Below are 51,455 nucleotides of genomic sequence, written 5' to 3' on the forward strand. Positions count from 1 at the left end.
AAAAAAAAAAACTGAGAAAATTGTGGAAAACATGTTAACAGAAAATTTCCCCCATATCATGAAGGAAGAAAAGATATCTATCCAAGAAACTCAACAAACCTGATACAGGATAGATCCCAAGAGACATATCAAAATCAAACTTTCCAATACCAAGAAAAAGAATCTTGGGAGAAGCTCAGGAAAAAACAAAATGTCACCTACAATGGGCAACCAATCAAGACTAAGTTCTGATTACTCAGCAGAAACCGTGCAGGCAAGAAGGCAATGGGAAGGCATTGAAGTAAAAGAACTTCCAACCAAGAATTACATATCCAGCCAAATTGTCCCTTGCATATGAGGTTGAAATCAAGACATTCTCAGAAAAAAATAGAAGTTAAAGGAATCTGTGACAACCAGACCATCCCTACAAGAAATGCTAAAGGGAGCCCTTCCAATAGAGAACCCAAAACAGAGAAAAACAAAATAAAATCAGGACACTTGACATCACCTGAGAAATCAAACCAGAAATAAATGCTCAAATTAAGCTCATAAAACAATATACACCATGAAAAAAGGGAGTCAATCTCGAAATAACAATAGCAACAAAGCAAACAGAGGGAATAAAAGTTTTAATTGTAAAACTTCCACATGCAGAGGAAGACAGGACAGTGTCTCTATAAACTTGACTGTTCCAAACTTGAGGAGATAAGAATTTACTTCAGGGTAACCACAAAGAAAAGTAACAATCCTCCTAAGCAGACTCAGAAAGAAGAAAAACAATGGGCACAGAATCAACAATAATGAAGAAAAGAGAAGAGACATCTAATAACAAAATGAGCTCACCACAGAAAAAATATTTGGATCAAGGAAATCAGCAACAACACAACAAAATACAATGGAATGACAGCAATAAATACATACCTATCACTAATTACACTCAATGTGAATGGACTAAATGCACCAGTCAAGAGAAAGAGAGTGGCAGACTAGATAAGAAAAGAAGACTCACGGATATGCTGCTTACAAGAGACCCACCTTAGACACAAAGATGAAAAGCAAATTTAAAATTAAAGGTGGAAAAATATATACCAAGCTAATGGCAACCAAAAAAAGCAGGAGTGGCAATATTAATTTCTGATAAAATAGACTTCAAGGTGAAAAACAGCATAAGCGTTGTTATGTGCCGTCGAGTTGGACCTGACTCATGGCGACCCTCCTTGGGTTTCCGAGGCAGTATCACTACGAAAGTAGATTGCCCCATCTTCCTCCAAGAAGGACATTATATGATGCTAAAATTATCAATTGACCAAGAGACATCACCATAATTAATATCTATGCACCCAATGAAAGTGCTCCAAAATATGTAAAGCAAATATTAACTGAACTGAAAGGAAAAATAGACAAGTCTATAATAGTAGTAGGAGGCATTAACACACTAATTTCAAAGAGGGACTGAACAACTAGAAAAAAAATCAACAAAGATACAGAAGAACTCAACAACACAATCAAGCAACTTGACCTCATAGACATATACAGAGCACTCCACCCAACAAAAGCACAATTCACATTCTTCTCCGGTGCACATGGATCATTCTTCAGAATAGACCATAAGTTGGGACACAAAATAAGCCTCAATAAATTAAAAAACACTGAAATACTACAAAGCATCTTCTCTGACCACAATGCTATAAAATTAGAAAGCCATAATAAGAAGATCAAGGAAACAATATCAAATATATGGAAACTGAATAACACACTGCTTTAAGACTACTGGATAGCAGAAGAAATAAAGTGTGAAATTAAAAAAATTCCTAGAAACAAATGAGTATGAAGATACAACTTACCAAAACAAATGGGACACAGCAAAAGCAGTACTCAGGATTTAATTTATAGCAATAAATGCACACATCAAAAAAGAAGAAAGAAACAAAATCAACACTGTAACTCAACAACTCCAACAATTAGAAAAAGAGCAACAAAAGAAACCTAAGTATCCAGAAGTAAGGAAATAATAAAGATCAGAGCAGAAATAAATGAAACAGAAAATAAAAAATAAATGAAATAATAGAGAAAATCAACAAAACAAGAAACCAATTTTTCAAAAAGATTAACAAAATTGACAAACCACTGGCAACTTCAACAAAGGAAAAGAAAGAGAAGATGCACATAACATGAATAATAAACAAAAGAGGGTGACATCACAACAGAACCAACTGAAATAAAATGATACTGACAGAATATTATGAACTGTACTTCAACAGATTTGAGAACCTAGAAGAGATAGACAAGTTTCTAGAAACACAAAACCTATCTAAACTATCCCAGTCAGAGATAGAATACTTGAATAGACCCAAAACAAAAGAAGAAATTTAGCAGATCATAAAAAAAAATTTCCCACAAAAAAAAATAAATTTAAAAAAAATGTCCTGGTCGAGAGGGCATCACTGGAGAATTTTACCAAATATCCAGGGAAAAGTTGTCACCTATACTACTCAACCTATTCCAGAGCAGAGAAAAAGAAGGAATACTCCCAAATTCATTTTATTAAACAAGCATAACACTGATACCACAACCAGGGGAAGGCACCTCTAAAAAGAAAAACTATAGACCAATATCCCTCATGAATATAGACACAAATATCTTCAACAAAATCTTAGTCAACAGAATCCAGCAACATATCAAACAAATAATACCTCATGACCAAGTGGGATTCATACCAGGTATGCAGGGGTGCTTCAACATCAGAAAAACAATCAATGCAATCCACTATATAAACAAAACAAAACAAAAGAACTATATGATCATATGACGCAGAAAAGGTATTCAATAAAATCCAACACCTATTCCTGTTCAGAACTTTCAGCAAATAGGTATAGAAGAGAAGACCCTCACATAATAAAGGGCATCTAGACAAAACCAACAGCCAACATTATTGTTAACAGAGAAAAACTCAAAGCATTCCCTTTGCAAACAGGAACCAGACAGGGATGCCCTCTATCAGCAGTTCTATTTACCATTTTATTGGAAGCCCTAGCCAGGGCAATAAGACAAGAAAGAGAAATACACAACAAACACAATGCACTGCCATCAAATCAGATCCGACTCATAGTGACCCCTCCTTGGGTTTCTGAGGCAGTATCACTACAGAAGTAGATTGCCCAACCTTCCTTCTAAGGAGTGGCTGGTGGATTTGAACTGCCAACCTTCTGGTTAGCAGTCAAATGCCTTAGGCACTATGCCATCAGAGCTTCTAGAAAGAGAAATAAAAGGCATCAAAATTGGCAAAGAGGAAGTACACTATCTCTATTTGCAGATGACATAATCTTATACATAGAAAACCCAAGAGAAGTAGCAAAAATAATAGAAAGGTTCATCAAAGTGGCAGGATACAAGGTCAACATACAAAAATCAGTTGGATTCCTCCACGTCAACAAAGAGGCCTCTGAAAAGGAAAACACCATTTACAATAGCTACCAAAAAGATAAAAATATTTAGAAATAAATCTTACCAGAGACACAAAATATCTACACAAAACACACACACACACACACACACACACAAATAAATAAATAAATAAAATACTACTACAAGAAACTACAAGGGATCTACATAAATGAAAGAACTTGCCTTGTTCATGGATAGGTAGACTGAACACTATGGAAATGTCAATATTACCCAAAGCAATCTACACACTCAATGCAATCCCAATCCAGATACCATCAACGTTTTTAAGATACGGAAAAACCTATGAATAATTTCATATGGAAAGGAAAGAGACCTCAGATAAGCAAAACACTGCTGAAGAAAAACACAGTAGAAGGTCTCACATTCTCAGACCTCAAAACCTACTATACAGCCACAGTAGCGAAAACAATGTGGTGTTGGTACAATGATAAACAGATAGACCAATGGAACAAAATCAAAAACCCAGAAATAGACCCATCCACCTATGGACAGCTCATCTTTGATAAAGGACCAAAACCCACTAAATTGGGGAGAGATAGCCTCTTTAACAAATGGGGCTGGCAAAATTGGATATTCACTTTCAGAAAAATGAAACAAGACCCATACCTCACCCCATACACAAAACAAACTCAAGTTGGATCAAAGACTTAAATGTAAAACCCAAAAGTATAATGCTCATGAAATATAAAATAGGGGAGAAACTAGAGGCCCTAATGTATGGCATAAATAGACTACCAAGTATAACCCAAAATGCATAGGCAGTGGAGTAGAAGCTAGATGACTGGACCTTTTAAAATTTAATGCTTATGCACATCAAAAGACTTCTCCAAAAGGGTAGAAAGAGAACTTACAGATTGGGAAAAAATATTTGGCTACAACATATCTGACAAAGGACTTATCTCCAAAATTTATAGAAAACTTCAACACCTCAATACCAAAAGACAAACAATCCAATTCAAAAATGGGCAAGGGACATGAACAGACACTTCACAAATGATATACTGGCAGCCAACAAACACATGAGGGAATGTTCACTATCATTAGCCATTTGAGAGATACAAATCAAAACAACAATGAGATACCATCTCACCCCAGCAAGAATAGCAAAGTTCAACAAGATAGAAAATAACAAATGCTGGCAAAGTTGCAGAGAGATTGGAACTTTCATACACTGCTGGTGGAACTGAAAAATGGTACAACCATTGTGGAAAATGGTACGGCATTTCCTTAAAAAAACTGAAAATAGAAATACTATTTGATCCAGCAATTCCATTACTAGGAATATATCCTAAAGAGGTGAGAGACAGGACACAAACAGACATATGCACACTCATGTTCATCGCAGCTCAATTCACTGTAGCAAAGAGATGGAAACAATCTAAATGCCCATCAACAGAAGACTGGATAACCACACTATGGTACATTCACACAATGGAACACTATGCTACATTAAAGAATAATGAAGAATACACAAATCATCTTACAACATGGATGAATTTAGAGGACATTATGCTGTGATTGACTTGGGTTTCCAAGGCAGTATCACTACAGTAGATTGCCCCATCTTCCTTCCAAAGAGTAGCTGGTGGGTTTGAACTGTCAGCCTTCTGGCTAACAGTCCAGTGCCTTAGGCACTACACTACCAGAGCTTCCTAAGTATAGTGAAGAAAATTGAAGCCATCTGGAAACAATTAGTTCAAGGATATGATGGATCCCAAGACCAGAAGAACTAGATGGTGCCCGGCTACCAACTGCTCAGAAAGGTATCAAACCTGGAGATTCTGGATAGAGTGGGAGGAAAAATGTGGAACAAAATCCAAAAACAAAACTGATCAGAATTACTGGTCAGGTAGAGTCTTGTGAAACCCCCAAGACTATGGCCCCAGGTTATTCTTTGGGCCTAGAACTGGACTCACTCCCATGGATTGGCTCTCAGTCCAACAGTAGAAAGACCTACATGCAGAACATTTACTCAAGGCAATGCACCCACCTACTCTAGGGAAATACATCCCTTAGAGCAGTCAGCCATGGGGCACCAGAGGGACAGAATTCACATAGAGGAAAAGCTGGACAGACAGAAGTGCATAGTTAAGAACGGCACAGGGAGGGGGTAGTCACAAGGATGGGAGGCAAAGAGAGTTTGTTATGGTTAGGGATGGTACTCAGGGTGTGAAATCAAATGTACATGAACCGTTGAATGGAAAATAAATATTGCTCTGTAAATTTGTACCCAACGCACAATACAATGTTAAAAATAATAATAAAAAGATTTCACCAAAAGAGTAAAAAGAGAACCTACAGATTGGAAAAAAAACATATTCAGCAACAACATACCTGAATTGGGACTTATCTCTAACATTTCTAGAAAACCCCAACACCTTAACAATAAAAAGAGAAACAATCCAATTAAAAAATGGGCAGAAAACATGAATAGACACTTCACCAAAGAAGATATTCAGGTGGTCAACAAACACATGAAGAAATGTTCATGATCATTACCCATTAGAGAGACACAAGTCAAAACAAGGAGATACTATCTTACCCCAGCACTAATAGAAAAATTCAACAACACAGAAAATAAGAAATGCTGGCAAAGATGTGGAGAGATTGGGACTCATACTCTGCAGCTGGACTGTAAAATGATACAATAATTGTGGAAATTAGTATAGCAATCCCTTAAAAAGTTGGAATTAGAAATATCATTTGATCCAGCAATCTCATTACTAGGTATATAACCTAAAGAAATGAGAGCCAGGCAAAGCAGATATATGTACACCCATGTGTACATATTTACAATAGCAAAGAGATGGACACAACCTAAGTGTGCATCAACAGGAATATGGATAACCAAACTATGGTACATACACACAATGGAATACTGTTGTTGTTGTTATGTGCCGTCAAGTCAGACCCGACTCATAGCGACCCCTCCTTGGGTTTCTGAGGCAGTATCACTACAGAAGTAGATTGCCCAACCTTTCTGAGGAGTGGTTGGTGGGTTTGAACCGCCAGCCTTCTGGTTAGCAGTCAAGTGCCTTAGGCACTATGCTACCAGAGCTCCTCAATGGAATACTATGCAACACTAAAGAATACTGTAGAATCTGTGAAACACCACATAATTTGGATGAACTTGGAGGACATTATGCTGAATGAAATAAGTCAATCACAGAAGGACAAATATTGTATTGGTTTGCTATTTAGAAAGTCAAGGAAAGGTTTATATATGGAAGGAAACTTTCTTTGTTGGCTACCACGGAAGGGAGGGGAGGGGAGGGAACACTGCTAGATAGGTAGAGACAAGTATTGATTTGGGTGAAGGGAAACGCAATGAGTGATCAATATGGTTGCACTGAGGAAGAGGAAGACATAGAGAGGTATACAAGAAGTACAGACAACAAAGGCTAACCCTTTTGCATGTATAGGACTGTGTTGTCAGTGATGGCAAGCATTGATATATGGGTGGATAAATAAGTGGACAGGCTGAATGATCAGGTATGTCTAGGCAAGGAGTAATGTGCCCATGACCATGTATAGGGTTGGGAGGTGATGTTTCTACCTGCGTATACGTATGTGCTGTAAGAATGTCAGGGTGTAAGAAGAGCTGACAAGGGGCAAGGTTGTGGTGGCTTCTTGGCCACAGCCAGCTACCCTGAGAGAGTGAGTAGTTGTACCTGTGGGTTCACGACCATGGTTGCAGGACCATGGTTATGCCACCTCAACTGGCATAATATACTACACAAAAACATTGTTCTATATCCTACTTTGGTGAGTAGTGACTGGGGTCTTGAAAGCTTGCAAGTAGCCATCTAGATGCATCAATGGGTTTTTCCTTGTCCAGAGCAAAGAAGAATGAAGAAAACCAAGACCACGAAAACATTTAGTCCAAGGGACTATTAGACCATGTGATCCTCAGCCTATATAACCATAAGAACCATAGAAGAACTTTATGGTGCCCAGCTACCACTGTCAACCACGCAGAGGCAATCAGTGCAGGAGGTCTTGGATAGAGTAGGAGAACAACATACAATAAAACTCAAAAAAAATAGGGGAAAAAAAGACCAGGTTTGTTTGTCTGATAGAGCCTGGTGAGACCACTGAGACTATGGCCCCTAATTACCCTTCATGGCTGGAATTGAACTCAGTCTTGTGACTTCCTGCCAAACAATAGATAGACATATGGGGTGAACATTTACATCAAGTAAATACACTCCTTGGAGGGATCGATCGTGGGAGAACAAAAGGGCAGTACTTGCACAGGGTGATAGCTCACAGGGCAGGAGTGCATAGGAGGGTAGGACACAGGGAAGAGGTAACTATGGGGGAGGAAGTGGGAAGAGAGCTATTATATTGTGGGGAATTGAGGTCAATGTCATGAAACAAAGTGTGTATGAAGTGCTGTATGGAAAATGAGTTTGCTCTGTAAACTTTTACTCAAATCACAATAAAAACTTAAAAAAAAAAAATGACTTGGGAAACCAGTTCCTTCAAGGCTCAAAGTTCAAAAGGACATCTATGGGCAAATGGCCTGGGTGGGTCACCGAATTCCATGGACTCCAGAAATCTGAATTCCAGAGGAATTAAAAACATTATAGGTATTGTATAAATAAATAATATATACATAAATTACATGTATATTATAAACTGCATGTGCATAAATTATATACATATTACATATATATATATATATATATATATATATATATATATAAAATTTATAAATAAAGTGGTATACTTAATCAAGGTCCATGGGTAACAAACAGCTTGCACTAGAATACTAACCTAAAGGTTGGTGGTTCAAATCTCCCAGCAGCGCTATGGAAGAAAGGCCTGACAATCTGCTTCTATAAAGATTACAGCCAAAAAAAACCCGTGCGGAGCCATTCTTATCTGTTACACATGGGGTTCCATGAGTCAGAATCAACTCAATAGCAATGGGCTTGATTTTTTACTATACTTATTTAGGGTTGTGAACTAAACTTAATTTAACCAATAGGAACAGATAATCAAAAAAACATTGGAGACACCAGCCCACAAGAGAAAGACTAAGTTACTTAACAACTCCCTCAAGTTTTTTCAGGATATGGCCCAACTAATGTCTTCCATGTAATTTCTACCCACTCTCCCAGCATACTCCAATCATTCTCACAATTACTATGGACACTTCATATACCTGTACAAGTTATTCTCCTCTTGTGGAAATGGCTTTTTCCTTTTTTCCATATGACAAAGTCATCTTTCAAGAACCAGCTCAGCTCACATCTTCCAAGAAACATTTTATAATTATCCCTTTTCCATGTTTCCATAGCATTCTGTATGAACTTCTATGAAAACACTTATCATAATGCATTGAAATTATATGTCTTCGTGTCTATGGTAGCAGAAAAATAGCCCCCAAAAGTGTCCATCTCCTAATCCTTGAAATCTGTGAATATGTTACTTGATATGGCTAAAGGAACTTTACAAGTGTGATTGAATTAAGGATATTAAAAAGAGGAGATTATCCTGGATCATTTCAGTAGGCTCAATGTAACCACAAAGGTCCTTAGAAGTGAAAGAGGCAGGAGAATCAGGTCAGAGGAGCTATGACAATGGAAGCAGAGGTCAAAGTAACAGTAGTGTTGGTTTGGAGATTGGAATCTAAGTCCAGGAGTGTGGGCAGTCTCTAGAAACTGGAAAAACTGAGGGAATGGATTCTCCCCTAGAGCCTCCAGAAGGAACACGGTCCTACCAATACCTCTATTTTAACCCAATGAAATGCATTTCAGACTTCTGACCTGCAGAACTCTAAGATAATAAATGTGTGTTGTTTTAAGCCACTTGTGATAATTTGTTCCAGCAGCCACAGGAAACTAACACAATGCCCTTCTCTCCTTTTAGTTTGTGAGCTCATTGATGACATAGAGCAGCTCCTGTCCTCTCTGTTGAAAGCAGTGGAGAGAAGGACAGGGAGGGTAGCATCATACCTGTTCATCCAGACAGCTCTGGATTCAAATCCCTGATCTGCCACTCATTATGGGTAACAGCTTTGAAAAAATGACTTAATTTGGACCTCAACGTCTTCATTTACTATATACATAGATGACACCTATCTTTCAAGTTTTTGTGTTAATAAGATAAATGCTATTGGGAGTTGGGCAATAAACAAAGAAACAGACTGTGCTCCCACACTTCCTCTCCCATAACCCTTTATTTCTCTTCCCTTCTACTTGACCCTCTAGACATTCAATCTTATAATTAATACACCTACAGCCTCACCCCCTCCCATATACTTCCCTACACCTCCTGGCCTTGTTGAAGCCTAGTTTCCCATGGACACCTGCACCTATTACCCTCTCCAATGGGAGCTACCCAGTGTCCCACATACCTCAGTGTCTATTCCTCTTTGCCACTGCCATCTACCAACCTCTGAGTCACCTTCTCTTTCCCTGAGGGCTTGGGAATCAGGCACACAGCCTATCTCCACATCCTAAAATCTGCTACTGGTCTGACCAACTTCATCATACTTGAGTATGACTCATCAAAAACATCAGCCTCTCAGTTCCCTGACCTCTTTGGCTCAGGTGACTCACTCCACACCACTTCAGCCACCCAATCCTATTTTTCCACCATCTGCAGCAGCTGTGCCTCTGAAACCATGCATTTACATAACTTCCTAACTGACTGGAGCCTCTTCTCTTCAAGATTGACTCATTCAATAAAAAAGTTGTAGATGTTTGAGTTATATAGGTTGACAAAACAAAGATCCTTGCCCTCACAGAGCAAACATCTAGTGTTCACACAAGTACTCTCCCCAGAGACTTCCAGGAGAAGTCAGTTGTCTCTCTATTGGAATCCTGCTTCTACTTCCTTCTTTCCTTTCTCAGATTCCATAACCTCCCAACTGCTCTCTTGTCAATATCTTAAATTCCCTTGCTCTATTGTCCTTCCTTTGTAACATCTGGAATAAACCAGTTCTGCATGCACTCACCTGTCTTCTCTACCCCTGCACCTAGCCTGGAGAATAATACAAAAGAATATTCACACCACCAATCAGAGCAGGGGCCCCTATGAAATCATGGTCATGAACCTCAACTAGCCCCTCGACACTGCTAGAAATCTTACTGTAATTTTGTAGTCCTCTCTCCCATTCTCCACACTCTTTAAATCTTCTAAAACTCCCACCTTCCTCCCTCACCCTTAATGGATGATCTTACCTCCTTCTTCAAAAAAAAAACCAGAAACCACAAGAAAGGAATGCCCTCAAGTCCACACCAAACCCACCAATCTATCTGTATTTACATCCTTTCCTCAATAAAGGAGATACGCTCCTAGTAATTACAGGCAGTCCCCAGGTTGCGAACAAGATCCATTCCTAAAGTGTGTGTTTATTTTTAATTTGTAAGTGAGTTGAAACAGGTGTATAAAGTTCTTATTTAGCCTTACTTTAGTGCAAGAAATATGAGCCCTAGTGGCACAGTGGTTAACATGCTTGACCACTAACTGAAAGGTCAGTGGTTCAAACCCACTAGGTGCTCCATTGGAGAAAGATGTGGTAGTCTGCTCCCACAAAGATTACAGCCTCGGAAACCCCATGGGAAAGTTCCACTGTCCCACAGGGGCACTACACATCAGTATCGACTCAATGGCTTGGTTTGGTTTGGTTTGCTTTTAGTGCAAGAAAAGACTTGAAGCTTCTTCCAATCCTTTAAAAGCTGCACATGCAACAAGAGAAGGTGATTATGATAAAGAATTTATTACAAGTAGGGGCTGGGTCAATCATTTCAAAGTGAATGGAAATTTCCATAACATTTAAGGGCAAGTACAAGTTGTTCTTAAGTCAGACATTCATAACCCAGGGATATCCTATACAGGAAATATGTATATTGAGGCTCTGATCCAAGACACCTTCTCAACTTAACCACTCTTTCTCCCTCATCTTCAATTTCTCTCTTTCTGCTGGAATCTCCTCACCAGCATTTACATTTGTCTAAACCTCTTCTATGTTTAAAAAAAAATAAAACCTTCTCCATATTCCACTGTCCCCCAGCTTCCATTATCTTTTACTTCCCTTTCACAGCCAACCCTCCAAAGAGTTGTTGACACTTGCTGAATCAGTATCTCTCTCTCCAACTACTCATCTCACAGCAGCCTGAGTTTTGCCACGTCTCTCAAAAACAATTCTCACCAAGGTTACCAATGACCCCACATCACTGGACATGATTCATTCTTTGTTCTGCTTCACACTGCTGATTCTTTTTCCTGGAACTCATCTTATCTGCATGCCTTCTTCCTATCTCTTTGGACCTTCCATCTTGGTACACTTTAGAGACTGTTTTTCTCATTTCAACCTTCAGGCTATCCTCTTTGATTTCTCATCCAACCTTCTTCCTTGGCACATCCTCTACTCCAATGGCTTCAGTCACCATTTGCAGTGGTTTCTCTCCTTGGTTCACCAGCAAGTTTCCACATCAAGAAGTTAGTCTTACCTAATCAGAACAATTCTATTCCCCTTGCCAGTGATTGATATAGGAATGGACAATCTGACCCAACTGGACCTACAGAAGCAGCTCTGGGCTTTTCCTACTAACTCAGATTCTGATGGTGTTGATTATGGAAACTGGATGCCCCTACAGATGCTGTGAGAGGTTGGATACCAGAACAAGGAAGAGCAGAGGAGTTAGAAACCATGGAGTGAACTTTGGCCTAATTAAAGATAGGAGGCAAAGAGCTGGCACATACATTGTTTTCCTGCTTTCCTACAAAGGGTTGTTCTTGCAAACACAGTGCATCTGCACAGCCTATTGGGCAGACATCCTGTGTGACTAAGCAACTGGATGGGTTTTCTGGTACAGCTGTGGTGAGCTTGACAGTGCATCATCTTAAATTTGCTTCTCCTTCTTTTCTGGGTCATTTTCCTTTTTCCTTCTTCACTCTTGTTACATTTACCGATAAAGTCTTAGCAAGTAAGCCATGACACTCCCGAATATACAGAAATACTATTCTGCTATTCAAAAAATGATGATGTAGTCTATATTTATTGACTTTGAAAGATGTTCACCGTCTCTTACGTGAGAAGAATTGATTTTTACAGTATGTGAATTATAATCTTACTTGTGGTTTTTAATAAACACACACATTTATGCATAGAAAAACTGTGTGGAAATATATACCTTAAAATATTTACTGTGATTATCTCTAGATCATGGGATATGAATGATTTTTTAAAATATAGTTTTCCATATTTCCTAGATGTTTTACAGTGGTGCTTTGATATTAATAAATAATTTAGTCATCCTTTCTATTTTAAAAAATATTTATTATGAATGGTTATTGCTGTTATAAGAGACCCTGGATGGATGAGGAGGGAAGAGGAGGGATTAATTTGGGGCTAGTTGGGGCCCACATGCTGACGTGGGTAAGGGGAGGGATATACGGAAAGGATCTGTGACCACCATGATAACATTAGGAAATGGGAGGACACTGAATTGTGCACATAGGAGATAGACGACAGATGCTAATATCAACCAATGTGTCCACAATACTGCATTACATTAACACCAAACACCAAGCTACAGATAAACACATAAACACCTGAGAGGATCAGATGGGGGTCAGTGAACAGGATTATACTCTAGACCAAGGATAGATTCAGATGAGGCTAATCTTGCACAGACACCAGTGATGCAAAATACCTGCAACTTTTACAGAAACAATAGAAGACAGACACAGAGTAATCCCTCACAGTCACCCAGATACTAAATAGATCTACCATCTCAGGACCATAGTACTGGGGGACACCAGACTCAATTGGCACAGCAAAATACATAAAAGTCTGGTTCTGCATCCTACATTGGTGAGTAGTAACTGGAGTCTTAGAAGCTTTCAAGTGGCCATCTAAGATGTGGCTAACAGTCTCCTAGCATTGGAAGCAAAGAAGAACGCAAAAAAAAAAGGGGGGGGCAGCATTTGGAAGAAATCCAAAGGACATGATGGCCCTTGAGACCAGAAGAACTAGATGGTGCCTGGCTACCAATGCCAACCACTCGAGAAAAGACCAAATCTGGAGATCCTGGATAGAGTGGTAGGAAAAACGTGAAACAAAATCCAAAAACTCAATAATGACCAGAATTACTGGTCAGATGAAATCTGATGAGATGCCCAATACAGAATACATTCTGTTCCTGGAATAAAACGCACACCCAGGGGAGGGCTCTCAGCCCAATAGTTAACAAGATTTACATGTAGACCACTCAACTCAGGATGACGTACCCACATACACTATGGTAATACATCCCTTAGAGGAAGCAATAGACCACGGGGCACCAGAGGACCAACATTCAAACTGAGGAAATGCAGGACCAACAGGAGTGCATAAATATGAGGGGCACAGGGGAGGGTTACTGGTTAGGGAGGGGAGGAGACTGGATTAGGGTTGGACACAGTAAATGGGCGTGAAACTAAATGTATATGTAACGTTGAATGTAAAACAAGCTCTTAAAATATATATATATATATATATATATATATATATAAATAAGAGACCCTGGATGGTGCAAATGATTAAGCGCTGGTCTACTAACCTAAAGGTTGGTGGTTCAAACTCACCCAAAGGCTACTTGGAAGTAAGGCTTGGCAATCTGCTTCCAAAAGATCATAGCCTTGAATACCCTATGGAGCAGTTCCACTCTGTATATGGGATCACCATGAGTTGGAATCAACCACATGGCAACTAACCACAACAACATTATAATGATAAGAATAGCAGCTATACATGCTAAGGGCAAGCTCACTAGATGATGTCTCAAAGTCCTTAGACCTTCCAGGATTCTCCTGTGTTCAGAAGAGCTGAGGTGTTATATCCTGATTCATCATCATGTTTAGCATAGAAGCAACCACTCCAAGTGTCACTTAGTGATTTGAGGAGAGAGTATAGCACTGTGTTTAGTTCACAGGACAGCTAGTCTTCCGTGAGTAACAATATAGCAATAACTGTTAATGTAAAGTGGTAAAATTAACAACTAAATGGTAGCTTCAGTAACACATTTCCTTAATTACTTAACTCAGAGTAACTGACTGGTGCTGAGATTGGCCCCATCACATTCATACCATCCATATTTAGAACAGAAACTACACTAATAAAGGCTTCACTTGAGGATAGCTGAGTTTCAAACCACCAAAATATTTGAATATAATTTCTGATATTGAAGCTGTAATAAACCCAAACCATTCAATTCTCACTATTTTCAACTGACTTCATTCATGGGACCAGACAACATAGGCATTCAGGCAAACCACATACATCAGCACATAAAATGACTAACGCTATATAAGATTAAGGGAGCTCTGGTGGCGTAGTGCCTAAGGCATTTGATTGCTAACCAGAAGGCTAGTTAAACCCACCAGCCACTCCTCGGAAGGAAGGTTGGGCAATATATTTCCGTAGTGATACTGCTTCAGAAATCCAAGGAGGGATCGATCGCTGAGTCCGATCCAACTTGACAGCAGTAAGATATATGATTAAAGATTAAAATAGGCCAACCTGACAGTACTCACAAGTACCCAGTAGAAGGAAGCTCACTGATGTCCCTCCCTTGCTCCCCAGTATACCTTGCTCTTTGCATGCAGAGCAGCCACAGCTCCACAGGATTTCTTTATAGCTCTCAGAGACCCCATGGTTCATAACATCCCAGGACAGATGAAATGAAGGGACAGAGAGTAAGAGAGGCTGAATTTATTAATATTAGCTTTGGTAGATAAAAAAAAGGTAACAAAGTGAAAGGACCTTAACAGACCAATTAGCTAAAGGAATTGATGGCCCTTTTCCCTGGGTGGCACATACATTTAAGCACTTGGCTACTAACTGAAATATTGGAGGCGTGAATCCACCCAGAGGCAGCTTTAAAGAAAGTCCCAGAGATCTACTTTTAAAAGGTCATAGCCATTGAAACCCCACGGAGTGCAGTTCTCTGACATGGTGAGATGGGGTCACCAAGAGTCAGAATTGATTTGATTTTCTCAATGGTTTTTGTTTCGTTTGTTTGTTTTACATAAGAAATAAGCAACTCAGGAATTCATAAAATATTTTGATAAGGTATGTACTTCTACATAAAACAAAACCAAACTCACTGCCATTGAGTTGGATTCAACTCATAGTGACCTCTCCTTGGGTTTCTGAGACAGTATCACTAAGGAAGTAGATTGCCCAACCTTCCTTCCAAGGAGTGGCAGGTGAGTTTGAACCACCAGCCTTCTGGTTAGCAGTCAAACGCCTTAGGCACTACACCACCAGAGCTCCCTACTTGAACATAAGGAGCATCATAAATTGAAGAGATGTTGAGAAAGTCTGTATGACCAAGTCCAGAATGCAGGAGAAAAAAAATAAATACATCTTAGACCTCAGAAGACAAACTGATTTCATTGATATGGAATCCATGGATACAGCAGCTTAGTAGGTATGCAAAGAGCTTTTATGTCTGTTTATTGGGTCTCATATACCTGAATAAACCAGTTATTGAAAGCTGATATACTAAAGAGAAGATTTCTGCATTTGCTGGTGTTTCATAATTGAATCCATTACACACCTGCATCTCAAGGTCAAGGTTGTAATGTGGATGCATCTCCATCAGGTTTACAGCTTGATTTATCTCAAGGATTCTCAAAGTGTGTATATGTATGGCAAATGAGGCTGATTGACAGGTGAGAGGACATATTACACACCTGATGGTTGAAAAGGCTATGATTCTCAATTACATAGAATCCCATTGTATTGATACACTATCATTTATCTAACTAATTTCCTATTAGTTGACGATTGGGGCTGCTTTATCTTTTTCTTTTTTACTGTTACAACTAAATCTTCAATGTTTTACTCAAATGCAATGTATCTTTGTGAACTCACACATGGTGGAGCAGGATTAAAGGGCCAAGACTCCTTGAAGTCAAAACAACTTTGACTCTTTAGGAAGTACACATACAGTGGCAAACAAGGCTTACAGAGAGTTTGAAAGTCCTGACTCTGCCCTGTCCTGATCGAAGGGACAGGTGAGATTTAAAGCCTCCATTCCATGTACTTCCATACTATCTAGATCAAGCTCAAGAAATGAAAACAGGTCACATTATTAACAAAGACTAATTAAGCACAAGAATTTGAGAGTAATTTTTAATTATAGTCCATAATGACCACACTTTTTGTTTATGCTGTCATAGAAGTAGAAAAGATTAAATTCATGTCAGGTTGGCATCATGGACTGAGTATAGGACATCTACTCACAACCAGGCTGTCTCAGCTATTAAGTCAGAAGTGGTAAGAAAGAGGAATCAGTGATGACCCTGGAGCAAGAGCAACAAATTAATGGCAAATGTCTTTACATTGTGCTTCTCAGAACTTTCCTAATGAAACACCCCTTACAGTCAAGGAGTGTGAGCACAGCCACTAAAAACACCACTTTTCCTTGAAGTCTCCTGTTTTATTACTTAAAATTTATGTGAATGTCCACCATCCCCCCAAAGAAAAGGAACTTCGAAAAATATTGATACCTCAGGAAGATATTACACTTAAAACAAACAAACAAAAAAAAAGAACTCTGGTATATAGCCACAAATCTTAATGTCAAAGATGCCAGACATAATGGTATTTGGTGTTGCCACATGGTAATTGTGACTCAAGTTTTCTAAGCCAGGAGGGTCACTTGGCCAACTGAAGAGTTGATATTTCAGGCACTAACTTTCTCAACCTCTGCTCCTCTGAAGATAGAAGAACACATAGTCTTTCTCTATTACCAGTGAATAACACTTAAAATCATATTAATCTTGCTCAACACGATGTGGGTTTTCAATTGGTATGGTACCTGCCCTCTGAATGTATTCTTGGATGATGTGGCCTAAAAAACCACCAAAACCTGACTGCCATTGAGTGGATTTTGACTCATACCCACCCCCATCGCGTTTCCAAGGGTGTAAATCTTTACTAAACAGAATGCCTCATTTTCTTCCTGTGGAGCAGCTGGAGGGTTCGAACTGCTGACCTTTTCATTAGGGGCCAATGCCTTAACCACAGAGCCACAAGAGCTCCTATGATGATGTGACACACATGGTAAACAGGATATAAACACATTACACATGTCAGTAAGATAAAAGTCTACTTTTTAAGATTTTTTTTTTCCTTAGTAGTTTTAATGGCTTGTTTTCCACCTGCGAAGACAGAAACTAGAGGAAAATCTTGTAAGAATGAAGTTTTTATCATTTACTCTTTTTCAAAATGCATTTTGTTAAAAAAAAAAAAAAAAAGTTTTGAACCATGCTAGCGGTAGAGAGGCATAAAAGTACCTTAACAACACATACATACTTACAAAGATACACACAATTAATATTTACCAAGCCCTTACTACATACCAGGAACGGCTCTCATCACTGCATACATGAACTCATTTTAAATTTATAGGTATGGTAAACATCAAGAACATCACTAAGGGCTACTAAGGGGACATCTCTTCATGAAACAGAGGTTGAAGCCATAATCAGGCGTGTCCACAGGATTCAAAAAACATGACAAGTGCTGGCTTCTCTCTTGATGTCAAAGTGAAGGTGGCCAGGAAAGAAGGGGAACATTATCAATCGGTCTACATCTATAGTGAGAATAATAATGAACCCAAATTGCTTAACAAAGTGATTCAAAACCCCTGTGCGGCTAGAGTTATGTGTGGGGGTTGTATATATTAATCGCTCTCGGCCATTAAGCCCTTTCCCAATGCTCAGGCGTCTCCACAACCTTTCTGATCTTAGTTTTGCCCCAAGCGTCAAAATTTGAGCGACCCGCCTTCCCAGCCGGCTTTCTCCTCAATCGCCTTCACCCAGCCGGCCGCACGAAGGTCACGGCGTCGCGCTCCGGACGCCTGTCTGCCTAGTGGGCGCCGTCCGCCCGTGACTCCAGCCGCGGGCCACGCTGGCTGGGCCCCGCCCACGCCGGAGGCCGTCCCAGAGGCCTAGGCGGCGCGAGAATGGCCAGCCGCGTGGCGTTTATTGCAGGCTGGCTCAGAGCGTCCGCTCTTGTTCGCTCGCTTCCTGCCGACCGACTCTCTTCATCTCAGGCCTTCCATTCTCCCCCACCCCCTACCCCCCCACGCCAGCTAAGCAGCCACCTAACGCAGCGAAGCAGCCCGCGCTCCCGCCCCTGCAGTTCGTAACTGTCAGGAGGGAAGGCGGGTGGTGTGTCCGCCACGTCATATGGGTCGCCTGCCTTCCATTGGTTGAGGCTGCCTCACCAGACCGAATGTTTACCTGGCGCGCGGTAGTGGGTGGGGCGGGCGGGCGGCCGAGGCCCCGCCTCCCTCCGGCCGGACGCGGGCCGGGCGGCGCAGCGCTGCGGGTAGGCTGCGCTGGGGTAACGTGATTTGGGGGCTTCGCAGCCCGAGATATAAACTGTTTACAGCCCGCCGGCGCTGCAGGGAAACGCTAGGGCCGGACCGAGCCGGGGCGGCGGCTCCTCCACAACCCCGCCTCCTGTGTCGCGGACAGCCCGCTGGCGGGCGCCCTCAGGCAGGTATGTTAGGTCAGCTGGGCGGCGAGACCCTGGCAGGGAACGGCGAGTGCCGGCTGAATGACGAGCGGGGGATACCAGCCTGGAGGAGACCCTGCGCCCTGGCCGGGCCTCCTGCGTCGTTACCTCTCAGTCCCTCCCTCCCAGGAGCTCGAAGGATGAACTTCCCAGCTGGGGTCGTGATGATGGCCCTGGAGGCCCAGTCGCTGACGGCCCCAAACAGGGCCTTGTGGGTATGAAGCGCAACCGTGCGCGCAAATGTTCGATTAAAAAAGCTAATGGTTCACAGTTGACCAAGGTGGTTATCTAGCCCTGCACATTCCGACCGCGCGTTTTCCGTTCAAACGCGTCTGGTTGGAGCCTGTTAACTTTTTCTGGGAAAGATTGCTTGAAGGGCCTCACCGGGCCGGGATGGTGGGATGTTTCATTGCGTCAGTTCTGAAAGTTTCCTGGCACATGCGAATCGTGTCTAGGAGACTTTCAGAGTCAACCAGTCAGTACTTAATGATTTATATAAAGAAGGGATGCTCTGGTAGCATAGTGGCTAAAGCACTTGACTGCTAACCAGAAGTCTGGCGGTTCAAACCCACCACCTTCCTCGGAAGGAAGGTTGGGCAATCCTACTTCCGTAGTGATACTGCCTTGGAAACCCAAGGAAGGGGTCGCTATGAGTCGGGGCCAACTCGACGGCACATAACAACAACAACAGGGATGCTTGCTAGGCGGGTAGTTTTAAAGAGTTCTTTTTTTAAGAGACACAACTATATTAATCAAACACCTTGCTTCTGTATGCCTTAAATTAACTTTGTATCATCCAAGTGGAATATGTGAGTAGTTTTTATTTTTAATATGTTCATTTTGTAGCTGAGGAACAGAGAAGAGGTAAGGTAACAAGTCATTTGTGGTAGTTGGATAGTGTCTAAGACATTAGTACTAATTCCCTTGAGGAACTTTTTTGTTTTTACTGTATATGTTAGTGATGAATACAAGTGTAACTTTTAGTGTCTGACTTGGGCCACAAGACTTGAAGTAGAGCCTTCCTTGACTTTTTTTGACTCTGAAATTAACTATGATTTCATCTCTTTCCTTGTTTTTTCTTCTAGAAATCTCATTTTACACCGTGGTGGGCACTGATGCCCAGATTAGACGACCACTTCTGGAGTTGTTCCTGTCCTGCCAGTGAGAGGCACAAAAAACACCCCAAAGCCAGACCTGAGGGGCTGGCAGGGAAAGTGAAAGAGATGATCAATTCTGTTTCCAGCCCCTCTTTATTGGTGGACCACAGTGCCCCAAATACCAACCCCTCACACAGGCGTCAGAGCACTAATGTGAGTGGCCACAGTTGCAGCAATAGCAGAAGTCACATTAACAGTTGGCATCATCACTTGGTACAAAGGAGCCTTGTGCTGTTTTCAGTTGGAGTTGTCCTAGCCTTGGTGCTCAACCTTCTTCAGATACAAAGGAATGTCACTCTTTTCCCTGAAGAAGTGATTGCCACAATCTTCTCTTCTGCCTGGTGGGTTCCCCCCTGTTGTGGGACAGCAGCTGGTAAGTAAACCATTTCTTGTTTTGTAGAAGTAAAAGATACCTGTTTTGTCTTTTTAGAAAACTAATCTTTAAAAAAGTTTATTTGAAAATGGAATCATCCACAGATTAAAACTGAGCGTGTTCAGTTTTTGTATTTACATTGAGGAAAGTAAGGTAATGAGGCTCTGAAACCCCCCAGATGATAGTCTTTGCAACAGCTCTCTCTAAGTTTGAGGAAGCCCAGTGATGGAGATGAGGCCCGGAGATAACTGGCTGTTTAAGGAAATGCTTGTGTCATATTGAGATCTGGTCCCTCGTAGTGTCTGGGCTGACTAAGGACAACCTTGTCTAAAACACAGCAGCTGTCATCTAGAGCTAGCTGCCCTGTGATTGGTCACCTGCAGAACTGGTGAGCAGCAGTACTGCATCGCTATTGGCTGCCTGAGTGAACATGCTACACTGCTGTATAACTGAAAACAAATCCGTCACATGTGTTCAAGAGGTGGTTGCCAAGGGAGCAACTTCTCAGCACTTCTTTTTTGCCAGGATAGCCAAGTGAACTGTGGCCAAAAGCCAAGTCATTTCCCCCTAGAATTAAAAGCTCTATCAAGAAAAAGAGTAAACCCCTTGTTAAAGAGTTTAGATTGATTGTAGTAGACCTAACCAGTCACAAATATGCATAACATAGGACAGGATAATAAGCCTAATTGTGGACAGGAGGACTGTCTTTCCTTTGATAGAATTTCTTGGATATCATTTAGCCAGCTTACAGAATTGATCTTGGCCCAGCAGATTACTCACACAGCATTAGTTTATTTAACAAATATTTGCCAAGTGCCTCTGTAAGCTCAATTCTGGGAGTTGATGGAATACAAAAGTGAGTACCACAAGCCCTTCTCCTTAAGTATCCCATAATCTGGTGGGGAAAACAAACATGCATCTAAGTAACTACAATATACTATGACAAGTACACTTGTGTTTTCTTTGCAGCTAACATTTATCGACTGCTTACTAGTCTTTATATCCTTTACTACTTCTGATCTGTACAATAGTTCATTTTACAAATGTGGAAACTAAATCACAGAGAGTTTCAGTAATAATGGCCAACGGTACACAGCTAGTAAGCGGCCAAACCACTGTATTTAAACTCAAGCAATCGATTCTACAGCCAGTGTTTGTAACTCATAACTGTGTATTCTGCTTCCCTTGTAATATGGTGTGTGCATTGCGCTATGGGCACATGGCATAGTCTCAACAAAATCACTTAAAACAGTAAGAAGCAGAGTCTTGTAATAATAGTGCTCTTTTGAGCACTGTGTGTCATTTTAGCTAAAACATCTATATGTATCTAAACCAAAAAAAACAAACTCACTGCTGTCAAGTCTAAGGGATACCATAATTATAAAGTAGTGGGTAGTATGTTTTAACTTTTGTGAGAAATAATTCTACGTTTGAAATGTCATTTTCACAAACACTTGGCATAATAGTCTCCTTCTTTGAACCAAAAACTAGATCTCAAATGAAGAGTAGTTTAGCCTACCTCACATTTTTTTTTTAACTATCAGAGCCAAAAACATAAGGAAAAATATTCCTTTTTTTACCTATTTATTAGCTTCTAACCTTAAAAGGTAAGATTAAGTTATAGTAACAAAAATTATAAAATTGTTTGGGTTCCATTTTTTCAAAACTCCAAAATTAGAACTTGGTTAAACTGAATATGAAAATGAAAACTGAAAATTTTTCGTCTGACTATGGGCTGAAAATGGTTGTTCCTGTGTTTGTTTCTCTTATAAGAATCTAAATTGGCTCCTGTTCCCAACATATCAAGGTGATATGCCTAGCTTAATAACTCTCAGTACTTTGAGTCCAATTTAAATGACTAACCCTTTTTTCCATAGTCCAATTCCATTAGGTCTATAGTCCCACTATTCACCACCTCCATTTTGGTCATTCCTATCTTTATTTTTCCATTTTATGTCTCTTCTGGGATGCGATACTTTCCCACCTATCCTAATTATTCCATACTACAAAGATCTCTTCCTTCTCTGTCTTCCAGTTACATAATCCTCATAATTTCACACATGAGAAAACAAACATAAAAAGCCACAACCCATTAGAGGCAAAATTGGAACTAAATGCCAACTATTCTATTACTGCTCAAGTACTCTTTCCACAGCTTTAGGCTTCACACATAGAAACTGATAAATAATAGAAAGCAGTTTATGATAGTCTGTCACCCCAATTTCTTTCATGTACCCCTGTCTTAGTTTCCTAGTGCTATTATAACAGAAATACCACAAGTGGGTGACTTTAACAAATTTATTTTCTCACAGTTTAGAAGGCTAGAAGTGGAAATTCAAGGTGCTGGGTCTAGAGGAAGGCTCTCTGTCTGTCTGCTTTGGGAAAAAGCCTTGTCTCAGCTTCTCTAAAGAGTTATCCTTGGAGTTCCTGGGCTTGTGAACTGGTCTCCCTCCTTTGTCGTCTTCAAGTCTGGGTCTTCCCCCATGTCTACTTTCTGTGCCTAATCTGTTCTTTTTACTGTTATAGCCTAATTAGCATAACAGAGAAAACCCTGTTACCAAATGGGACATCCACAGGTAAAGGGGTAAGGATTTACAATACATTTTGGGGGAACACAGTTTAATCTATAACAGCCCATAGCACCTAACCCCAGGATTGTCTACATAATGGGTGCCTGGGGTCTCCTGAAGTAACTGCTTTAAGTCCCTTGAAAATTAAGTCCAGTCCCATCCTGTGGGCCTGTGAAAGGAGTGTCTTTTATGACCCAGCCCATCATATTCCATCCAGTCAGCACAAATGTGAGTGTCATTTGCCCAACATCAACTCAGTGGTGTGAGGAACTTGTGATGTGACTTGTGGTCTCAAGGATATTCATGGAACCTTATTTTTCATTGTAAATGGAAATAACATTTGATAAAAATAGAAAGTTAATTATGCAGGCATTTGTTTTTTTATACTTCAACCTGTCTGGATAATTGAACTCCCTGCTTGATTCACTTTTCTGTTTACTGGGACATATTTAACTTAACCAAATCTCAGTGATAAACCAAAACTGTATTAAACGTCTCAAAAATTTGTTACTTAAAGAAGAATATAAAAATTGTCTTAATATGACTATTATAACAGATTAACTTTCTAAAAAAAGGACTTTTTGAGTCCTTTACTAGTTGTTAGTTGCCATAGAGTTGGTTCCAACTCATGGCAACCCTGTGTATAACAGAAGGAAATGTTGCCCTATCCTGCACCTTATTCATGACTGTCAGTATATTTGAGTCCATTGTTGTGGCTTTTATGTCAGTTTATCTCATTGTGTCAATTTATTGGGGTTTCCCTTTACTTTTGTTCATCCTCTGCTTTACCAAGCATGATGTCCTTTTCTAGCGATTAGTCTTTCCTGATGATGTGTCCAAAGTAAGCAAATCAAAGTGTTACTATTCTGGTTTCTAAGGAACATTCTGATTGTATTTCTTGTAAGACTGATTTACCGATTTATTTGTGGGTGGGTGTTTGTTTGTTTGTTTGTTTTGGCCATCCATATATTAATAACTACCATGTAGAAATCATTTCATTTTAAGCTGGTATGTTTTAATACTTTTTTTTTTTTTTAACAGCTGTTGTAGGGTTACTGTACCCCTGCATCGACAGTCATCTTGGAGAACCCCACAAGTTTAAGAGAGAGTGGGCTAGTGTAATGCGCTGTATTGCTGTTTTTGTTGGCATCAATCACGCAAGTGCTGTATCCTTAAATGAATGTATTATGTACAGAAGATTTTCTTTAACTATATGTTGAAGCATTTTGTTATTTTTTTAACCTGCCTTATAAGTTAGGTGAAAATTTTTTTACAAGTTATTTTATTTTGAACCATATCATTTATTTTGCACTTAACAGGATTTTTAGATATGGTTCCTGGAGTCTTTCCAGTACATTTCAGGAAACAATTACATCAGAAGGACAATGAACATATTTACTCTCTCCTTTCTCAGGCAGTGTCTTTTGGTTCATAGGAGTTCATTTTATAAATTCACTTCTCTCTTTTCAGTGAGGGATTTGGTAGTTCCTATAGCAAAGTGAGGACTGACAAAAGTATTACTATAGTTCTAGTAACTCCCCTGTGGAAGATGAAATGTCTCCGCTTCTCTGTCCACTTCTTGGCTCTGACCACAGAAGTCCCAGAGCCAGTCAAAAATTGTTATCCTCTAGTATAATAGTTCCTAATATAAGGTCCCCTTACTTCTGGTGCCCAGAGATAGAATTCCTTATCTGGAATAATTTGTATCTCTGTACATAAGTGTGATTTCAGGAAAATGGTCTGTGGTTTACCAGGTCTCAAGAGATTCAGAGTTTCTATAGAGCTCTGGTAGCGTAGTGTTTAAGGCACTTGACTGCTAACCAGGAGGCTGGCGGTTCAAACCCACCAGCCACTCCTCGGAAGGAAGATGGGACAATCTACTTCCGTAGTGATACTGCCTCGGAAACCCAAGGAGGGGTCGCTATGAGTCGGGTCCAACTCGATGTCACATAACAACAACAACAACATAGAGCCCAAGGAAGGGTCACTATGAGTTGGGGCCGACTCGATGGCATATAACAACAACAACACATAGAGCAACTAGATTATATTTTAAAATCTTAGAGGACAGTGTTTTAAGAGTTATAAATGCTTAAATCTGTTTTATTCTGATAAGAATGTCATAAATGTTCTATAAAATACCTTGTTTGTTGTCATTAAGTCAGTTTTTACTCTTGGTGACCTTATGTACAACAGAATGAAATGTTGTTTGATCCTATGTTATCCTCACAATCACCAGTATGTTCCAGTATGTTGGAGTCTTTTATTGCCAGTTCCTCACCAAAGGCTCACTCACACTCATTAATCCTCTGTTTCACCAAACTTGATCCTCTTGTTGATCTGTTTAAAGCAAGCTAGTCAGATAATGTTCTCTTGTGATCCATAAGATATTCATTGACTCATTTGCAGAAGTAGATTGCCAGGTAGATTTCTTTTTAGTCTGTCTTATTCTGGAAACCCCACTGATAGCTGTCCACCATGAGTGACTCTGCTGATATTTGAAATACTGGTGGCATAGCTTCCAGCATCACAGCAACACACAACCCACAGCAGTATGACAAACTGACAAATGAGTGGGAGATAAGATATTTGGCCTTGATTAAATTTGTTTTGTCACCAGTGGATAAGTAGTGTAATGAACGTAATGAAAACCAGCTGTTGTCTTAATGTACTTGGCATGCCATTCTGACTAGGTATTTTCATAACACAATCATGAGCATAGTGATTACTCACTTCAAATTAAGAATAATAAGAAATAAGAATGGGACTATATATGACTTCATATCAAAATGTTATACGGTTGAAATACCAGCAGAATTTTTCACATAACTTTCAGAAAATTGACTTTTAAACTTTGTTACTCAGTGATCCCAGGAGAATGTCACGTAATCTTAATTATTACAGTAACCTTGTTTTCAACAAATCCTTTCTTTCTCTCACTAAACTAAAACCAAAACCACTGCCACTGAGTCAATTCAGACTCCTCATGACCCCCATTGGGTTTCCAAGGCTGTAAATCTTTATGGAAGTAGATTGCCTCAACTTCCTCCCACGGAGCAGCTGGTGTGTTTGAACACCAGCCTTCTGTTTAGCAGCCAGATGCCTTACCTATTATGCTCATGAGGCTATTTTTATAGATAGTGATTTATTTGATGCAAAGTACTAAGAACCTACATGTCATTCTTTAAAAATGAAAATGTTTTGATCTTACTAAAAATCTTTAAACTTTTCCTTAACTTTTGCATCACCAGAAGTTGGATTTTGCCAATAATGTTCAACTCTCCCTGACTTTAGCAGCCCTATCCTTGGGCCTTTGGTGGACATTTGATCGTTCAAGAAGTGGTCTTGGGCTTGGAATTACCATAGCATTTCTAGCCACTCTGATCACTCAGTTTCTTGTATATAATGGTGTTTATCAGTAAGTATATAATTTCAAATATTCATGTTTTATATCCACTTTGTAGAACTGTTACTCTTATTAAAAATACCCTTAGGTATTTAGGTAAGCTTAGGATGTGTTTTTATATTTTATTTAGCTCTTATAAAATACATGATATACATGTGTTGGATTCAGATAAGAAATTCTCAAATATGCTGGTTATTCTTGATTCAGATATGAAAAATGCACTACCTCTAATGTAGAAGAACACCAAATAATAGCAGTAAAACATACCATTTAGCTATAACATGTTAATTATATTTCATAATTTATATGTATTCTTTATATCCCCATTAAAGAAAATCTGTAGCCCAAAGTTGGTCCAAATTTATAATTGCCTGCTAAGGCACAAAAATATTTTTTATATATGTATATTTTTGTTTTTGTTGTTGTAGGTATACATCCCCAGATTTTCTCTATATTCGTTCTTGGCTCCCATGCATATTTTTCTCAGGAGGTGTAACAGTAGGAAACATAGGACGACAGCTGGCTATGGTAAGTAAAATTGTATTATCTCTTAATGGTTTGGTTCTTTTACCTTGATGGAATTGCTGTACATGTAAATATATAAATAAATAAAACCACTGCCTTCAAGTCAATTTTGAGACATAGCGACCCAGTAGGACAGAGTTGAACTGTCCCATAGGATTTCCAAGGCTATAATCTTTATAGAAGCCAACTGCCACGTCTTTGTCCCATGGAGAGGCTGATGGTTTTGAAATGCCAGCCTTTCAGTTAACAGCGTAACCACTGCACCACCTTTGCTTTATATAACACATTATAATTTGTGTTAATATGCCTAGATCAAACTTAGAAGCAACAATTTTTAAGAAAAGTGTACATGAAAAAAAAGGTAATGATACCAGGTAATACTTTGCTAAATTTTAAAGACTCCTAAATTCATAAACTTGTAATATTAGAGTGAGAAAGAAACTAGAGTTCCAGTGCAACCTCTTCATTTTATGCAGATGTTAAGTGGCTTTTCTGAATTCACATAACTATTATAGCAATAACAGAGAAAAAGTCATTGAAATGGCTAAAGGTTTGTAATGAGTTTATAATGAATTTCCTCCCCTTCTTCAGTATGAGTCGGGGCCAACTCGACGGCACATAACAACAACAACAACAACTTCAGTATCAGAAACAAGTTTAGATGGTCTTTGCAGTGACACTTTAGTCCCTGGGGATCTGGGACTAAAATCAACATTTCTTTTTAACACAAAGTGTGTTTGTATGATGCTGAAGAAAATAATGGGTGTCAGGCTGAGGATGCAGAGGCCTGTCTCTGCTCGGGGCTGTTGCAGGACAGCAAGGCATAGGGCTAGGTATGGAAAGCACAAGCCCTCTAAAGGCACAGTGGACCTGGGCACAGAAGGAGAAGACCCACTCAGAGCATGGCTGTCTGGCCTTCAACACTGGTGAGACGAACAGGTAGATGTAGATGTCCTCTCGTACCTGAGCACCACACATGTTCTTACAGGAGGAGAAAGCAGTAGTAACCTGACAGAGATGGCAGTGGTAAATGAATTCAAGGATAATTTTCAGACCTCTTTCCAGTCGTTAAAAATTGGCATTTGAACCAATTAAAAATTGGCATTTGAACCAAATAAAAGAAAATTAATTGTGAGCATTTAAATGCTATTTCTTTTATTTTGAGTTGACTTGGCCTTGAGGGCTTAAGTAAAATGAACAAAAAAAAAAAAAGAGTGTTATTATAAGGGCTATTGTTCTCAGAGATAAACTCTGGGGCTTCCTCAGAAAATTTTTCTTGACACTTACATGCTATTTATAATAACAGCACTTTTGTGCCAACTGATACCCACTTAGGAGGAGTTGAACTTGAAACAACCAAGCCTGCTTGGCTGTTTCACAAAAATCTAAGTACTTTCAAAAAGGTAGCATTTGTAAAACATTCCACTGATTACTGAGTCTAAACCATCTTTCTCTTCTTTGTCATTTATCTTCTCTGCTACTAAAATAGGTAAGGCTCAATTGTAAAATCTTTCTCCTGTCCCTTAATAGGGAAACAAAGGACTTTGCTCTTCTTAATATTAAAAATGCAGTTAAAGTGTCTCATATGAAAATATTGTGCTTCTTCCTCTACGTATTCAACTCCTTCCCCTTTATTACTCATTTTTTTTAGTTTTCAAATTAAAATGACACAACCCCATAATTGTTTTACTACTTTGAGATTTTTCATTAAAATATCCTTTAATTAAGCCTTTGGGAATAAAATTGTCTTCAACCCAGTTGACTACTCATAAAATTAAAAATGTGTACTAGGAGTAAGATTCAAGGAGTTGGTTACTTATTCATGAGGATGTACTGGTGCTGTCATACATTCATGGTGAAAGATTTTTAGAACCAGTTTTAGGGAAAAAAAAACATTTTGGTTAGGTAGAAATAGAAATGTCACAACAAGTTGGAAATATCTAGAAGTGGTTTTTAAAGTGTTGAATAAATCATGTCTTCTGAAAATAATACTGTTTGGAGATAGTTATATTAACTAATCCTTGGTGTGCTTCTTTGATACCTATAGTAAAAATTTTAAGATAACGCAAAACAAGATGTTGTTATGTGCCATTGAGTCTATTCCAACTCATAGCACCATGTAACACAGTAGAACTGCCCCATAAGTTTTCTTGACTATAGTCTTTCTGGTAGAAGATCACCAGTTCTTTATCCCATGGGGATGCTGGGTAGGTTCATACTGCCGTCAACCTTTCGATTAGCAGGAGAGCTCTTAACCATTGTCTCACTAACTCACTGCCGTCAAGTCAATTTTGACTTATAGCAACCCTTCCTTGGGTTTCCAAGGCAGTATCTCTATGGAAGTAGGTTGCTTAATCTTCCTTCCAAGGAGTAGCTGGTGGGTTTGAACTACCAGCCTTCTGGTTAACAGTCATATGCCTTAGATGCTATGCCACAAGAGCTAGGGCTCCTTTAATAGAGAATAGTTGGCATAATTGTAATTCTCCTTACTTAAGCTTGTTTCCCTTTTTACTCTTTAAAATAGAGGGAGAATTGATACTTACATGTTATCGTTGCATCTTGAAACTGGAGGAAAGAATTATTCACCTTCCCTACTTGGCCATCAAAATGAAGCAAACTTCTTTGATCTCTGACCCTACCCTCTACCCCACCTAACATATTTTCTGTCTTTGAAAATTTAAATCCTTATTCCTAGATTCCAACTAAAGGGAAATGAGCAGACTTCTCAAAAGTTTAAAGCTTAGGTGCACTTTAAGGGGGTCCTCCACAGTCAGATGGATAATCACAGCCAGTTTTATCAATTCTGCCTTAGTCTGTACACACCCAGCATTAAGTCTTGAAGTGAATTGATAATAGTGGAGGCCACTAAGATTGCTACAAAAGAGGAAGAAAGCATAATCTTATTCTCCACATTTTCAAGCTCAATAAAGAGAGCATAATAGAAAATGTGAGTAAGTGTAAAGCTATTATTATTAGTTACACTTATAGCTAAATTTCTGCAGTAAGGAATCAGTAGAATGACTAAAATGATACAGTGTAGTTTCTGTTAGAATTACTCAAGTGAGTTTGCAAAGACCTTAGGGTGAAGAGCCCAGTCTTATGTGGTTTTAAAGGATCGTTCAGTCTGATTTGGCAAAAAATAGTAGGCATGCACCACTCCTATATAGGAAGGACTGACATGTGTTGGGAAATAGAGAAGAATAAGATGTATAAAGGAATTAAAAGTAATTTCTGGGGAGGAGATTTGCAAGTGGTTTTGAAGGTTCAGTTTTGTTTCTGTTCTGCATTTAGAAACATTTTATAAGAAAATACTACTTTTATAATCAGAAACATATAAGATGTGTATAGGAAATAATTATCATGTCTGTTTAGAGGATAAGTATTGTAAGGTGGATAGCATGACTTGTAGATGAGTTTCATTTTAAATGTGTTGACTTGGAAGTCACTGCAGGCTCTTATCTTTCTCCTAGTCTCTTCATCACCACCAAAAAAAAAAACTTCTGGCTCTGTTTCTAACCTCCTATTTGAGTAAACAACACTATCATTTTACTGGGAGGAAAACCACGGAGTTCAGTTGTGGATAACAAGGAAAGGGGAGAATGAGTCCTTGGAGTCCTCCTTTCCCCAGAGCACTCAGGCCTGATGTCTTTACTATTCCCACTGCTGCTCCCCTGATCCCAAATCCAATCCAATCCTTCTCTTCCCTCCTCCCAAATCCAGGCCATTCGAGTAGCCTCTACTTTTACCTCTTTGATTTTCTTGTTTTCCACTCTCAAATTAATGTAAATGAATCTTTCCTCAAAGCAGTAAAGAGCCATAGGAGGAAGTACATAGTTCTTCAACAGTAATTAAATATCCTTCACATTTTAATTCAGTTGACTCTTGAACCTTACATCCACTGCAGCCTGAAATAAGAATATTGCCTTTCACGATACTGCCAGTCTAAAATTTGTGTGACTGCATCAGCAAGAAGATAACAAACAGTACATGAAGCCAAAATTATCTTTTTCATGACAATAGAATTTGAAGTATAGGAAATGGTATTTACTTCAGAATATGTCAGAGACATGAAAAAATGTAATAAGGTTTGCTTTATAAAACTGATTTCCTAAAGTCTAGCTATCATTGTTCATAGTGCTTTTTGTTTCTAAGCCCAGCACCCACTCACCCCCACCCCCACATAAATAACTAGCAGAAGATGGTTGAAATAGCAGCAGTGAGGGAATTGAAAGGATCCAGCCAAGTACAGCCTGATGGCCTAGTCCTCATGTGGGACAGATTATGGCCCTGATTGCTAGGTACCCAGAAGCATCAAAGGGCTGCTAGAATTCTGTCAAGTTAGCAGAAGAACCTACACCCATGGGAGAATTAAGTCATCTTCATGGCATCTTCTTAACAAATTAGGAAATAGTGTCTCTTGTTCTGCAAGTTTTTGTGTTTATTTCCTAAAATTGTCAACTTTAGAAAATGTTTAATCTCGTAATAGCTTTTGTAGAGCCTTGAGAGTTTAGGCTGTGATATAAATTACCCCTAACCAGAATCTTTATCAAAGAGTCACAATTACAGCATATTTAAAAAGAGCAGCTAAAACAGTTTTTCTTTTAAAGAGTTAGTAAAAATACTTAAGGCTATATCCTTAAAGCTTTCTTGTGTAATTGCATTTGTAAAAGCAGATTTACTCTTTTTCTACTCAAAATTTGAAAACACATTTCTATCCTTAAAACCCATGAAACTCATAGCGACCCCTCCTTGAGTTTCTGAGGCAGTTATCACTATGGAAGTAGATTGCCCAACCTTCCTTCCGAGGAGTGGCTGGTGGGTTTGAACCGCCAGCCTTCAGGTTTCTAGTCAAGTGCCTTAGGCACTATGCTACCAGAGCTCCTTGAAATTGCTCATTATCTTAAAAATGGAACTAATCACTACTTGGACTGTGCCTGTTGAAGTTATATACATGGCTGCTGTCTTTTCTTTTAGAGCTATCTTCCCCAGATTCCATTTCATTGATGGTGTATAGACAAATAATGGAACGGACTTGGTATTTTAGGGGCAGTGTTTAAGAATTAACTTTTGGTTTAAAATTGACAGATACACCAAGAAGTGTTTTGTGAAGGGATGTGACACTGCTGAACTAGATGAAAATCTGAAGGTGGTAGAGCATTTAGTGCACAGTGTGCTTAAATTTGACCAAATCTGTACCACCCAAGGTTTATGTTTGATGCTGAGGGTACTTTTAACCCAGGACTCTCAGCTTCCTGTTGTTCCCTTCTTGTCTGTCAACACTCCTAACATGACTTTTCTGTTCTTAAATATTTTGGTCCCCGCTTCTCAAAAAGAAATACAATTATTTTTCAAGGATAACCACACCCAAAAAAAAGCTGTAAATTGGCTTTGCTTATAGTTCAGTGGTTCGCATGGCTTTTCCAGTATTGTATTTTTTTATTTTTCTTCTGTGCCATTGTCGTTTGTGTCCAGATATACAACTTATTCAAGTATCATTACCCTGTATGTTTAAAAGAAAATAATGAATGTATAGCTATCATTTTATAGAATTTTTGTTTATAGGTATTAGTCATTTGAAATATTTTCTCCCCCACAAAAGTAATGCTACTAACAGCCATAAAGTTTGGATCCACTTCCTGTTGTCCAGCATTCCACAGCAATATTTGTTGTTGTTGTTGTTATGTGCCGTCAAGTCAGACCCGACTCATAGCGACCCCTCCTTGGGTTTCCAAGGCAGTATCACTATGGAAATAGATTGCCCCATCTTCCTTACGAGGAGTGGCTGGTGGGTTTGAACTGCCAACCTTCTGGTTAGCAGTCAAGTGCCTTAGGCACTATACACACAAAAAAAATTGTGCTTATGCATTAGCATAGAATTTAATTTGCCTTTCTTATTTTTGATTGACCCAGTTCCTACTAATGATCATAATAGCAACAACAGTATTGTTACTGAGGGCTAACATTTACTGAGCACTTATAATACATGAGGCATTATACTAAACATTTTCATCATTATCTAATGTAGTCCTCATAACAACCCAAGAAGTGGGAACTATTAGTCTGTTTTAAAGATGAGAAAATTGAAGCTTAGGAAGATTAAATTACCTGCCCAAAAAGGCAGAGATGGTCTTTGAACCAAGTTTTCATTATATGTCTTATTGCCCTTTTCAACATATAGTTCATGTCTTGCTATTCATCCTCTAAATATGTTTTTTTTAAAAAAATTGTTTTGGTGTCTTGGATTTGCTGCAGGATCCCATCTTGCCATTTAAAATGTGTTGCTATTAGGCAACACTAATGAAACTTAATATGCAAGACTACTAAAGCAGTCTCGAGATGATCATGTTATTTCATCTCTGTAGTTGCTTGTATTTTTACACTAATGTCAACCTAATTTTAGTCTCCCCTATACCATGGATTCCAAAATTCTGTTTTCTGCTTACTCATGAGCACATTAATGAACTAGTGGTAAAATTTGATGCCAATTTTATTTCCAGGTTGTTAATGAAAGTTTGCTGGCTTTGCTTTCTCTAGTTGAAATTTGTTTAGAGTCTTCCCCAGGTCTTAACAATTCTTAATGCTTTCCAATGACCAGTTTTAAGTGTGTGTTCCCCAAAAACCAAAACCAAACTCGCTGCCATTGAGTTGATTCCAACTCATTATGATCCCTTCTTAGGTTTATGAGGCAGTACCTCTACAGAAGTAGATTGCCCAGTCTTCTTTCCAAGGAGTGGCTGGTGGGTTTGAACCACCAGCCTTCTGGTCAGCAGTCAAATGTCTTAGGTACTGCACCACCAGAACTTCATGTGTTCCCCAGAAAGTCTTATTCTATCTCTGTTCCCAGGGTAATAATTAGCATACCAAAACTCCTGGATGATTTTACCAAGAGTCTTGTAGTTTCTTGCAGATCTGTCTAAATGAGATCTTATGATTTTATAGATAAATAATCCTAATGTTCAGCTCCTTTATCTTCACGCATGACTGCCTAAGAGGAGGAATTAAGATGGAAAGACATTAGATTCAGAGGAAAAATATTTATTTACTAAACTTCTTCTGCCCGTTAGTATTTCTGTGATCTGAAACAGATCTTTTCGTTTCTTTAGATCTGTTTCTTCAGCAACGAAACATTCATTCTATATTGAGAGTTTATCATGTAGTGCCTGGCATATGTACTAACTGCAATATCAACCTCACGGAGTTTTTAACAGGATCTAATGAGAAAGAATGGGTAGAAAGGATTCTTAAACTGTAAAGAAAGGTCTACATAAATTTAAGGTGGAGTCTTCATTATTTGGCATGTTAAAATGTGTCATTTCAAGTATCTGTTTCACCACACTGCTGGTAGAGTGGTTATAATGGAAGCATCAGATACAGATACTAATCAAGATTTAGAGCAGATACCTCCCTTTCTTCACGTAAAAAAGTTTTAATTATAGGAAGTTAGAACTTTTAGGAGTACTGGTCATATAAGTGTATTCTGTGCTTTGATTTAATTGAATGTTTCCTTGTATGATACTAAATTAGTCATACTTTCAATAATATCTTACACTTATGTAACAATCTATCTGAACAGCTTTACACAGTTGAGGAAGAGAATTATTCCCGATTTTATAGATAAGAGAACTAGGGATCTTAGAGCTAGAGTCATTGTAAGATTAGGCAGCAGGTAGTTAGTTGAGCTCCAATTCTTTCCACTTCTTCTAATGTGTCTTAATCTAATCACATGACTTTAATCTTAACCTTTTATGACATACTGAATTGATAATTAAAGTGCAATTTCGTGCTAATTTTCTTTGAATGTATTATTAAAGATAGGTAGTTGTGTGGTAGCACTCAGATTGAAGTTTAATTACATATTTTAAATGCTCATTGAAGTCTTTTCTTTTTATATGTAGGGTGTTCCTGAAAAGCCACATACTGATTGAGTCTTCAAACCGACTGATTCTGAAGAGTAAACAAGATGTTGGAAGAAAATCTGTGATTATTAGATTGTGACAAAGATGATCTTTTCCTAAGTAATCTATTTAGATTGGGCTGACTGTACAGTTGACTCCTGGAAAAGTATTCACCTATTTTAGAGTCCTGAAATGGAAACAATAGCTACTTATCTTGAAATCTGACCTGGATTCACTGCACACCTACCTGTCTATGCTCTGGAAAAATGTGATCATAGACTATGGATAGGAGTTCAGGCCAAGGGCAGTTCCCCAAGTATTAGATTCGTTTATGTCATTAAAACAAGTTGCCATATTTCAAAGCCTTGAACTAAAACTTAGTAATGACCTATTGGTTTTGTATCAGTGCCCAAAGGAGACAGATTGATGGTGCTTAACAAAGAAAAGTATGGTATAATAAGAATATTTATCCAAAAGTTTTTTTTAAAATAGGGTTGTGTTAAAAAAAAAATAATAATGTGCGTTGGTAGATTGTGCTCAGAGTTGGGTTGCAGCACTGTGGAGTGTAAGCAGCCCTCCATCCCTAGTGCTGTAGGAGCACTCACACTCATGCTCTTACACTCATGTTCACATGCACACTGAAGTGCTCAGCATCTGCTACCCGTGAAATATTTTGTAGACAATCTTGCTGAAAGCTAAAGGCAATGAAAAGTCATAGTTCTACACTGATCTGTTAAAATTTTCACCTCACTTTATGAAACTATATCCAAGATCCGTAATCACTTAAACATGAAAACCTCTGCTATATGTTTCAGTTTTAATGAGCCAAAATGATTTGTTCCTTTGATGCTCCAGAGTAGAGATTACAATTTTTTTTTTTCCACAGCCCTATAGAATTTGCAGTCTGTGATTGCCTTGTAAAAATAAGAGTGCGTATGTCACTACATTAAACATTTGGTGTTTCTAAATAGTCAATTATATTGGTGAGCACAATGTATTCATTTAATGGTATAGACCATTCAGACCTAATTTGCAAGTATTGGGTCTTAAACTTCAAGTGCAATGTATATGAAAACCAATCTGAGCCTTCTATTCTCTTAAATATTTATTTTTTTTTAAATGTATGAGATGTTAAAGAGAGGGGTTCTGCGTTCATTTCAGTGCTGCATGAAGGCAAAATTCAGCAATAATCTCTTTCAGCTGTAAAGTTACTTTATTGTTGTTTCTTCCACTGAACCCTGTCCTTTGAAATACTCCAGTTTTGTGGTTTTAGTATACTTTTAATTTTTACTTACAAATTTACCTTTTTGTATTATGCAATTTAAATGTTTTTGGTTTGTTTTAAATTCTGTTAAAGTTGCTTGATTAAAAGACTTCCCTTTTAAATAGAAGTCATCAGTCCACAGGGTGGAAATTTAGACTAACTTGCCTATGAGTGTTAATGAATGTATTTGATTTTTGTTTGTTTATGTGATGGTCCTTGTTTGGGGTGTTTTGCTTTGTTTTGATAAAGATATTTTGGAGTAAATTTTAGGTAACTATAGTGACTTTGTTTTAGAGGAAACTAGTGTAAAAGAAAATGGGATTGTTCTGTACTTTGGAATGATCCATTATAAATCTTCTGAAATTGAAAATGATTAGTTATGTAAAAATTTTTTCAATGAACATGTCAGCATTTTATGACAAACCAGAAGTTATTAGATGAAAGCAGTGGGTGAATCTTTAAAATATACTTGATCATACACAATAAGTATTTTTTTGTCTTCACCTGGAAATCTATGTTAGAAATAATGTAGCCAAAAAAAAAAAAAGTAAATCTGAAGAATTTCTTTGCCAATAATTTATAGTAAGTATCTGAACCAAAGTGATTTGAGTTTGTAAAAATGTAAAATACTATGAACAAACTTTGCACTATACCAGATTTGAACATCTAGTGAGTTCACATTCATACTAAGTTTTCAATATTGTGTTCTTTTTTCATTCATTTTTTACTTTTATTAAAGGTTTAAAACCAAAAGTTGTATTTTTAGGATTTTTCTTTTAAAAAAGGTATTTTTTGTATATTATGTTACCATTTGGAATGGAAGAATATTTTATAGCTCTTCAAATTTTACTGAATTTCAACATACCCTCTTGGAAAAAGGTAATATAATTATCTTTATTTGAGTACATTTTTTCCTTATAGGGAAAGTTACATACAGCAAAAGCTAATGTTAACCCTCCTACTTGTCTACTAAATCGCACATTGAAGTCAGGCATCTGCTTAACATAACTGTCCTCTCCCAGGAATGCTGCTCTGTCTTAGGTGAAAGGGTTTTTTCCTCTCTGGTCTAAGATAGGTACCTGATAGCCTCTGTGTTCAAAGCAAATAGAGCCCAGGCAAAGGTATGGTGCATCAGATGTAATAACCAAGAAGGTAGATAAGCAGCATGGATAACTGAAATTTCATTTTCCTCAATTCCTACTGGATTGAAAGTTGCCTCATGTGACTCTAAAAAAGGTGTAGTTTATAACATTCACTGTGTTTTTCCCTTTTTCTGTGATCATTTTGCAAGTATTATTTGAGTGCCTACTCGGTGATATATGCACTGTGCTGGGTCTGAGGTTAAAAGGCATACTTTGTTATGTGTCATGGAGTCAGACCCAACTCATAGTGACCCCTCCTTGGGTTTCCAAGGCAGTATCACTAAGGAAATAGATTGCCCAACCTTCCGAGGAGCGACTGGTGGATTTGAACCACCAGCCTTCTGGTTAGCAGTCAAGTGCTTTAGGCACTACACTATAAGAGCTCCTAAAAGACATACAAGACAGCATAATCCCTTGCTTTCAAGAGGGGTGTATTTAAGATAATTCATAAAAAAAAAAAAAAAAGAATATAATTTTAATGCATACAGTAACCAAGAAGCACTTACCATATGAGTTGGAAGACTGGTCATACTCTTAGAAGGGCGTCATAATTATCCAGTGCTTCTGTTACAGAAATACCACAAATGGGTGGCTTTAACAAATTTATTTTCTCATGATTTAGGAGGCTAGAAATCAAATTCAGGGTTCTGACTCTAGGGAAAGATTTTTATCGGCTCTGGAAGAAGTTCCTTGTCTCTTGAGCTTCTGCTCTTGGGTGATCTTCATGTGGTTTGGCATCTCTCTTTTCCCTCATCTCTGGTTATTTGATCTTTTTATATCGGAGGAGAATGACTCAATATACACAGTACAGTAATCCTGTCACATTAATAACCCATTTCCAAGTGGGATTATAACCATAGGAATAGAAGTTAGGGATTTTTAGAAGACAAAATTCAATCCATAACACTCTACCCTTAGGCCCCCCAAAGTTTATGTCCTTTCCACATACAAAACACTCACTTCATCACATCATCGCAAAAGTCTTAAATCCACTCCAAATCCAAAATGTCATCTTCTAAATGAACTATGAGTGAGACTTTAGTTGTATTATCCTGGGGCAGAATTCCTTTTCATTTGTGAACCTGTGAAATCTAGACTACCAGTTATCTGTTTTCTAAAATACAATGATGGAATGTTTTGGTTACCTCTGTGCTGCTCTAACAGAATATACCACAAATGGGATGACTGAACAAATAGGAGTTTATTCTCTTACAGTTTGGAGGCTTTAAGTCAGGGTTCAAAGTGCCAGGTTCTAGAGGCTGGGTGAAAGCCCCTCAACCTTGAGCTTCAGCTCTGCCTCCTGCTTCTGGCCCACTGGAACTAGAGGCATTTCTTCACTCAGACAGCTGCTGGCTACTGAGACTGATAAGCCCAAGGTTGACAAGTAAAAAGGCATAGTCCCAATGTTACCAAACCACATGGTAGGCCATTAATTCAAGTCCTTTAAAAGTCCTAAGGTCGGCAGAGCATGGCAGGCTGCTGAACAATGCCACAGCTACATGCAGGGTTCAAGCATGCCATAAACTAGAGACCATTCCCAAAACTGTTTCTTATATATGGGAAGCAGACCACATAACAAAGCAGCTACTCAGCTGCTCCCATAGATTCCACCATGGATCTGATTACCAATCTCACCATGGGGAATAACTACATTCAATGCCAACCACTCAACCATGCCCAGCCAAGTTGACACACAAGCTTAATAACCACATGGTAAACATTTCCATTACAAATGGGAGAAATTGAAGGAAAAGAAGGGATAACTGGCACCAAGCAAGTCCAAAATCCAACAGAACAATTCACATTAGCTCTGAAGGCTTGCAGATAATCCTCTGTTCTCTGAGACCATCTGTGTAAGGGCCTTCCCCTCCAGACCCTGGGAGTTGGACAAGCTTTCTAGATTCTGGATGCCCAACCCCACTTAGCTGCAGCTCTGCCTTCCAGGCCCACTGGGATGGGAACTCTGCTCCCCTTGGCTTTAAGTGGTGCAGTTATAGTCCATCTGAGTGGTGACCCCACCCCCTTGGCCTCTCCAAGCCCCATTCTTCTTGGGCATGGCAACCCCACCCCCTCAGCTTTGGGCAGCAGTCCCTTTCATTCCCCTGTCACTTGTGAATGTCAGCCTCACACTGCAGAACCTAGCTGGTGAAAATCTGAAACTGAGAAGGCCCTGCTTCCCATGCTCCTTCCAACAGTTCTGATCTCCAAGCTGCTCCATGGATTATTCTTTTCTTTTCTTGGAGGACAACAGATGCAGCTCCTTTGGCCTGTTTACTGCCTGTAGGATTCCAAGAGGCAACCAGTGTTCTTTCCTTTTGTTCTTTCTCTGTTCCCGTCAGTATAAGCTGCTGGTTTTCCAGATGTAGTCATTGGTTAGATCCATCAATTACAGGCTTAATCTCTTTAACAAAAGATTAAGAGTAGCCATGACCTTGGTGAAAATTCTAGGACACATGCTATTATTTGTACAATAGAATTTTCCAAATCTTAAAAGTTTTGTTTTCAGTTTGTGCAGGTCATGATCTCTTCTCTCACACATTTTACTATAAGTAGGAAGGAGAAATCATGCAGCCTCTAAGATTTTGCTCAGAAAACTCATCAGCCAAGTATTTGTCAAAGAACAAAAATGAATCTATGAAAAAATTTAAGCAAAGAAATTTATTGAAGCAATGTAACAACTTCTGTTGAGCAACAATTTTTAAAGTTAAAAATTGCTCCAAAGTACACAAAATGAAAAGGACTTTTATATAGGAGAAGTTTAGGGAAATTGTAACTATTAGTCATGCATTAGTAACGCTTAAGTCATACATCAGTTAATCAATCTATGGACGTCCTGTCTTGGGGCTAGCCTGTGCAAGCATTTGTGAAAATGATTTTACTTATCTTTTAAGAATTGGGACAGATTGTACAAAAACATCCCTTCTGCAAACAGCTGCAGTTCTTCCTCCCCTCCTCCCAATCCTCCCTGAGTCAGTGAAGAACACCTATTACTGTGAGCTCAGCTCGAATGCCTTTTGTCAGGTCTGTTAGTACAATACAAAATGGAGATCAGTCTGCACCTTGAGTAGAAGCCTCTCTTATGCCAAGCATCTGTATTTTGGAGGTTCTTCCACAATTCCCATTTTGATCAAGAATTTCCATAGAAATTCACTAATCTCTATTATCAGGGTGCCTTCTTTTGCATGGATTTACTTTTCTTATGTCTTAGATGGCTGCTGATTTTAGAGATAGTCTTTTAAGACCCAAAATGCTATAAATAAAAGGTAGCCGAGCACCATCTGTTTTATCTTCACCCTCCAATAGCTTGGGTCTCTACATCTACTCATAGCGACCCCTCCTTGGGTTTACAAAATGGTATCTCTATGGAAGTAGATTGCCCAATCTTCCTTCCGAGGAGTGGCTGGTGGGTTTGAACCACCAGCCTTCTGTTTAGCAGTCAAATGCCTTAGACATTATGCCACCAGAGCTCCCAAGCATGTAAGAGCAGGACCAAATTAGTAGGAATACTTGATAGAGAGGGCCACTAACTAAAGCGAAGAACCAAACCTTTCTAAGGAATAGAAGTTTTGCATAGTAGTATGTGTTGCAGGATGGGTGTAAGCATTTGGCATATATTTCATAAAACATTTAATTAACTCTGTGACAATTATTATAATGATTAGCAGAAATCAATTTAGTATATAAAATGGAATGCAGCTAAGAACCAACACTTCTAGGAGTATCGGGTATGAGTTTGCCATTTAAAACAGGGATTGCTAAAACAAACCAAACTCACTGCCATGGAGTCTGATCTGACTCATCGCAACCCTTCCTTGGGTTGCAAGGCAGTATCACTATGGAAGTAGATTGCCCAACCTTCCTTCCAAGGGGAGGCTGGTGGGTTTGAACCACCAGCCTTCTGGTTAGCAGTCAAATGCCTTAGGTGCTACACCACCAGAGCTCCTAGAGATTGCTAAAGGGTCTGAATTTTTATATCTAGATCTAGGATGGGGATGACAGAGCTAGCATTCATTTAAATTGCTGTCATTAGCTACTGATTGGCCAGCTTAACATTTTCCCTTCTAAGCAATAGAAGGAAATATTAAGGAGAGAAGTATAAAACAAACAAACAAAAAATCTTCCATTATGAACAAAAACAATTAGGGAAGGAGACCACAATAATGAAATACAGTTAATAACAAGAATAGCTACAATTATAAGACAAAGTCCAACAATTTCAGAAGGGTGCATGGAGTTTGGTTCTGTGATCTTGGGATCAGCTGACTAATTCAGATGTCATCTGCTCTTGCCTATCAGGGCATTGAAAGATACTTTCTTATTTTGCTGGCTGATTAAGATGCTGTGGTGTAGAAATTTTTATGAAAGTAATGGCTAACAAAATAAGTTGGCACCTAGAGTCCACAGTGTATGAACACATTTCTTTAAAGATGTATAAATATTAACAAAAAACTTTAAAATATGTCCATATTTTGCCATAACAGAATAGGACAAGACATTAGAAAATATTTTAAATATATTATCTTCTGTTCTCATGAATGTTGTTTTGTCTCTAGTCATCACATTACTCATAGTCACTCTGAGTTTAATGTCATAAATAATCTGAAGTTGCTGTAGCAAAGTTAATCTCATTACTTTTTCATATCTTAGACATTCCTATCACTTAATGGTTATTAAATCTTTTAAATTTAAGTCTGCTGTACTGCCTTCTGACTATAATCTTACTATTTTAATGACTTGTGATGTAGTAAGTTGCATGGTATGGCTTTTCTAGATTACTGGGTGGGACCATGCAAATATGTGTCAACTTGACTGGGCAGCTGGTAGTAGTTATTTCCTATAATGAGACTGGCAATTAACTCCATGGTGGAATTTGCTGTGAGCAACTGAGTAGCTGCTTTTAAACTCCTAATTGTTAAAGTCATCCACCTGGGTATTTGTGTTGGAGCAGCATGAAGTAATCTTTTGGGAAAGTTCACTCTCTCTCAGGTATGTAAAACTCTGATATTGGGATTAGTTTTGCTACTCTACCAGGCTTAAAATGAGCCCTTCTAAGAAGCAGAGGGAGAATCTCACTGCTGGCTGAGACACCTGGCTGAGAGAGATGCCCAGCTGAGAGACAGTGGCAGTGGAACCAGGAGGCACAGGGTAGAGCAGCAGGCTTACTTGGCCCACAGAGGCAGAGGCCAGGCCAAGAGCCCAAGGTCCAGAGAGGTGTGTCTAAGGGCACTGCAAAGGGGAGACTGTCCTGATTGAAGAACCGTATCCTGAGCATGTTCCTGAACTTGAGTAGCCAGTTTCTTCCTAAATAAACCCAAAAATCTGTGAGTTCTGTGTGGCCACTGCCACGAATTATCAAATCTAGCAAAAAGGTGATGGGTGCCATGGGAGGGACGGTTGGTGTCAAGATTGGTAAGAGGGCTGGAGCGTGGCAGCATGTCTGGCCTCATAAGAACAGGCCTTGGGCTGGTGATGGTGCTTGTGTCTTCCTCTTGTGTAGTTAGAGGAGGTCAAAAGATGCCACCTTCCTGCCCCTTTAGCATGACTCTTTTTTTTAATTCTTTATTTTAACTCTTTGATCTTGCTACTTAGTTATCTAGAACTGTTATAACAGAAATACCACAAGTGAATGGCTTTAATAAACAGAAGTTTATTTTCTCACACTGTAGAAGGCTAGATGTCTGAACTCAGAGCATCAGTTCTAGTGGAAGTCTCTCTCTGTCAGCTCTGGAGGAAGCTCCTTGTCTCCTTTCAAAATCTGTGGGCCTGGCATTACTTGGAGATCTACAGATGTCTTAGCATCAATCTTCCCCTGGGTCTAAGAGGTTCTTAGTGTAGGGACCCTATGTCCAAAGGACATGCTTAACTCCTGGCTCTTCTTTCTTGATGGTAGTCAGGTCCTTCCCTCTCTGCTCACTTTTCTTTCATTCTGTCTCATGTAAGACAGAAGGTGATGCAGGCCACACACCAGAAAAACTCTCTTACATCAGATCAGGGCTGTGATTTGAGTAAGAGTGTTACATCCTACCTTAGTCCCCTTACAACTGATTGATCACATCATTGGGGATGATTACATCTTTACATAACTGCTAAACCACTTAGAATTATGACCAAGCCAACATGACACATAATTTAGGGGAACAAAATTCAGTCCATGACACTTACATTACAATGTTCCATCTTTTCTTCACTTACACAAGCCTTCTTTTCACATAACGTGGACCTTCTTTTCTTTACTTTATAGACTCATTTACTTACATAGACTTTTTTTTCTACCACATACATAGTTAATTATAATCTTACTTTTGACTTTCTGCTTCTTCCTTATTTACATCCCCTCAAATCTTTTACAACTTACTATAAACCATCAAGTTTATTGTTTCTTACATTTAATATTCTGCCATAACCAGATGTTCTGGCTATGTAGTACTACTCTGACAAGAATATACCACAAATGGGATGACTTGAAGAAACAGGAGGCTTTAAGTCAAGGTTCAAAGTGCCAGGCTTTAGGGACTGGATCAAAGCACCTCAACCTTGGGCTCCAGTTCTGCCTCCTGCTCCCAGCCCACTGAAGCTAGAGGCTTTTCTTCACTCAGCTGCTGGCTACTGAGGCTGACAAGACCAAGGTTGACAAGTAAAAAGGCACAGTCCCAATGCTACCAAACCACAAGTCCCAAGGTCAGCAGAACATAGCAGGCTGATGAACAATGACACAGCTACACGCAAAGTTCAAGCATGCCATAATCTAGAGACCATTCCCCAAGGCTCCTCCTTATATACAGGAAGCAGACCACTTCCCAAAGGCAGCTACTCAGCTGCTCACAGTAGATTCCAAAATGGAGTTTATTACCAGTCTCATCATGGGGAATAATTACACCCAGCTGCTTAGCCACACAAGCCCAACAGAGTTGACACACAAAAATAACTACCACACCAGACATTTTATTTTAAGAGAAAAACTACTTCTTTTTCTCTCTTAAAAACTTATTAGCAGTCATTTTTCTTTCTCTCACACTTTTTAGGCCATGCTAAAACTTTCAATTCAGTACTTTACCGTGGGCAAGCATTTTTGGTGAATAAGCAAAGTGGAACTTACAAAAGACAACTTAAAAATTTCTATGGTTAACTTTATAATAATTCTTTGTGTGTGTGTGTGTGTGTGTGTGTGTGATTTGGGTGAAAATTTACAGAGCAAATTCACTTTCCATACAACAGTTCACATACGCTTTGTCTCATGACATTGACTACAATTTACCACAGTGCAACAGCTCCCCTCCCACTTCCTCCCAATAGTTACCTCTTTCCTTTGTCCATCCCTCCATGCACTCCTGCGCCCTGTACTATCTCCCTGTGTATAAACAGCCCTTCTTTCTCCCATGATAGTTCTCTCCAAGGAGTGTATCTACTTGAGGTAAATGTTCAACTCATATGCCTGTCTTTTGTTTGGCTGGAAACCACAGGTGTGGGTTCAATTCCAAACCTGAAAGGCAGCTAGGGGCCATAGTCTCAGTGGTTCCACCAGGCTCTATCAGACCAGCAAACCTGGTTTGCCCCCCCCCCCTTTTTTTTAAGTTTTGTTCTACATTGTTCTACCACACTTATCTAGGATCTCCTACATAGATCCCCTTCCAAGTGGATGACAGTGGTAGGCAGGCACCATCTAGTCCTTCTGGTCTTATAGTCGTATAGGCTGTGGATCGCATGGTGTACCAGTCACTTGGACTATTTTTTTCCATGAATCTTTTATGTTCTTCATTCTTCTTTTCTCTGGATGAGGAGAGACCCATTGTTGCATCTTAAAAAATATAATAATCCTTGAAATACTTCATGGAAATTAATTACAAAACTAATGCAAACCCAAATAAGGTAAATTGAAAAGAAACTTTAGATAAAAAAATCTCTAAATATAATGATTAATCTTATTTTTAAACAGCCTCAACTATAAAATATCTTGAGGTATAATAAAATTGAACATAGAGACACAGAATTTTTATCCCTTAGGCAGATTATGACAAAATTAAAACAACTCTATGAGAGCCAAAATAATGACCTCGATTATATCCTACCTGAATTTAAAGACCATTTGAAGAATATATTTGAAACATTGAGCATCAGTGACTGAAAATCCAGATGAGCTGTGGGATAACATCAAGAACGTCATACTTGAAGAAAGCAAATGGTCATGAAAAAGACAGGAAATTAAGAAAAGCCTAAAATGGATTTCAAAATAGACTCTGAAACTTGCTCTTGAATGAAGAGTACCTGAAGCAAATGGAAGAAATGACAAGATAGAAGAGCTGAATAGAAGATTTCAAAGAGCAGCTTAAGAAGAGAAAGTAAAGTATGACAATGAAATGTGTGAAGTCTTGAAGTTAGAAAAACAAAGGGGAAGAACATACTTGGCATTTCTCAAGCTGAAAGAACGGATGAAAAACTCAAGCCTCAAGCTGAAATGTTGAAGGATTCTATGGGCAAAATGTTGAATGATTCAGGAAGTATTTTTTTAAAAAAGATGGATGGAAGGAAGTAACTGTACAAAAAAGAATTGGTCGATGTTCAACTATTTCAAGAGGTAGCATATGATCAAGAATGAGTTATATTGAAGGAAGAGGTCAAAGTTGCACTGAAGGAATTGATGGAAAAAAAGGCTCTAGGAATTGGCAGAATATTCATTGAGATGTTTAAACAAATAGATGCAACTTTGGAGGTATTTACTCCTCTATGCCAGGAAATTTGGAAGACAACTACCTGGCCAACTGAGTGGAAGAGATCCATATTTGTGCCCATTTCAACAAAAGGTAATCCAACAGATGTGGAAATCATCAAACAATATCATTAATATCACACACAAGTAAAATTTTGCTGAAGAAAATTCAAAGATACCTTCTGCAGATTGTTTATAGGGAACTTCCAAAAATGCAAACTGGATTCAGAAGAGGATGTGTGACAAGGGATATCACTGTTGATGTTGATGGATCTTGGCTGAAGGCAAAGAATACCAGAAAGATGTTAGCTTGTGTTTATTGACTATGCAAAAACATTCAATTATGTGAATCATAAAATTATGGATAACATTGAGAAGAATGGGAATTCCAGAACAAGTGATTGTGCTCATCAGGAACCTGCACATAGACCAGGAGGCTGTTGTTTGAACAGAACAATGGGCTACTGCATGGTTTAAAATCAGGAAGGGTGTATGTCAGGGTCGTATCCTTTTATGATACTTATTCAACCTGTACGTGGAACAAACAATCCGAGAAGCTGGATTATATGAAGAAGACCATGGAATTAGGGTTGGAGGAAGACTCATTAACAACCTGTGATACACTGATGACACAACTTAGCTTGCTGAAAGTGAGGATGACTTGAAGCACTTACTGATGAAGATTAAGGACTATAGTCTGCAGTATGGATTACATCTCAGCATAAAGAAAACAAAATCCTCAGAACTGAACCAATAAGCAGCATCACGATAAACGGAGAAAAGATTGAAGTTGTTAAAGATTTTATATTACTTGGTTCCACAATCTACACCAATGGAAGCAGCAGTTAAGACATCAAACTAGAGGAAAATGGGGTCTCTCCTGTAGTACACACGCTAGTTCCCTCTAGTATCTTAGTGCCTGAAAAACTAGGTGCAATAGTTTGAAATGGGGATTCTGGTGCTCTGAACCACTCATTAAGTCAGAGTACACCAAACTCAGGGGAGTAGGATTAGAAAGGAGAAAGGGGCAGTGCAATTACCCAGAGGGAAAATAAAATAACAAAAACAGGTGAACCTGCCCTGCGGAGCACCAACTGGCAGGCAAGAAAGGGCATTGGAGACCTCCCTGGAGCAATGGAGAGAATGCACCACACCAGAGAACCTGTGGCCACTCCACAGATCTACTTTCAGCACCTGCTTTTATCAGTAAACTTGGGACTGCTGGGAGGGAGCAGAGATCCATCTGGCTCCGGGTACCATTGAAGCGGGAGCAGAGTGGAGAATAAAGTTGCAGGTGGGCAGGTCCTGGGATGAACTCCTGTCACAGATTGGGGCAGTTATCCTAATTCAGCTTTTTAGCACAGAGGGGCCTGGAGAGCAGGGTTTTTGTGGCTGTCTGAACCTGGGGGAAAGTGGCGGCCCCCTAAAAATTGGAGTCTTAGCTGAACTTGAGCTGCAGGCCTGCAAGTTACAGTATAACATCATCGTAAAGAATAAGATGAATAGCACATTTCCCAACTAGAAGACAAATCCCTGGACACCAGCCTGTATGAAGAAAAATCAGAACAAAGATTTAAGAGAAATGAAGAGAACCTAAGAGTATATGGGATGCCATGAAAAGAAACAACATATGCATCATTGGAATTCCAGAACAAGAAGGGGTGGAAAAAAAAAAAAAAAAACACTGAGAAAATTTTTGAAGACCTACTAACAGAAAACTTCCCCCATATCATGAAGGAAGAAAAGATATTTGTCCAAAAAGCTCATAGAACCCCATACAGGATAGATCCCAAGTGGAAAACACCAAGGCATATCATAATCAAACTCTCTAAAACCAAAGACAAAGAAAGAATTTTGTGAGCTGCCCGAGACAAAAGATATATTACTTATAATAATCAAACAGGCTGAGCTCAGATTACTCAGCAGAAACTATGTAGGCAAGAAGGCAATGGGATGGCAGGTATAAAACACTGAAGGAAAAGAATCTCCAAACAAGAATCCTATATCCAGCCAAATTGTCCATCAAGTATGAGGGCAAAATCAAGACATTCTCAGACAAACAGAAATTAAGGTATTTTGTGAAAACCAGACTAACCCTACAAGAAATGTTTAATGAAGTCCTTCCAATAAAGAACTCACAACAGAGAGCAACACAATCAAGACACATGACATCAACACTAAAACCAAATCAGAAATAGACACTCAAAACAAGATCATAAAACATTGTACACTAAAAATCAAGGAAGTCAATCTACACACAACAACAGCAACTAACCAAAGAGAGGGAATAAAAGTTCTAGGTACAAATTTCCAAATGGAGAGGAAAACAGGACAATGTTCTCATAGAACAGACTGTTCTTAAAAAAAAAAAAAAAAAATAGAGACAAGAATTCACTCCAAGGTAAACACAGAGAAAATTAACAATCCCCCTAAGAAAATCCAGAAGGAAGGAAAACATATGGGTTTAGTAAGCACAAAACCAACAATAAAGAAGAAAAGAGAAGAAACATTTCACAGCAAAATGAACCCAGCACAGAAAAGTATATGGACCAAGGAAACTCCAACACACACACAAAAAAAAAAAACACAATAGAATGACAGCAATCAATTCATACCTATCACTAATAGCACTCAATGTGAATGGATTAAATGCACCAATCAAGAGAAAGAGAGTGGCAGACTGAATAAGAAAAGAAGACCCACTGATATGCTACCTACAAGAAACCCACCTTAGACACAAAAATAAAAACAAATTAAGAGTTAAGGGGTGGAGAAAATATATACTACACCAACAATAATCAAAACAGAGCAGGTGTGGCAATATTAATTTCTAACAAAATAGACTTTACGGTGAAAAACAACATAAGAGACAAAGAAGGACACTACATGATGCTGAAAGAGTCAATTGACAAAGACATTATGATAATAAATATTTATGTACCCAATGAAAGTGCTCCAAAATACATGAAGCAAATATTATCTGAATTAAAAGGAACAACAGACAACTCTACAGTAGTAGTAGGAAATTTTAACACACCACTTTCAAGGAGGTACAGATGAACTAGAAAAAAAAACCAACAAGGATACAGAAGAACTCAACAACGCAATCAACTTGACCTCATAGACATATACAGAGCTTTACACCCAACAAAAGCACAATTCACATTCATCTACAGTGCACATGGACCCTTCTCCAGAATAGATCATTTGTTAGGACATAAAACAAGCCTCAATAAATTCAAAAACTTTGAAAAACTACAAAGTATCTTCTCACACCACAATGCTATAAAATTAGAAATTAATAATAGGAAGATCAATGAAAAAACATCAAACGTGGAAGTTGAACAACTCTCTGCTCAAAACTACTGGGAAAGAGAAGATATAAAAAGTGAAATAAACAAATTCTTAGAAACAAACAAGAATGAAGATACATCATACCAAAACCTATGTTGTTGTTGTTGTTATGTGCTGTGAAGTTGGCTCCGACTCATAGTGACCCCTCCTTGGGTTTCTGAGGCAGTATCACTACAGAAGTAGGATTGCCCAACCTTCCTTCCAAGGAGTGGCAGGTGGGTTTGAACTGCCAGCCTTCTGGTTAGCAGTCAAGTGCCTTAGGCAGTATGCTACCAGAGCTCCTACCAAAACTTATGGGACAGAGCAAACACATTACTCAGAGGGCAGTTTACAGCAATAAATGCATACATCAAAAAAGAGGAAAGAAACAAAATCAACACTCTAAGTCAACAACTCCAACATCTAGAAAAAGATCAACAAAAGAATCCTACAGTATCTAGAAGTAAGGAAATAATAAAGATCAGAGCAGAGATAAATGAAACAGAAAAAAAGAGAAAATCAACAAAACAAAGCTGGTTCTTCTAAAAGGTTAACAAAATCGACAAACCATTGGCAAATCTAACAAACGAAAAGAAAGAGAAGAAGCAAATTAGAAGAATAGCAAATGAAAAGGGTGTCATCACAACAGAACCAACTGAAATTAAAAAGATACTGACAGAATATTATGAAAAACTTTACTCCAACATTTGAGAACCTAGAAGAGATGGACAAGTTTTTAGAATCACAAGACCTACCTAAACTATCCCACTCAGACATAGAACACTTGAACAGACCTATAACAAAAGAAGAAATTGAACAGTTCATTAAAAACTCCCCGTAAAGAAAAGTCCTGGCCCTGATGGCTTCACTGGAGAATTTTACCAAATATTCAGGGAAGAGTTGACACCTATATTACTCAAGCTATTCCAGAACATAGAAAAAGATGGAATACTCCCAAACCTGTTTTATGAAGCAAGCATAACACTAATACCAAAACCAGGGAAAGACACCACTAGAAAGGAAAACTACAGATCAATATCCCTCATGAACATAGACACAAAACTCTTCAACAAAATTCTAGCCAACAGAATCCAAGAACATATAAAAAAAAAAAAAACATCCTGACCAAGTGGGATTCATACCAGGTATGCAAGGATGGTTCAACATCAGAAAAACAATCCATGTAATCCACCAAAACAAAACAAAACAACTATAGGATTATATCAATCAATGCAGAAAAGGCATTTGATAAAATCCAACACACGTTCCTATTCAGAACTCTCAGGAAAATAGGAATAGAAGAGAAATTCCTCAACATAATAAAAAGCATATGCAAAGCCAACAGCCAACACTGTTGTTAATGGAGAAAGACTCAAGACATTCCCCTTACAGATGGGAACCAGAGAGATGCCCTCTATCACCACTTCTATTTAACATTGCATTGGAAGTCCTAGCCAGGGCAATAAGGCAAGAAAGACAAATAAAAGGCATACAAATTGGCAAAGAGGAAGTAAAACTATCTCCATTTCTGGATGATATGATCTTGTACGTAGAAAACCCAAAAGACTCAACAAAAAAAACTACTGGGACTAATAGAGAGGTTCAGCAAAGTGGCAGGATACAAGGTCAACATACAAAAATCAATTGCATTCCTCTACACCAACAAAGAGTCCTCTGATAAAGAAGTAAGGGAAACAATACCATTTACAATAGCTACTAAAAAGATAAAATATCTAAGAATAAACCTTACTAGAGACACAAAAGACCTATACAAAGAAAATTATAAAACACTACTACAGGAAGGAGGCCGGCAAGATGGCGGACTAGGCAGAAGGATTGCACAGACAATCTTCAACAAAGAAAAGGGAAACCAATTAACACTGACACAGAAGATAATCTTGCACCCCTGAGCATTGAAGGGAAGGATGCAGAATTGGACTAAACCCCAACTAGCAGAAGAATTTGCGTGAAAATCCCAAAAAAGGAGACCTACGGAGCTGCGGTCTGACAGCAAACTGAGTGACCTTGACAGTACAGGCGGCTTGGAGATCCCCGACTGGTGGTAGGACCTAAGAATTAACCTAAAAATCACCCTGCCAGCCAGGGACTG

The 51,455-nt window shown here is 38.8% G+C and overlaps 1 protein-coding gene across 1 annotated transcript; it reads left to right on the plus strand.

Moving 5' to 3' along the window:
- The first annotated feature begins 20,091 nt into the window (after nt 1-20,091).
- INSIG1 (insulin induced gene 1) lies at nt 20,092-34,932 on the plus strand. Its single transcript, XM_007956320.1, has 5 exons — nt 20,092-20,506; nt 24,118-24,242; nt 26,328-26,494; nt 26,911-27,010; nt 34,903-34,932. Exons 1-5 carry the CDS (start codon nt 20,092-20,094, stop codon nt 34,930-34,932), a joined length of 837 nt encoding a protein of 278 aa, XP_007954511.1.
- Nucleotides 34,933-51,455: the final 16,523 nt, after the last annotated feature.

This window comes from Orycteropus afer, unplaced genomic scaffold (assembly GCF_000298275.1).
Source record: "Orycteropus afer afer isolate SDZICR_OR568_19922 unplaced genomic scaffold, OryAfe1.0 scaffold00606, whole genome shotgun sequence".
In the NCBI taxonomy this organism is placed as follows: Eukaryota; Metazoa; Chordata; class Mammalia; order Tubulidentata; family Orycteropodidae; genus Orycteropus; species Orycteropus afer.

What these genes read in the sequence shown, in the direction of transcription:
- INSIG1 (XM_007956320.1), top strand. Translation starts at nt 20,092, where the DNA reads ATGCCCAGATTAGACGACCACTTCTGGAGTTGTTCCTGTCCTGCCAGT. An exon ending in CTGTTGTGGGACAGCAGCTG is followed by an intron (nt 20,507 to 24,117) that starts GTAAGTAAACCA and finishes TTTTTTTAACAG; the next exon opens with CTGTTGTAGGGTTACTGTAC. An exon ending in GTATATAATGGTGTTTATCA is followed by an intron (nt 26,495 to 26,910) that starts GTAAGTATATAA and finishes TTGTTGTTGTAG; the next exon opens with GTATACATCCCCAGATTTTC.